Genomic DNA, 72,089 nt, shown 5'->3' on the forward strand with positions numbered 1-72,089 from the left:
AACAATGAGAAGTGCTTTGCCAGTTGTTCCTCAAGGAGTGTCTGCAGCAATCCGCATTTGCCGAAGTGTAGTTGCCAGCATGTTTCGTTTCTAGCGAATGATAATCGTGCTGTCAACGTGAAATTAAATTTGTCTGTATGTGTCGGCAGCGCGATAACCCCTGTTAATATTAATGATTATCTCCTATTACACCGGTGCCGTAATATAGCATAAGCCGAATACATTTAGTGTCGAAATAGACTCAGGTAATCCTATAATTCTGTGTTTACCAGCATAAGGTCACAACGAAGTCAGAGGAATATTATTTGCAATGAAAGAAAAACTACACACATACTAACTTACAAATCTCTGACATAATGCAGCGCTTCAGCAACCGTGAATTGTTCAGACAATAAGAAATTCAGCCTTCAGTTGCAAGGTAAAATTTTTTCAGTTTACCTAGGTTACGATGCCAATTATTGCATCTTCTTCAGAACAAAAATTACATTATTTTTGGGGCCTGGCCCGGTGTAGCTAAGTCTAATCTTTTCTTATTGTTTTTAGTACTGACAGACATAATCTTATGATTATGCGTCTTTATTCTATATTAGATTTATTCTGTGACATAGCCAACGTTTGCCCCTCAAATTAATGTAATTTTTGTTCTGAAGAAGATACCATTATTGGCATCGAAACATAGGTAACTAAAAAAATTTTACCTTGCAACTGAAGGCTGAATTTCTTATTATCTACACATACTAACGGAAAAAATCGCAAAACCAAAAAATTATTAATGCAGACTAGTGATATTTCGGGAATATATCTGTGAAGGTGACTTGTTTAAGCCATTAACGTTGCAAGACCACAGGATAATGTAAGTGCGAGATAAGACAATGCAAAAATGGAATACTGGCATACTACACTGTAGCGCCAAAGAAACTGGTGTAGGTATGCGTATTCATATACAGAGATATGTAAACAGGCTGCGGTCGGCAACACCTGTATAAGTGTCTGGCAGAGTTGTTAGATCGGTTACTCCTGCTGCACTGGCTGGTTATCCAGATTTAAATGAGTTTGGAACGTTGTGTTACAGTCGGCGCAGGAGCGATGGAACACGATATCTCCGAGGTAGCGATGAAGTGGGGATTTTCCCGTACGACCATTTCACGAGTGTACCGCTAAAACATCAAATCTCCGACATCGCTGCGACCGGAATGATGTCCTGCAAGAACGGGACCAATGACTACTGAAGAGAATCATTCAACGTGACACAAGTGCAATCCTTTCACAAATTGCTACACATTTCAATGCTTAGCCATCAACAAGTGTCTCCGTGCGAACCATTCAACGAAACATCATTGGTCCCGGCGGAGGTTCGAGTCCTCCCTCGGGCACGGGTGTGTGTGTTTGTCCTTAGGATAATTTAGGTTAAGTAGTGTGTAAGCTTAGGGACTGATGACCTTAGCAGTTATGTCCCATAAGATTTCACACACATTTGAACATTTGAACATCATCGATATGGGTTTTCGGAGAGAAGGCCCACTCGTCTATCCTTGATGACTGCACGACAAATTGCTTTAAGCCTGGGCCCTTCAACACCGACACTGGACTGTTGATGACTGGGAACATGTTGTCTGGTCGGACGAGTCTAGTTTCAAATTGTATACAGCAGAAGGACGTGTACGGGTATAGAGACAACCTGAAGAATCCATGGACACAGCATGTCAGTTGGGGACTGTTCAAGCTAATGGAGGCTCCTTAATGGTTTGCGGCGTGTGTACTTCGAGTGATAGGTCTAGATACGACTCTGACAAGTGACACGTACATAAGCGTCCTGTCTGATCTCATGCATCCATTCATGTGCATTGTGCGTTGCAACGGACTTGAGCAACTCCAGCAGGACAATGCGACACGTCACAAGTCCAGAATTGCTACAGAACGGCTCCAGGAACACTCTACTAAGTTTAAACACTTCCGCTGGCCACTAAACTCCCCAGACATAACATTAATGGCATATCTGTGGTGCCTTGCAATGTGCTGCTCAGATGAGATGTCCACAGCCTTACGGATTTATGGACAGCCCTGCAGGATTCATAGTGTCAGTTCCCTCCAGCACTACTTCAGACATTAGTAGAGCCCATGCCACGTCGTTGTTCGGCACTTCTGCCTGTTTGAGGGGGCCTCACACGATATTGGGTTGGTGTACCAGTTTCTCTTGCTCTTCAGTGTAATAACCGGTATAGCCAGCGCAACCGAAAGAGTGTTGAATGCAAGCTTGCAAACCAAGTACCGGATGTCAGTTTGTGGAATGGAATTCCATGCATGTTGCAGTTGGTCGGTCAATACGTGGATGGTTAATGTTGTTTGGGGATGACGCTGGAGTTGTCACTCGATGATGTCTCATACGTGCTCGATTACAGACAGATCTGGTGATCGAGCAGGCCAAGGCAACGTGTCGACACTCTGCAGATCATGTTACGTCGCGTTATTGGTATGTGGGCGAGCGTTATCTTTTGCTAAACATACCCTGGAAGGCCGTTCATGAATGCCAGCACAACAGGTCGAATCAGCAAACTGACGTAAAAATTTGCAGTCAGGATGCGTTAAATAATGATACTGCCCCTAATGTAATACGAAATCGCAACGCAGACCCTAAGTCCACGTGTAGGCCCAATGTGTCTAGCACGCAGACAGGTTGGTTGCAGACCCTCAACTGATATTCTTCTAACCAACGCACGGCCATCACTGGCACCGAGGAAGAACCAGCTTTCATCAGGAAACACAACAGACCTCCCCCCATCCCTCTAATGAGCTCTCTTTTGACAACACTAAAGTCGCAAATGACGGTGCTTTGGGTGATTGGAGCTGTCCTTGAACTAACCGATTTGTAACAGTTCATTGTGTCACAGTGGTGCCAAGAGCTGCTCACGTTGCTGCTGCGCGATGCGCCAGAGCCATTCGCCGAACACGGTGGTATTCCCTCTCGGTAGCCCCACGTGACAGTCCGTAGCCTGGTATTCTTACAACCGGGAATTCTGGTGACCACCGCTGCCAGCAATCATGAACAGAGCTACAGTCCTGCCAAGTCTTTTTGCAATATCCCCGAATGAACATCCAGCTTCTTGTAGACCTATTAAGCGACCTCGTTCAAACTCAGTGGGATGTTGAGAATGGCGTCTTTGTCATCTTAAAGGCATTCCTGACTGAAAGCAACTCACTACGTCCAAACGTAACTAGCGCTCAGGACCGTTGCAGCGCTTGTTTAAAGCAATCCATATTTCCATCCTCATAGTGGCGCTACTGGAGAGAAATATGAATAGACATTTCAGATGTAGAAACACACCCGCCAACTTTACTTCATGTCGCACAACTGCTTATTGGTGTTGCGTTCATTTTTCTGTCACTGTACTTCGACTATTATCTCGACATTCTGCAGTTCTCGATTAAATTGACATTGGAGTTTTCTGTGTATTTCAAATCTTGATAATTATAACCGATTGGCAAGGTAAAAAGGTCGACAAATGATAAAAATCTGTGGAGAATACGAATTTAACGGACACAAGATATAATTGATAGTAATTCGAAATTCCGCAGTTGTGGAGAATACGAAATTAACAGACAGAAGATATTATAACTGATATTAAAATCTTTTGAGCCATGATCGGGACACAACAATTTACTTTCGTTACCGGTTTAGAGGACCTTACACTTTTGTAACGTGAAATCTGCGGGGAAGGGTCTCTTTAAGGTAAGCAACAAACCTTTCAGTTTTTGTGATCACCACATAGGCAGCTAGAGTGAAATGCAAGAAGCTCCAAATGTCAACACGGCTGCTTGACTCAGAATGAGGATAGTTGTCTTGCATCGCTCATTGCGTCTCCACTAATTCTAGAACACAAGGAGATCAGTCGAGCACAACAATCTCGTTCAGTTCTGCAGACCATCCCCGGGCCACTGCTGACGATTGTACTCGACACTGGTCGTACTGTAAACAGATTACTCCCTCAGGATACAATAGCTTGGCTAACAGGATCAGACGTTACGTGAGTTTACTGGGCACTGTAAGGTTCAAAGATAAGGGCCATTTTGGAAACATATTGATCTCACATTTCTTTTTGTATTATTTGATACCATTTGAGTCTCGTAATGCGCACTATACCTTTTCTGATGAACTCATATAACAACAGTATTTTTCTTGCCTGTCTATAACGAAGTGAACATTTTTTCCAGTCACGAGCTTATATAATAGGTAAACACAAGGTGCCTCATGACTAGTCAGCCTATTAACTCATTTGAGACAGGCGACAATAACTAAAATTGTAATGCATACCAGATTAATACTCGGTTTTCTCTTAAACGTCTTGTACGAAATGTTAGTTGCAACATGCTACAATACAAACTTGAAAATAATGAAATTTAACATTTATAAGTGAAAATTCATTATACAAGATTTAGTTTTCATTCTGCCGACTAAAATGATACAGATTGCTATTTGAAACAATAGTAATGAAAAAAAAGAAAAGTATACAAAAGATGTTATGTAAGTTTGGTCAAAACATAAAAGTTATAAAAAATAATTGTCCCTTACGGAATTAGATGTTTATCGTCATCTTGTTAGTAAACGTTTTATTTTGTAAAAAAAAGTTGAGTTTCAAAGTTTAGATACTCTGGAAAGTTCTAACCCAAAAATGTATTCTATTAAAATAATTATTGTCACTGTTAAATTTCTCTGATTTTGCTGTACAGGAAAATACACACTTTTATTTAAATTAAAGTTTCAGTTAAAAACCTGGTGAAGTTAGAAAACTGAAGCCAAAACGTAAATTATACAGGTATATAGATGTACAAAAACACGCCAGACACAGTTCGTCTGAGTCACTTCATCGTAGTCAGGGCTTGGTACTTGAGTTCTTTGTCTCATTTTTGTACTGCAGATTGGCGCTTTTGTTCTCGAAATCCTAAGTGTATTATGAAGTTTAATCACCATAAAATGTGAAAAAAACAGTAAAATCTCGACAGAAGTATATTGTAATGTATATTTTATGAATTATACCATTTTTATGACTTTTTTTTTTTTTGAATAATCAGTCTTCCTGCTGGTTCGATGCAGCCCACCACGAATTCCTCTCCTGTTCCAATGTCTTTATCTCGGAGTGGTACTTGCAACCAACATCCTCAATTATTTGCTGGATGATGTATTCCTATCCCTGTCTTCCTCTACATCTTTTATCCTCTACAGGTCCTTCTAGTACCGTGGAAGTCATTCCATGATGTCTTAACAGATGTCCTACCACCCTGTCCCTTCTTTTGTCAGTATTTTCCATATATTCCTTTCCTCGCCGATTCTGTGAGGAACCTCCTCATTCCTTACCTTTTCAGTCTACGATATTTTCAACAATCAGATGCTTCGATTTTCTTCCGTTCCGGTTTTCCCACAGTCCATGCTGTGCTCCAAACGTATTTTCTGAGAAATTTCTTCCTGAAAGTAAGGTCTATATTTGATACTAGTAGACTACTCTTGGTCGGGAATACTTTTTTACCGGTGCTAGTCTGCTTTATATGTCCTCTTCGCTCCGTCTGTCTTGGGTTATTTTGCTACCTAGGTAGCAGAATGCCTGAACTTCATCTACTTCATGGTCACCAATCCTGATCTTAAGTTTCTTTCTGTTCTCAATTCTGGTACTTCTCATTACTTGCGTCTTTCTTCGATTTTCTCTCAATTCACTAGACTGTTAATTCCATTAATCACATCCTGTCACTCTTTCTTACTTTCACTGGCGATAGCAATGTTATCAGCGAATGTTATCGTTGATACCCTTACACCTTGAATTTAGTTCCACTCTTCAACCTTTCTTATTTCCGCCATTGCTTCTTCGATGTGTAGAATAAACACTAGAGACGAATGACTGTATCCCTGCCTTACGTCGTTCTTAATACGATCTTGGACTTCCATCCTCTTTGTTCCCTCTTGGCTCTTGTACACGTTGTAGATTACCCCTCTTTGCCTATAGCTTACCCCTATTTTGTTTTTTTGTTTTTTTGTTTTAGAATTTCGAACATCTTTGACCATTTCACATTGCCGGAAGCTTTTTCCAGGTCGAGAAATTCTATGAACATGTCTCGATCTTTCCTTAGTCTTGCTTCCATTATGACGCGCAACGTCAGAACTGCCTCTCTGGTGCCTTTGCCTTTCCTAAGCCCAAACTGATCTTCATCTAAAACAACCTCAGTTTTATTTTCCATTCTTCTTTATGTTATTCTTGTCAGTAATGTGGGTGCATGATGTTTTCAGCTGATTATGCAATTATACACGCGCATGTCGCCTCTTGCGATCTTCGGAATTGTGTGGATGATTTTATTCCAACAGTCAGATTGTATGTCGCCCGACTCATAGATTCTGCACACCAACGAGAATAATCGTTTTCTTGCCAATTCCCCCAACGATTTTAGAAATCCTGGTGGAATGTTATCTATTCCTGCTGCCTTACTTGATTTTAAGTCTTCCAAACCTCTTTCAAATTCTGTTTCTAATACTGGATCCCCTATCTCTTCTATATCGACTCCTTTTTCTTCTCCTATCACTTCATGAGACAAAACCTCAACCTCAAAGAGGCCTTAAGTGTACTCTTTCCTACTGCCCACCCGTTCCACTGCATTTATCAGTGGAATTCTCATTCCACTCTCGATATTACCACCTATGCTTTTAATTTCATGAAGGGTTGTTTTGACTTTTCTGTGTGAATCTAGTCCTTCCGAAAATCATTTCTTTTTCGATTTCTTCACATTTTTCAATCAGCCATTTCTCCTTAGCTTCCCTGCACTTACGACTTATTTCATTCCTAAGTGACTTGTATTTCTCTATTCCTGTATTTCCTTGAAAAGTTCTGTACTTCCTTCTTTCATCGATAAACTGAAGTATTTATCCTATTTCCCAAGGTTCCACAGCAGATACGTTCTTTGTACCTATGTTTTTCTTTCCAACCTCTGTGATTGCCCTTTTAGAGTTGTACATTTCTTTTCAACTGAGTTGCCTACTGATCTATTCACTATCACAATATCTGTAGCGTTAGAGAACATATAGAGTATCTCTTCATTCCTTAGTACTTGCGTATCCCATTCTTTGTGCATTGATTCTTTCTGACCAATCTCTTAAAATTCAGCCTACTGTTCATCGGTACTAAATTATTATCTGAGTCTATATCTGCATCTGAGTACGCCTTACAGTGCAGTATCTGATTTCAATATCTCTGCCTGATCATGATGTAATCTAACTGAAATCTTCCTTTATCTCCCGGCCTTTTCCAAGTATACCTACTCCTCTTGTGATTCTTGAGCAGAGTATTCGCTATTACTAGCTGAAATTTACTGCAGATCTTAATTAGTCCTTCTTCTCTCTCGTTCGTAATACCAAGCCCATATTCTCCCGTAACGCTTTCTTCTATCCTTTCCACGACAACCGCATTCCAGTCCCCCAGATAGATTTTCATTGACGTTATGAGAGGTGGTTTTAAGAAAAGCATGAACAGTAAATTACGAGAACAGAACATTCAGAAGAATCAAGAGCCATGCTGTGTTAGTCACGAGACCAATCCATTGAAGTTGATGAGTAAAGATGAGTAACAAGGCAGTTAATATATTTCTTTTAACCCTTGCCTTCTCTAATGAAAATACCTGGTGTCACGATAGAGTTGGACCTGCTAGAACGGCACTTTTACTGAGATTTGTGCAACATTTAATCATTGTTGTGAATTACTTTGCATGTTTCCAGTGTATTGGAAGTAATCCTTAGTGAGAAGTACGAGTATTTCAACACCACCTAGCTATATATCCCGTGGAACATTACACGTCCACGAGAAGAGATATAGCCCTCTACCGCCAGAGACACAGGGCTACTGCGAAACGTGTTATGCGTATTCTTCTTGTCGTGACAGACAAATTGGAGCCCCTTGTATTTTTATCTGACTGGGAAAAATGTCGATTCCTCCGAAATATTACAATCCACCAGCAACGACTGACGTTATAGTCGGCAACTGCTTTCCGGCAAAGTCGATGTTCACCAGAAAACCTTCCTCAACGGGCACGTTTGCTATACAGTACGCTTTTTCGAAGCCCGCCGGCGATGAACATTAAACAGAAATAAGACGGTATCTGCGTGCTGACTCCCAGCGCAAGCAAGTGAAGTTATATGCGTTTGCAGCTGCAGTTGCACAAAGAAAACGCTCGTCAACCCACCAGGCAACATGCAGCAGTTCTCGCACGAGTAGAACATAGTGCTCGCAGTAGCTGTTCTGCATTTTTCCTCAAATCATTTTAAATAGACTTTCGGTTAAAAAAAATTATCCTTTCACATAATATAGCCTCATATATCAGCCTAACTTTTAGTTAATAGTTGCGATATTTCGAAGTTATGTAACCCATCACATTAAGATGAGTTGTTGGTGTGTTAGTCACCTTCAAGACAAGAGCGACTGATTGTTTGACAATATGTGAAAACCGACACAGTCAATAATCGCAAATATATGTATTACTGTCGACCATCATAATGATTATCAAACTGATCTGTCGTCTTGGAGTTATTAAAAGAAAAAAAGAAAATTTGTAGCCATGACTGGGATGGTCGCGTAGTACAAAAACATGATAAAATTCTAATAATAGCTCATAGCTCGTGATGCAGGCCGTAGTTAACAAGATGTGCATACATTCTCAGTACAAACGGCTGGTACGGATTCAACAGTACAGGGTGTCCCACTCAAACCACCATGATTTCAAGGACCCAGGAGAGAAAAACCACAACAATGAAAAATGCACCACATTGTAGAGCATCCCAAACAATTCATATTCCCGCGTCAGAAGTGCCAATTATCGTCGCCAGAGTGCAGCATGGTCGCATGAAGTGAAAATGACAACCCCACAGCAGTGCGTGCAACCAGTAGTGTGGTTTGCGGGAACAAAATCGGCGATTATTGTGCAAAGAAATTATCGTCGTGTGTATGAATGTGATCCAACTGATATGAAAACAATTAATGAATGGAGAAGGAAGTTTCTGGCAACAGGATGTGTTGTGAAACATTCTGGCGCTACACGTTACGGAATTTCAGAAGAGACAGTGTAGGAAATCAGACAAACGTTTCTCAGAAGCCCACATAAGTCAATTCGTCAAGCATCTAGGCAACTTGATGCACCTCGATCAACATTGCATCGTGTAGTTCCCCAACATATTCATATGTGTGCTTACAAAGTGTAAATTCTGCAACATCTGACATCGAATGACAAACCACGCCAACAATTTGCTGCGGATATGCTGCAGCGTATTGATGTGGATGCCAACTTCCTGGAAAGATGTTTATTCTCAGATGAGGCAACATTTCATCTATCAGAAAGGGTTAATAGGCATAATGTTCGAATTTGGGGTCCGCAAGATCCGCACATTGTCATTGAACATGTTCGTGATAGCCCTAAACTAAACGTCTGGTGCGGGCTAATGCATGACAGGATTGTTGGACCGTTCTTCTTTGCGAAACAATCAGTGAATGGGTAAAAAAAAATGGCTCTGAGCACTATGGGACTTAACATCTGAGGTCATCAGTCCCCTAGAACTTAGAACTACTTAACTAACCTAAGGACATCACACACATCCATGCCCGAGGCAGGATTCGAACCTGCGACCGTAGCGGTCGCGCGGTCCCGGACTGAAGCGCCTAGAACCGCTCGGCCACACCGTCCGGAGTGAATGGGTCAGTGTATCTGGACATGTTGCAGCAGTTTGTATAGCCTCAGATACAAGACTTGCAACCCAACAGCATGTTTCAACAAGATGGAGCTCCGCCATATTGGTCAACGGCTGTTCGCAAGTTCCTGGATAGGAAATTTCCGTATCGTTGGATCGTACGTGGAGGACCCATTGCCTGGCCACCACGTTCACCCGACATTACGCCGCTTGATTTCTTCATGTGGGGATTCGTGAAGGACCGCGTGTATGCGACCAAAGTGAACGATATTCCTACGTTGCAACATCCTATGACTAATGCGATTGCAACAATAACAGAGGAAATGTTACAAAGAACTTGGCAATAAATTGAATATAGACTCGATATTCTTCGCGCTACAAATGGTTCACATGTAGAGGTATATTGATGATAAATAAATAAATTCTTTGAGATGCCCTGCAATGTGGTGCATATTTCATTGTCGTATCTACTGTGGTTTTTTTTCACGGGTCTTTGAAATCAGGGAGGTCTGAGTGGGACATCCTCTATTTCTGCGTGCATTACACGTAATCTCCTCTCGCCATATGGTGGTACGACCAGCATTCTAGAACAGGATTGTTTTGGAGCTCCAGGTGACACGACGTAGGGTGCGCTGGAGTACTGACCTCCAAATCTTTAAACACGTTACACTCACCTCACCGGTCAACGTCACTGTCATGCTGTACTCCTTCGCCAAGTCCTTCTTTTCGGCGGTGCTTTCAGCCCTCGCTTCACTTTTATGGACGATAATGCTTGACCGCTCTTGGAACGAGAGAATTTCGCCGAACGGATTGTCCTGTTCGTTCCGACGACTTAAATCCCATCAAGCACTTATTGTATTCGTTCTGATGACTTACTGCAGCACGTTCACATGCACAACGACCATCCAGCACGCCCTACCACATGAACGTCTTACCAACCTTGTGGCCAGAATGGGAGCGCGTTGCAAAGCAAGCACTGCCAGTCACGGTGATCACACACCCAATTAAGAACCAAGTCCCACCTTTTGTAATGTTCAGGAGACCATCATGATTCGCTGTGACTTCAGTGCAATTGTTTTCCTTGAATGAAAGTGTTGTTTCTGTTAGTCAATTTGCAAATTTCTTTGTGACCTTCTACATTACCTGTAGCAGTTCTTTCTACGTACGGTCCACTATTCATTGAGCTATGTTAGTTGTCAGTGACACGTGCGAAAGTTACTTTCGTTCTTATGTTTTACACATCAGTGTATGAAGCATTCCACAGGACTTGCAATCTACAGTTTTTCTGCTATTGGCTCCGTCAACGTCTAATTTTTTTTTTCATATTTGGAAATTTTGCTCATTAGGTCACGAGAGACATTCCCCTCAATTCTTCAACATACGGTGTATGAGAGCACGAAACTACTTACCTATGTTTGTGCCAGTGATACGCGCACCATCAGCAGTAAATATATAAGTCAAATAGTAATACAGGCACGCGATCCAATAAAATGTTTTGCCCTCTACTCCGTCTCGAGATGCCATCGTTACGGTTGGTTTCAAACACAGGAACTACAACATGGGAATGCAGTTCTACAATTAAAAGCTCATTTTAGGGCCTCTTTATTGTGATTTCATCGAATAAGATCAACAATAGAAGGTTTTACACGTATATGTAAGAGCATTCGAACGCACAGAGAGCGATTGCTTTTGTGTGTTGCTTAACTAACACAAAGCACAAATTTGGTGATCATTGTAAATATTTTGCATCCCTTACCATCCACTGACATATATCTGTTTCGATAAGCGTATCTGAATACGGGTGTACCCGCAGATTGTTTCTTTGTAGGACATATATAGCCGCGCCATTTCAGCCGCGATTAGACTGATATCCACAACACATCTTGTGTGACACTATGTACATGACCTAAATTTCCCACCTCACGTTGTAATTTCAGATACCGTGAGGATATCGACCACTACATGTCGTTTATCCGCAACAAAATAGTAAGTATTTGTTTAAATAAAAAACGTTTGCAATGTAACATATTTTTAAAACAAACTAAAAAGTATATAATAATCTCTCCTGGTACCATACAGATTCGCTACCTGTACATAAATTTCTGAAAATTTCTATTGAAGAATTTTTAATAGCTATGGAACTGCTTGTAAGATCTATAATCAAAAGCGATGGGTGCATGCAATGTGATAGTCAGGTGCTGAATATTCGTGCATGAATCATGTAATACATGCGCCCCATGTTTTTCATTATGAATCTTACAAGTATTTTCTTAGCTGCAAAAAATTCGCAGCGACAAATTTTCGGGACTGTATGTATAGGGCGAGAAGAAATCGGTGTAGGATTAAGAGAAATTGTCATATACTTTTTAGTCCGTTTTGAAAGCGTCTGATGTTAAAAATGTTTCTTATTTAAATAATTATTTTCTAGTTTTTAGTTTGTTGGTGTAAAATTTTTCAATGGTATGTAAATATTTTATGACATTAAATGGGAAAATTGTGCTGCATTTAAGATGTATGTCGATGTCTTTCCACCTGATCACATGTGAAATAGAATAGTGTTACACCTACCTGCAAATAATACATCAATACGTTGAACTTTTATTTTTCTAAAAAATAAAATACAGAAACAAAAGAGAAAAACAAAGTACCATTTACCACGCACCGGACCCGAAAACGAGTTAATATCGTATTGTCATTCAGTTCTAAGCTAGGTAGAAAGTTTCAAGTCCCTATCTGATCGACGAGGTAGTTTGAAATCAATTTCATTATTTGTACCGAACAGAAAACAGACAAGAAAACTCATAAAAACGTCTTAAAAAGCAGTCATTATATTAGACTGGCAAGGAAGAATTATTAAGCAGGATTGTGATCGAATCTCATTGAAGACTCGGAACAGTCTGAGATCATGGTGCAAGCTGCTTAGAAAGGACAAGTTACGAATGTTCGAACAGTTTTACTGTGATTATTTTCAGACTGTTACAAAAAAGGATCAATCATACGCTAATGATAGCGAATTTACATTTTGTTTCAGTTTCAAAAACATGTGCTCAAATTCACAGGAATTACTTGCAACCTTGTGCGACGTTCTGTTTCTGGAAACGTCTCGATCGAGCTACCATTGGAAAGAGGGCGCATGATTCCCATCGCTCCCGTGGAAGCTTTGTAAATACAGAGCATCTTTTTGTTTAACTTATACTGTCATTAGAGTGGACGACGGACATATATTGCTCATATGGGTATGAATGGGGATGTAACTGCTGTTTCTTGTTGCACTTACGTGTACTCGAAAATCTGTGTTCTAATGATGTCAAGAATTGAAAATGTGAAACATTTGTTTAACATATTCCCTTTTGCCTACAAAATCAGTGCCACTCTTGTACAACACCAGTAACAAATTTTCCACCTGTATTTCTAACATTAGTTCATTATGACAAATTTGGCATTTGGGTTCCTAGTTAGAGTAAGCGTGATTTACTTTTTAGCTCACATTAAAATTGGCGCTTCACGAATATACTAACATATAATTCTGTTCCTTAAAAATTTGAGTTATATCTACCCTCTATGTTAAACAAACTTCGGTAATTTTCAAGAACCATTGGGTACCAATGTTGGGGGCTTGAGTATCGAAATTGCGCCCTCAAGGCTAGCGATACACATCGAACGTTCGGTTGTCGAGGTGGCAAGTTTGGATATTGTTTTGCACGTTGACAACGGAATGGTGTGTAATGTTGTGCAGAGACGTCAGTGAATCTCTTGCAACAGTCAGTTCTAATACTTTTATTTGTCTCAGATTAATTACATTCATATGTACAGTACATAAATGCTATAATTCTGTTGGGAATACTGATTATTGCCGAACCATCAGAGAAATTGCGTGGATTGTCACGGCGAATCATGTGTAAAACTCTACAAGGAGACCGTTGCCTTAGACTCCCCGTTCGAGCTGTACTGTACGACATGCAAAGAAGGATCCCGATCAGAAAAAATACTTAGTTTCAAAACTTGAAGTTCTTCATTGACAAAAGTGTAACTATCGTTTCATGTTGGATAGGGAATGATACACTCCAAGTGACTGCTTCAGAAAGTGAACTGGCAGTGAATACCGTGTGTGACTATTATTGGTTTTGCCGGGAAGAGTGGTGTGTAATTGTAACTAACGACAGTGTTCCCGTCGGTGACATCAACAATGTTCTAACCTTTGACAAGTCGCTCGTCGCTACTTGTAAAAACGGGAGAGGCCGTCGCCTTAAGAACGAGATAGAACACATTTCGATGTTCGGCGGGATCGAAAGGGCATCCAGAAAATGTTTTATATTTTGTGTTCATTTCAGGGAAAAGGCAAATTTCGTACCATTTATAAAGTACTAAATTCTTTCATGTACGAAAGTGATAACTGACGGCTTTAAAACGTATAAAAAATTGGAGAATGAGAGTTTGGATCATGAGTTTGTGAATCAGTCAGTAGAGTTTGTACCTTCAAATCGATCATTCCAAAACACTGAGCGATTGTGGAATTTAGTAAAATCATCCATTAAGAGAGAGGGCCGCGCAGGAGGAAAGAGTTGAACTATACATTTTCTAGTACCTGTATTTCCACAGTTTACTTCTATTAGGTAAATCTCATCTGTGTGACACTCTTTCGATACAGTATTTCTCAAAGATATTTCACGAGTTTACCCGAGCATGGAAGGAAAGGATTGCTCCCAGCTGCCTACCCCTCATTTAGCATACCCACGCTGATGATATCGTTGACGACTGAGGCAAGTCAATCTACTAATTGGGTCTCCCCATATGAACTGAACCAATAAGGATTGCTTGACCATTTTTTATTTCTGTTATTTTTTAAGTGTTGACATACTGTAAATAACTAGTTCAAAGGGCTGGTTTAAACTTTATTTATTTTGAGCAGTTTCAAAGAGGCGGCCATTTTTGTTGAGCTGTGGGGGCATATCTGAGGCTTTAGAGACATTTGAAATGAATTAAATATCTTCAGACTGGTTAATGCTACAGAAATCAGACAAACACCATTTTATCCAGAACATTCGTTTCTATGATTCAAGTCCAAAAACAATAGTCTGGAAGTAATCCTATTAAGAGGAAGTGGCTACCAAACTTTCAAATCACAATTGAATAAAATATGGTTTGCAGGGCTTAAAATTTCAATGAAGTAATAAAACACCACAGCTATTTTTCTCCATACTATTAGACATGATACACAACATAACATTAATGGAGTACCAGGTCCAAAATAAATATCCTTCATTTATTTAAAAAATTTAAAAATAGATTTTTTCAATTTTAGGGGTTTATTTCTTTGGTGGGGCTAAGAAAATGATTTTTTTACATATGTTGCATATTCGTGTTAGTAAGATAGATTAAAAATGTCAATGTTATTTAACATTGAACCAAGTTATAATTTTTTGAAAGTTTCTTTAATAATGGGAATTTGATCAGAAAACAACCTTGACTGCGATACAGTTTCTCACTGTAGTTAGGTTACAGCAACTTTAGGCATACTTTTACAATTCTGCCTAAAGTAGGCAGTTAATTATATATGTTTATCAATAACAATAGACTGTATTTTTCAATTTAAAAATCTGTACACTGTACAGTTTTTATTTTATATATTTACATGACCGTTTAGGAACACACTTATTTCCTCTGAGAATTTTCCTGTATCAGAATGTGATCTTCCTGTTACTATGGTAAGATCAAGAATCGTTACTTCTTCTAAAATATTCGAAAACAGAATCCAAATTGTGTCATTAATTGACTACTTAAAAGATGTATGGGCTTGTGTCAGATGGCGAAGGAGCTCATGAACGTTGTTATGTTCCAAGCTTATTTGTTCTATCTGAGCTAATCACAACTATCCATCATAAATCCATGCAACTGTGCCATTAACTGTTAAAGTTAAGGGAGCAATTTTACTTGTGCAATGATCCTCATAGTTTTCAGTTCTAGAGGTTTTATAACACCTTATTGCGTTTTCTCCAACAGCATGAAATGTGTGGAAATTTCTTGTGCCTTTCTTCTTCAAACAGTTTTCACATGTGATTTTAATTTTCTCAAATGTTCAAAATGTGTGTGAATTCTTAAGGCACCAAACTGCTGAGGTCATTGGTCCCTAGACTTACACACTACTTAAACTAACTTATGCTAAGAACAACATACACATCCATGCCCGAGGGAGGACTCAAACCTCCGGCGTGAGGGGCCGCGCAATCCGTGACATGGCGCCTCAAACCCCGCGGCTACTCTGCGCGCCTTTAAGTTTCTCAATGTGAGTAAGAATGTCCTCTTTTCTGGCAAGGAAATATATAATACCTTCGATATTTTCTTTGCAATAGGTGAGCATCTTGTCAATATTCAGAATTCGGTCTGATGTAATTATTTGTAAACTGGCCCTTAGTACCTCATTCCTGATTGTGCCACCCACTCCATCACAGACATTTTACCCATGGCAAGAAACGAAAAAGTGCCATTCGGCCTGTAATTGAAAATCTGCCTTGTGGTCACAATTATTAGTAAAATTTTTCCTATTCTTATATTGGCTATCACTTCCACCTGAAAAGTAAATTACGTACTCAATTTTATGTAAGTTTTCTTAAATATAATTTATCATGTTGGACTGAAACGCATGTACAACTGTTGTGTTGTGCTCTTAATAGTCACTTAAGATACAGACTGAACGACTGGTGAATTTGCCAACCTCATTCCTAAAATATAATACAAATAGAAGAAAGTTTGCCTGGTCATTGTGCCCATGTTGTTGTTGTTGTGGTCTTCAGTCCTGAGACTGGTTTGATGCAGCTCTCCATGCTACTCTATCCTGTGCAAGCTTCATCATCTCCCAGTACCTACTGCAACCTACATCATTCTGAATCTGCTTAGTGTATTCATCTCTTGGTCTCCCTCTACGATTTTTACCCTCCACGCTGCCCTCCAATGCTAAATTTGTGACCCCTTGATGCCTCAAAACATGTCCTACCAACCGATCCCTTCTTCTAGTCAAGTTGTGCCACAAACTTCTCTTCTCCCCAGTCCTATTCAATACCTCCTCATTAGTTATGTGATCTACCCACCTTATCTTCAGCATTCTTCTGTAGCAGCACATTTCGAAAGCTTCTATTCTCTTCTTGTCCAAACTATTCATCGTCCATGTTTCATTTCCATACATGGCTACACTCCATACAAATACTTTCACAAACGACTTCCTGACACTTAAATCTATACTCGATGTTAACAAATTTCTCTTCTTCAGAAACGATTTCCTTGCCATTGCCAGTCTACATTTTATATCCTCTCTACTTCGACCATCATCAGTTATTTTACTCCCTAAATAGCAAAACTCCTTTACTACTTTAAGTGTCTCATTTCCTAATCTAATCCCCTCAGCATGACCCGATTTAATTTGACTACATTCCATTATCCTCGTTTTGCTTTTGTTGATGTTCATCTTATATCCTCCTTTCAAGACACTGTCCATTCCGTTCAATTGCTCTTCCAAGTCCTTTGCTGTCTCTGACAGAATTACAATGTCATCGGCGAACCTCAAATTTTTTAATTCTTCTCCATGAAGTTTAATACCTACTCCGAATTTTTCTTTTGTTTCCTTTACTGCTTGCTCAATATACAGATTGAATAACATCGGGGAGAGGCTACAACCCTGTCTCACTCCTTTCCCAACCACTGCTTCCCTTTCATGCCCCTCGACTCTTATAACTGCCATCTGGTTTCTGTACAAATTGTAAATAGCCTTTCGCTCCTTGTATTTTACCCCTGCCACATTCAGAATTTGAAAGAGTATTCCAGTTAACGTTGTCAAAAGCTTTCTCTAAGTCTACAAATGCTAGAAACGTAGGTTTGCCTTTTCTTAATCTTTCTTCTAAGATAAGTCGTAAGCTTAGTATTGCCTCACGTGTTCCAACATTTCTACGGAATCCAAACTGATCTTCCCCGAGGTCCGCTTCTACCAGTTTTTCCATTCGTCTGTAAAGAATTCGCGTTAGTATTTTGCACCTGTGACTTATTAAACTGATGGTTCGGTAATTTTCACATCTGTCAACAACTGCTTTCTTTAGGATTGGAATTATTATATTCTTCTTGAAGTCTGTGGGTATTTCGCCTGTCTCATACATCTTGCTCACCAGATGGTAGAGTTTTGTCATGACTGGCTCTCCCAAGGCCATCAGTAGTTCTAATGGAATGTTGTCTACTCCCGGGGCCTTGTTTCGACTCAGGTCTTTCAGTGCTCTGTCAAACTCTTCACGCAGTATCTTATCTCCCATTTCATCTTCATCTACATCCTCTTCCACTTCCATAATATTGTCCTCAAGTACATCGCCCTTGTATAAACCCTCTATATACTCCTTCCACCTTTCTGCCTTCCCTTCTTTGCTTAGAACTGGGTTTCCATCTGAGCTCTTGATATTCATACAAGTGGTTCTCTTCTCTCCAAAGGTCTCTTTAATTTTCCCGTAGGCAGTATCTATCTTACCCCTAGTGAGACAAGCCTCTACATCCTTACATTTGTCCTCTAGCCATCCCTGCTTAGCCATTTTGCACTTCCTGTCGATCTCATTTAAGAGACGTTTGTATTCCTTTTTGCCTGCTTCATTTACTGCATTTTTACATTTTCTCCTTTCATCAATTAAATTCAATATTTCCTCTGTTACCCAAAGATTTCTATTAGCCCTCGTCTTTTTACCGACTTGATCCTCTGCTGCCTTCACTACTTCATCCCTCAGAGCTACCCATACTTCTTCTACTGTATTTCTTTCCCCCATTCCTGTCAATTGTTCCCTTATGCTCTCCCTGAAACTCTCTACAACCTCTGGTTCTTTCAGTTTATCCAGGTCCCATCTCCTTAAATTCCCACCTTTTTGCAGTTTCTTCAGTTTCAATCTGCAGTTCATAACCAATAGACTGTGGTCAGAATCCACATCTGCCCCTGGAAATGTCTTACAATTTACAACGTGGTTCCTAAATCTCTGTCTTACCATTATTTAATCTATCTGATACCTTTTAGTATCTCCAGGATTCTTCCAGGTATACAACCTTCTTTTATGATTCTTGAACCAGGTGTTAGCTATGATTAAGTTATGCTCTGTGCAAAATTCTACAAGGCGGCTTCCTCTTTCATTTCTTCCCCCCAATCCATATTCACCTACTACAGGGCTTAACAACTGGCCGGTTTTGAGCGCGAGTACTCGAGTGTGCTCAGGCATGTGCTCGCGAGCAGGTGCAAGGTCGCTTAGTAGGTAGGGAGGGGAGGGAGGGGAAATGCGCGCGCACGTTTGAATTGGACCTATTGAATTCGCGCCGACTGTGTAACGTTTAAAGTACTACGATCAGCTCTAACAGTCACTTCGCTGGTTAAGAATCATGTCAAGTCGCCGTTGTGTAACTCCAACCATACTTTCGCAGTTTAAACCCCATTGGGAGGAATTGTATCTGTTTACAGAAAAAGATGGTGTTGCAAAATGTTTAGTATGTCACAAAACGCTGAATTCTTTTAGGAAATTTAATTTGCAGCGACATTATATGTCGTACCACGCGAAAGACTACGGAAGTGGAAAATCGTGCACAGGAAGTTATTAAACTTAAAAGGTAGCTATCCGAAGAAGATATGGACGACGAAGAAAAATCAACTGAGGCAGCTCTCAGAGTGAGTTACAAAATTGCTTTGCTTTTAGCAAAATCCCTGCGCCCCCTCACTGATGGCGATTTAATAAAAAAAATGTTTCGTAGTTGCAGCGGAACATTTGTGTCTATCTCAAGTTGAATAGTTTTGGATTGTGCCATTATCTAACATGACCATTATGCGTCGCATACAGGACATGGCAGACGACGTCCAGAGCCAGCTTACAAATATCTGTAAAGATTTTATGGCGTATTCTCTAGCTCTGGACGAAAGTGTTGATATCACTGGAACAGCGCAGCTTGCCATATTTATTAGAGGTGTTAATAGAGATCTTCAGGTGAGGGAGGAGCTCCTCGATGTAGTAGCCATGAAGAACACTACAACCGGAGGTGATATTTTAAGTAGTCTTGAAGAAAGTGTTGAAAATTTAGAATTGTCGTGGAATTCTTTAGTTTCAGTGTCTACAGACGGTGCACCAGCGATGACAGGGAAAACAATCAGATTTCGTTGCGCTGTTGAAGGAGAAAATGCAAAACTGACCGTGCCGAATGAAATAAGGGGCGTTCACTGTGTGATCCATCAGGAACACATATGTGCAAAGAGTATCACTCTAAAAAATGTGATAAGTGTTGTTGTTCGTACAACCAATTATATAAGGAAGCATGGGCTACAACACAAGCAATTTACAGGGTGTTTCAAAAATGACCGGTATACTTGAAACGGCAATAAAAACTAAACGAGCAGCGATAGAAATACACCGTTTGTTGCAATATGCTTGGGACAACAGTACATTTTCAGGCGGACAAAATTTCGAAATTACAGTAGTTACAATTTTCAACGACAGATGGCGCTGCAAGTGATGTGAAAGATATAGAAGACAACACAGTCTGTGGGTGCGCCATTCTGTACGTCGTCTTTCTGCTGTAAGCATGTGCTGTTCACAACGTGCAAGTGTGCTGTAGACAACATGGTTTATTCCTTAGAACAGAGGATTTTTCTGGTGTTGGAATTCCACCGCCTAGAACACAGTGTTGTTGCAACAAGACGAAGTTTTCAACGGAGGTTTAATGTAACCAAAGGACCGAAAAGCGATACAATAAAGGATCTATTTGAAAAATTTCAACAGACTGGGAACGTGACGGATGAATGTGCTGGAAAGGTAGGGCGACCGCGTACAGCAACCACAGAGGGCAACGCGCAGCTAGTGCAGCAGGTGATCCAACAGCGGCCTCCGGTTTCCGTTCGCCGTGTTGCAGCTGCGGTCCAAATGACGCCAACGTCCACGTATCGTCTCATGCGCCAGAGTTTACACCTCTATCCATACAAAATTCAAACTCGGCAACCCCTCAGCGCCGCTACCATTGCTGCACGAGAGACATTCGCTAACGATATAGTGCACAGGATTGATGACGGCGATATGCATGTGGGCAGCATTTGGTTTACTGACGAAGCTTATTTTTACCTGGACGGCTTCGTCAATAAACAGAACAGGCGCATATGGGGAACCGAAAAGCCCCATGTTGCAGTCCCATCGTCCCTGCATCCTCAAAAAGTACTGGTCTGGGCCGCCATTTCTTCCAAAGGAATCATTGGCCCATTTTTCAGATCCGAAACGATTACTGCATCACGCTATCTGGACATTCTTCGTGAATTTGTGGCGGTACAAACTGCCTTAGACGACACTGCGAACACCTCGTAGTTTATGCAAGGTGGTGCCCGGCCACATCGCACGGCCGACGTCTTTAATTTCCTGAATGAATATTTCGATGATCGTGTGATTGCTTTGGGCTATCCGAAACATACAGGAGGCGGCGTGGATTGGCCTCCCTATTCGCCAGACATGAACCCCTGTGACTTCTTTCTGTGGGGACACTTGAAAGACCAGGTGTACCGCCAGAATCCAGAAACAATTGAACAGCTGAAGCAGTACATCTCATCTGCATGTGAAGCCATTCCGCCAGACACGTTGTCAAAGGTTTCGGGTAATTTCATTCAGAGACTACGCCATATTATTGCTACGCATGGTGGATATGTGGAAAATATCGTACTATAGAGTTTCCCAGACCGCAACGCCATCTGTTGTTGAAAATTGTAACTACTGTAATTTCGAAAGTTTGTCTGCCTGAAAATGTACTGTTGTCCCAAGCATATTGCAACAAACGGTGTATTTCTATCGCTGCTCGTTTAGTTTTTATTGCCGTTTCAAATATACCGGTCATTTTTGAAACACCCTGTAAAAGCTTTATTGAGGATGTAGAAAGCCAGTATGGTAGCCTGCCTTATTACAGCGAGGTCCACTGGCTTAGTCGTGGCGAATTATTAAATCGATTTTTTTGCCTATTAGATTAGATAAATATGTTCATGGAAATAAATAACTTGTGTGTTCCTGAATTGAAAAAGCCTTCATGGAAATGTGATCTCGCGTTCTTACCAGATTTAACTAGCCATCTGAATGCTTTGAACATTTCACTACAAGGTAAAGATCTGCTAATTACTCATTTCATAGATCGAATACGAGCTTTTAATATGAAATTGACACTTTGTGTGAGTCAGCTGGAAACAGGAACTCTAGCTCATTTTCCTAAATTATCATCCATGCAAGATGTTCACAAAGACTGTGAATCTTATTCACATAGTTTAGTTGCCCTTAAGGAAGTCTGCCAGATCGTGGTCGTGCGGTAGCGTTCTTGCTTCCCACGCCCGGGTTCGATTCCCGGCGGGGTCAGGGATTTTCTCTGCCTCGTGATGCCTGGGTGTTGTGTGATGTCCTTAGGTTAGTTAGGTTTAAGTAGTTCTAAGTTCTAGGGGACTGATGACCATAGATGTTAAGTCCCATAGTGCTCAGAGCCACCATTTGAACCATTTTGAACCTTAAGGAAGGATTTGATCAACTCTTTCAAGATCTGACAGCACTAGATAGTGAGTTTGATCTGTTCTCCTCTCCATATTCAGCGAATATAGAAGAAATTCGTCCTGAGCTGCAACTAGAAATTATTGACCTGCAGTGTGACAGAGAATACAGAGACAAATTTCAGAACAAGAAAAACGTTTTGGAATTCTACAGACACTTCCTTCAGGATAGATTTCCTCGTTTGCACAAACTAGTGGCTACAATAATATCAATGTTCGGTTCCACGTATGTTTGTGAACAACTGTTCTCTGCAACGAAATGTAACAAGACGCGCCTGAGAAACGCATTGTCTGATCAAAATTTAAACTGCACGCTGGGCCTACAATGCACGAGAACAATTACTCCAAACATAGACGCAATTGTAAAGGGCAAAAAGTACAAGGTAACCGAGAATCCCACACTTCAGTGGCACCTTTTATTGTGTAACAGTTCACAAATTAATACGAATGTAGAGGCATACACTAAGCTAATAAAATTATGTGGCACGTGTAGATTCTCCTTTATTTGTTTCATTTGTCGCAGTAATAATTTGTGAGTGATATCCCTGCAGGTGGCCGCGGATTTACATTGACTGACGGCAGCTGTTGTGTGCCCCACGTGACCTTCCCCACTCTCCACTCTGGTCCGGTAGTGGGGGTAGCGTGCTCGCGCTGCTCCGTGCTCGCGCCTTGCTGCTCACAGCTTGCTCCGCGAGCACATATGTTGTGAAGCCCTGACCTACTATGTTTCCTTCTCTCCCTTTTCCTACTGACGAATTCCAGTCACCCATGACTATTAAATTTTCGTCTCCCTTCACTACCTGAATAATTTCTTTTATCTCGTCATACATTTCATCAATTTCTTCATCATCTGCAGAGCTAGTTGGCATATAAACTTGTACTACTGTAGTAGGCATGGGCTTTGTGTCTATCTTGGCCACAATAATGCGTTCACTATGCTGTTTGTAGTAGCTAACGCGCACTCCTATTTTTTTTATTCGTTATTAAACCTACTCCTCCATTACCCCTATTTGATTTTGTATTTATAACCCTGTAATCACCTGACCAAAAGTCTTGTTCCTCCTGCCACCGAACTTCACTAATTCCCACTATATCTAACTTTAACCTATCCATTTCCCTTTTTAAATTTTCTAACCTACCTGCCTGATTAAGGGATCTGACATTCCACACTCCGATCCGTAGAATGCCAGTTTTCTTTCTCCTGATAACGACGTCCTCTTGAGTAGTCCCCGCCCGGAGATCCGAATGGGGGACTATTTTACCTCCGGAATATTTTACCCAAGAGGACGCCATCATCATTTAATCATACAGTAAAGCTGCATGTCCTCGGGAAAAATTACAGCTGTAGTTTCCCCTTGCTTTCAGCCGTTCGCAGTACCAGCACAGCAAGGCCGTTTTGGTTAATGTTACATGGCCAGATCAGTCAATCATCCAGACTGTTGCCCCTGCAACTACTGAAAAGGCTGCTGCCCCTCTTCAGGAACCACATGTTTGTCTGGCCTCTCAACAGATACCCCTCCATTGTGGTTGCACCTACGGTATGGCCATCTGTATCGCTGAGGCACGCAAGCCTCCCCACCAACGGCAAGGTCCATGGTTCATGGGGGAAGGATTAAGTTATGCTCTGTGCAAAATTCTACAAGGCGGCTTCCTCTTTCATTTCTTCAAAAATGGCTCTGAGCACTATGGGACTCAACAGCTGTGGTCATAAGTCCCCTAGAACTTAGAACTACTTAAACCTAACTAACCTAAGGACATCACACACATCCATGCCCGAGGCAGGATTCGAACCTGCGACCGTAGCAGTCGCGCGGTTCCTGACTGAGCGCCTAGAACCGCTAGACCACTGCGGCCGGCTCTTTCATTTCTTCCCCCCAATCCGTATTCACCTACTATGTTTCCTTCTCTCCCTTTTCCTACTGACGAATTCCAGTCACCCATGACTATTAAATTTTCGTCTCCCTTCACTACCTGAATAATTTCTTTTATCTCGTCATACATTTCATCAATTTCTTCATCATCTGCAGAGCTAGTTGGCATATAAACTTGTACTACTGTAGTAAGCATGGGCTTTGTCTCTATCTTGGCCACAATAATGCGTTCACTATGCTGTTCACTATACTCGATGTTAACAAATTTCTGTTCCTCAGAAACGCTTTCTTTGCCATTGTAGACTGGCAATGGCAAGGAAAGCGTTTCTGAAGAAGAGAAATTTGTTAACATCGAGTATAGATTTAAGTGTTAGGAAGTCTTTTCTGAAAGTATTTGTATGGAGTGTAGCCATGTATGGAAGTGAAACATGGACGATAAATAGTTTGGACAAGAAGAGAATAGAAGCTTTCGAAATGTGGTGCTACAGAAGAATGCTGAAGATTAGATGGGTAGATCACATAACTAATGAGGAGGTGCTGAATAGGATTGGGGAGAAGAGGAGTTTGTGGCACAACTTGACCAGAAGAAGGGATCGGTTGGTAGGACATGTTCTGAGGCATCAAGGGATCACCAATTTAGTATTGGAGGGCAGCGTGGAGGGTAAAAATCGTATGAGGAGACCAAGAGATGCATACACTAAGCAGATTCAGAAGGATGTAGGGTGCAGTAGGTACTGGGAGATGAAGAAGCTTGCACAGGATAGAGTAGCATGGAGAGCTGCATCAAACCAGTCTCAGGACTGAAGACCACAACAACAACAACAACATGCTGTTTGTAGTAGCTAACCCGCACTCCTATTTTTTTATTAATTATTAAACCTACTCCTGCATTACCCCTATTTGATTTTGTATTTATAACCCTGTAATCACCTGACCAAAAGTCTTGTTCCTCCTGCCACCGAACTTCACTAATTCCCACTATATCTAACTTTAACCTATCCATTTCCCTTTTTAAATTTTCTAACCTACCTACCTGATTAAGGGATCTGACATTCCACGCTCCGATCCGTAGAATGCCAGTTTTCTTTCTCCTGATAACGACGTCCTCTTGAGTAGTCCCCGCCCAGAGATCCGAATGGGGGACTATTTTACCTCCGGAATATTTTACCCAAGAGGACGCCATCATCGTTTAATCATACAGTAAAGCTACATGTCCTCGGGAAAAATTACGGTTGTAGTTTCCCCTTACTTTCAGCCGTTCGCAGTACCAGCACAGTAAGGCCGTTTTGGTTAATGTTACAAGGCCAGATCAGTCAATCATCCAGACTGTTGCCCCTGCAACTACTGAAAAGGCTGCTGCCCCTCTTCAGGAACCACACGTTTGTCTGGCCTCTCAACAGATACCCCTCCGTTGTGGTTGCACCTACGGTACGGCCATCTGTATCGTTGAGACACGCAAGCCTCCCCACCAACGGCAAGGTCCATGGTTCATGGGGGGATTGTGCCCATGGCGTATCTAAATTGTATCTCAGACAAGATACGTAAAATTTTTTCTGCAAAGTCAATCAAGATAAGATATTAAGTTTCAGCAAGTCTCTCTTTCTTCTCTCTAAAGAACTATCCTTGACATTTTGAAACAAATAAATGACTTTTTAGATTTTCCTGCTTTTCAACAAGTGACCCAAAATTTCTTGACTTTTTCAACCCTGTCTGAAGTGACACATTGCTTATACTCTATACTGCCTGGAAATTCCTAAGCTGGATCTTTTAACATCTGAAGTAGGGATTCTTTTCCAGGACCACTTTTACTTAAGCCCATCATACAGTCACACTTGTTAATACCATACACCATCAAATCAAGTAATTCTTTATAGTTAACATTGAGTTTAGTGATCATCCATTTGACTTTCTGATGATAAACACAGACACAAACTGAGTGTACCTGATGATCCAGCCAAAATGCACCATTTAGGATGTAGTTCACAAAACTCGGATCTATCTATTTGACATTCGCAATGAGATGTTTTAAAAGCCAAATAAAGTTCATTTAAATTGCACAGTACTAACAAGAAGAGATCCCCAGTGTTGTGACCGACATTTTGAAACCATCTATATGGCTATGTATGTTAAGATCTAAGGTATCACACACTGCAGCCATTCACTCTGATGATCACTAGCTTGAATGATTGTCAATTACTTTAAAATGTCGTCTTATGTAGACTGGATGCTTGGTGTAGTGGATAGCATAATGAATTTGCATGCAGGAGGTTGTAGGTTTGAGTCTTGTCAGGCACAGTGAATTCTTCTTTATATTTCAATCTTTATCGAAATGAATTTGACTATTATATTTATTCAATTAACATGATTTTTATTTCTGTTGCTTTGTCACACGTTTTAATCACTATATGTACTTTTCCATTTGTTCCTTTTTTTCTTTGTATCATTCTTTTTCTAATCGGAATTTTTGTGAACATGAATTTAATTATAGTTCTCTATTATCATATACAGTTACTTGAAAATTCGGAAAGGCGAAATAATCTATTCATACTGACTGTGCAACAGTTTAAGAAATGTAGTTTTCGTTAGCCTATGTGCAATTTTTTGCGTGGCAGTCGTCATACAAACATTTGAAACATAACCTAAATATTTATTTCACTATGGACACAATAAAGCAGTAGAAATTTTAATGAAAGAAGGGTTTATAAGCAAAACGAAATTCAAATAAAATGAGAAATAGATGCAATGAATGCAGTAATGTAGACAAAAAACAGGAAGATGCAACAATAGAAATTAAATGGTAGGTAATGAATAAAATTAATTATAAACACATGAACATCGATTTCAAGTGGAAAAAGAATGATAACAAGAAAAATGAGAGCAAATGCATACGTTTATATTATTTTTACAATTACGTATCAACTGATTATCAGAGTGATTGCATAAAAGATTTTTTTTAAAACTTACCTCACCTGATGAGATTTGAACACACGACCTCTTGCAAATGAATCTATTATGCTGTCCACTACAGCACAAAACCAGTCTGTGTAATACACCATTGTTAAAATTATTGACAATCATACAAAATTCCAATTTTTTCGTCAATTACACACAAACAAGAGTCAAGCAGGGTGAATGGCTGCAGGGTGTGATAACTGTGATCTTAACCTACATCGCCGTACATTTGGTTTCAAAAAGCCGATCCCATCAGTGGGGACCCCTCCTTGTAAGTTCTTTTGTTTCACTTCTTTGTTTCGATCTATAATCTTGTTGGTATACTGTTTTTTACCAGCACACACTCTACTCTTTTCATCAATTTCAAAGAACTGTTTAACTTTCTTTACTGTCTCCTCACTAAAACCTACCTCTTCTTTACCCCCTGAGGTGGGTAAAATACCTTGTTCTTTCATTAAATTTCGAGTAAGTCTGATTGGAGGATCGGCACTTGAAATTCTGTAGCAATTTTTTGTTTTGACCACGAACCAGGAAGCAAGCTTAATATTTTCACTTTTTATTATGTAGATGATTCTGAACATATTTCTTTCAGGTTTTGGATTAAATCAATGAACTCTGTGTCTAAATCGCCTTTTTTGTTCTATAGTAGCGTTATTATTAAAATTATCAAAACATGTTTAAGTTTTTCCTTAATTTATCACTAACACTCTGAATTTTAGACTCTGTGGCTGTTTGTCTCTTGCCTGTACTCGATTATTTAATTTTAGAAGCAGGAGACTCCCATAAAATAGAGCAAGCAGAATCCATCTGTTGTATAATTTTGTTTTCAGGAATATAGCTGTCATCCTGACAGTCATAGTCAGTTATTGCTTCTGACTTTAAATTCGAAACAAGTTTTCATGTTTTATTTTTCTCAAATCTGCAGTGGTTCGTTTCTGGAGTATTTTCAGTAGGTCTAAGCAGTATTTCTCAAAAAGATATTTTTTCATGGTACTCACAGACTGAATAGAATCCATTATTCACTCTTAGCTTAAAAAGTTGTTGTACACTATCATCAAACTTATTCAAATGTAAGTACTTGGGAAACCAAATCATAACAGATTTATGGCTCACTTCATTAACAAATTGTCCAATAGAACATTGTTCATCCATTTTAAGAATATTCTGCAGAATAATACTGCCTGTAAAAAAAACTAGATTATTATCACACCACAGGATCTTATGTTTCACTGCATACATCTTCACTGTAAGAGCCTTCACCCTGACTCTTTTAATGGTTGAGGTTAGGAAGTTACCACAGTCAGCAAAATGGTCCTATCCTGAGAAGCACTATTCCTGTAATAGTTTATGAGAAATTTCAGTTTTAGTTTTTCAGTCGTTCTTTTTATTTAGTTTCACAAAAGCTAATAATGTAAAAAGCAAAATCGTATAAAACAGACACACCATATTATGGGAAAAGTTAAATGAGTGAAATATTTTATTTATTTTGGAACTGGTAATCTGTTATTGTTAAGTTGTGTACCACATCTAACAGTGTTGAGAATATTAGCTGTGTGTGTTTAATTCCTTCATTGAAGTTTTAAGCCTAGAAAACTGTATTTTATTCAATTATGATTTAGAAGTTTGGTAGCCGCTTAGTCTTACTAGGATTACTTTTAGGCTATTGTTTTTGGACTTGAATCATAGAAGAGAATGTTCTGGACAAAATGGTGTGTGTTTAATTGTTGAAGGGGTAAAGGCGCTGCAGTCTGGAACCGCAAGACCGCTACGGTCGCAGGTTCGAATCCTGCCTCGGGCATGGATGTTTGTGATGTCCTTAGGTTAGTTAGGTTTAACTAGTTCTAAGTTCTAGGGGACTAATGACCTCAGCAGTTGCGTCCCATAGTGCTCAGAGCCATTTGAACCATTTTTTGTTTAATTGTTGTAGCATCACTCAGTCTGAAGATATATATCGTAAATGTCGGTAAATCCTCAAATATGTCTCTGCAGCTCAACAAAACTGGCCGCCACTCTGAAATGGCTCAAGACAAAAAAAATTAACACTTGTTTTGAACTAGTTATTCACTGTCTATTAACATACAAAAAAGTCATAGAAATCAAAATGGTCAAGCAACATGTAATATTTTGTTTGGATAATTTCATATTGAATGAACCAATTCCTTCACAAAGTTGCTGAAAATAACAGTAGTGTACTAGAGTTTCATTTTTTATCACATTCATTGTAAACCACGATCGTCATTTTTCGTCTGAGTTGTCACCATGCAAAATAATACCCAAACTTGCCGCCTCGGCAGTGGAACGTTCGATGTATATCGCTCGTATTGCATTTGCCGCTTTGACAGCCAAGGCTTCTTGGAAATTACCTAAGCTTCTTGCCTGTACGAATATATCGTCTGTATATGCGAATTTTCTCTCTGACACCATGTAAAATAAATCTGGGAAATTTCTCGAGATGTGATCCTATATCCCGCACAGTTCTTCAAACTTTATTTCATCTGAAAACCTGTCACATATTAATGTAAACTGTGTAAAAACTACTGTAGGCTATAAATTAAGGAATACGGAGATACAGCAAGGTAACCCACATCCCGATTTAAAATTATAAATGATGTATGTGAAAGAAATTCCCACAATACATTTATTCCACACAAAAATGGCTCCGGCTTTATAGCCATTCTCAACCGCAAGTTGAACCGATAATTGATAAAGCGTACAGATCACACAATGTAAGACATCTTGTGAAAAACAGTAAATCCTATATATTTAAGAACAAGACTTACATGGCATAAAAGTCCGACCTGATTAAAGGACATGTCAACGTCGAAATAGCATATATCTGGTCTAATGAAGCAGTTGAATTCCAGGATTTGAGTACAGTTCAAAGGCTCATAATATGGCTGATATTGTGCACAGCGAATAAAGGTTAACAAGCTGTATACGTTTGACAGCCAATACATTGCTGTGACCTTCATTCATCACGTCTACATATTGATTGATATTAACATTTGTCAAAACAACGGAAGAAATAGTTACAAAATGGCATCACTGTGTGAGCCAGATGATCTTTGGATTGCCAAAGCATTATCAGCAAAGGGAAGTGGGATTATTTATTTGGTTAAGTGCTTAAAATATAATACATGCCAATAACAGCCTCCTAAACGAAATTTGGAAATTTGTGGTGAGGTCTCATGGGACCAAACTGCTGAGGCCATTGGTCCCTAAGCTTACGCACTACTTAATCTATCTTAAAGTAACTTACGCTAAGAACAACATACACACCCATGCCTGAGGGAGGACTCGAACCTCCGAGGGGGGAGCCTCGCGGAACGTAACAAAGCGCCTAAGATGGTGCAGCTACCACGCGCGGCACTTCCTACAGAGATACAGTGCAATACTCTGTTCTCAAAATTTAAATAACAATATTTAGATGTACAGCAAAAACATGGTCCCAAAAATAATCGCTGACATCCAACATCATAATCGTAATCCACATATTCTTGGTGACTTACATAAATGAAAGCACACACATTAAATCCACAAAGCCGGCCAATGGTTGATTTATAAATTCCTCTTACCACTGGTTCCAATGACTGTGGTATTCCAGATGGTATTCGTGAACCAGCGCTTCATTCCCCGTAACAATCCCGTGCCTTGTGACTGGTGTAACGGGCAACGACCCTTGCAGAAAAAATAGATATTGAAATTTCATTAGCATGTCTTTCATCCGTGTCCTCTCTGTCCCCTTCAAGTGCTTCAATTTCCCACAAAATGCACTTCTAGCAGCATTATGTGCCTTCCATAGCCTATACTCTCTCTGCAGCAAACTTCTTCATCCGTAATCTCCATCGTGGCCAACAATGTTCCTTTCAATAAACTCACTTCCTTGATACCAATATTATCTGTACTGATGGATTCTACCTTGTCTCTGTTCCTCTCCTGTACATGTACAATACTTTGCTTTACTAAACAACATACTATATCGAATAAACAATTATCCTTAAGTGGTAAATCAGCCTCCACATTCGTCCATAGCGACTTTGCTGTGCCTCCTGACACACAGTCACGCAGATCGAGCCTTAATGTAATTGCTCGTAGTTTAAATGGAGTGTCTTGTATATTAGACGCTCCTTGTAGCAGATCAACATTGACAACAGTTTCCACTGGCCAGAACGTTTTCCCGTTAGGTTCCACCATACATCTACGAAGGTAATTACGGACAATGTTCATACAGGAAGTATAACCGCAGATCATGCTGTAGCCCTCGCTTACACGAGACTCCACCTCCGCACACAATCTAAACTCGTAGTCTCAAGCGAAAAATTCATCATTACTTACCCCAATGGTCATATATTATTATCCCCTAATCCATGCATCTTGTACCGTGGTGGGTTCCACCGCCTACTGTGCACCGAGCAAGGCGTCACAGTGGTTAGCACACTGGACTTGCAATGGGGACGATGATGGTTCAAGCAGCCTTCTGGCCGTCCAGATTTGGGTTTTCCATGATTTCCCTTAACTGCTCCATGAAAATGCCAGGATAGTTCCTTTGAAAGCACATGGCTGATTTCGTTCCCCACCCCTGATACAATCCGAGCTTGTGTTCCGTCTCTAATGACCTCGATGTCGACGGGACGTTAAATTCAATCTTCCTTCTCTTCCCCGTTATACACTAAATCTCTCGAGACCTCTGACACATGCGCCATTGTGTCCAACAAAATGTTATATTCTCTTCCATTTATTACACCCATTTTGGCATATTTAATCTCTCCATTCGTCATTCGTTTCCACTGAATTTATTTTCACCAGGAACTCCCTGTCGGTGGCCCTACGGCTCCCTCTTGAGTTTAAGGGGCACTTCCCACCCCACCTCTACCCCTGTATCGCTGTCGATGACCTACATGTCCTCTACTACCACTTTCAAAAAATGGTTCAAATGGCTCTGAGCACTATGGGACTCAACATCTGAGGTCATCAGTCCCCTAGAACTTAGAACTACTTAAACCTAACTAACCTAAGGACATCACACACATCCATGCCCGAGGCAGGATTCGAACCTGCGACCGTAGCGGTCGTGCGGTTCCAGACTGTAGCCACTCCGGCCGGCTACTACCACTTTCATTACATTGCTGGTAAACCCAGTTATCCTCATCACTCCTTCATGCCTAGTAGCACTGCTTCTGCAACGCCCCTTTCAGCCACAATAAAAACACTTTGCCGGCCGCTGTGGCCTAGCGGTTCTAGGCGCTTCAGTCCGGAACCGCGCTGCTGCTGCGGTCGCAGATTCTAATCCTATCTCGGGCATGGATGTGTGTGATGTCCTTAGAGTTGTTGGGTTTAAGTAGTTCTAAGTCTAACGGACTGATGACCTCAGATATCAAATCCCATAGTGCTTAGAACCAATTGAACCATTTTGGAAAACACCTTACATTTGATTCAAGCACATGTCTGGAATCAGTCAATCCTACCGAGTTCCTCATATTCCAGTGCCAATTTAACCCCTGCATGGAGATCTTTAGGCGTCCCTGTGCGCATCATTCTCGGCATTTCTGATACTAAACACCTCGGAAACGCATCAAGTGCCCGTTGGTCTGCCTCTTGCAGTACTAATTTGTTCATCTCTTCATTCCGTGTCAGTTCATAAATGTGCATCTAATTCTATCCGCAAACTCTTCCACTGCCTCATTAAGTCTTCTCGACACCAAACCCAACAGCTTACACAAAAACAGTGCCATGTTTTATTTCCCATACCGCTGCCCCAACCCGTATCTAAGTTGATCAATTGTTTCCGCACTGTGTAATATTTCTGTGCACCTTAAGAAAAACTTCACCTCTCCTATCAAACACAATTTTTCAGTCTGCAATAATTGTGAATCTGATCAACCACTTATGTCAGCCGATGACTGGAGATCCTCTACAAATACTACACATCCTCAGATGATCTACCAGTGAAGGGAATAAACAAGGTTAGCAACAGCTGGAGCCATCTAAGTTGTGCGATTTTATTGTCTCTACTTAATCACATTTCTCTGCTAAACTATTATGCAAAGTTCCTTCATATGGCCACTACTGAGCTGCCCCATTTACTATCGATTCTATGCCTTCAACCTTGGTAACACCCTGCGTCTCCGATTTTGCCATTGCCTCGTCTTTATTCATTTTTATGACTCAGAGAAAAACAAGAGGAGATAACAAAAATTATTATACACTCCCGGAAATGGAAAAAAGAACACATTGACACCGGTGTGTCAGACCCACCATACTTGCTCCGGACACTGCGAGAGGGCTGTACAAGCAATGATCATACGCACGGCACAGCGGACACACCAGGAACCGCGGTGTTGGCCGTCGAATGGTGCTAGCTGCGCAACATTTGTGCACCGCCACCGTCAGTGTCAAACAGTTTGCCGTGGCATACGGAGCTCCATCGCAGTCTTTAACACTGGTAGCATGCCGCGACAGCGTGGACGTGAACCGTATGTGCAGTTGACGGACTTTGAGCGAGGGCGTATAGTGGGCATGCGGGAGGCCGGGTGGACGTACCGCCGAATTGCTCAACACGTGGGGCGTGAGGTCTCCACAGTACATCGATGTTGTCGCCAGTGGTCGGCGGAAGGTGCACGTGCCCGTCGACCTGGGACCGGACCGCAGCGACGCACAGATGCACGCCAAGACCGTAGGATCCTACGCAGTGCCGTAGGGGACCGCACCGCCACTTCCCAGCAAATTAGGGACACTGTTGCTCCTGGGATATCGGCGAGGACCATTCGCAACCGTCTCCATGAAGCTGGGCTACGGTCCCGCACACCGTTAGGCCGTCTTTCGCTCACGCCCCAACATCGTGCAGCCCGCCTCCAGTGGTGTCGCGACAGGCGTGAATGGAGGGACGAATGGAGACGTGTCGTCTTCAGCTGTACACTGTACTAGTGCCGACATTGTGCATGCTCTGTTGCCTGTGTCTATGTGCCTATGTGCCTGTGGTTCTGTCAGTGTGATCATGTGATGTATCTGACCCCAGGAATGTGTCAATAAAGTTTCCCCTTCCCGGGACAATGAATTCACGGTGTTCTTATTTCAATTTCCAGGAGTGTAGATACAACACTCTGCAGTTAGTTGTATTAGTACCCTAGTTCCTCTGCCTAAGCATGAGCCATCTGGACCCTCGACATGACCTGGCTGTGAGCCCGAAACGATCACAAATAAAACAGTTCACCGTTACAGCACAAGAGGCAGAATGCCCCGGCAAATTACACTGAGTACAACCCACAGGCAGAAACCATTCATCCCTGGCATTATCCCTACACTGCGACAATCCACTGGTTCCTCTTGTTTCACAAAGGGAAACCTCTACCCCTTGAGAGTCACCACACAAAGCCAAATGGTCTCAGTTACCCTAAACGAAGATACTGCAGGCTGTGGCTCGGACGTCGTGCTGCAGGGTTGGCAATCTCTCTGCTGCTCATTGCGGCGGTGTCGGGACCCCTGGCACCACTCTGCAGCGTTTTGTGCCAGCTGGTGGATTAGCGAGTGGTGGTGACAAACCAGCGGACCACCGTTGTCCGTGACTGGTGCTGATGACGGGTGGCAGCTTCCGCTTGCAGTTGCTGACCTAACACCCTGCATCGCTGGGCTGGTTCAAATAGCTCTGAACACTACGGGACTTAACTGCTGAGGTCATCAGTCCCCTAGAACTTAGAATTACTTAAACCTAACTAACCTAAGGACATCACACACATCCATGCCCGAGGCAGGATTCGAACCTGCGACCGTAGCGGTCGCGCGGTACCAGACTGTAGTGCCTAGAACTGCATTGCTGGGGCCGGGGATTTCTGGAGGCTATAGCCGTTGATGTCAATGGCATTATGTGTTGTGCTGCGACAGCTTCCCACCTAGGAAACGGCTCCGCACGCAGTAGCAGTGGCAGTGTGTGGAGTCTATTGCGGACGGGGTTCAACGCGCTACCCTCGGACGAGAGTTGGACGGTAGTTGGCCCTGTGGCGCGAAGACCCACTATGAAATCAGCGTGTGTCAGGCACACATGGCAGGTTAGCTTGACTGTTGCATCAAATCCCATGAATGACCTAGTGCTGACGGCAGGCGCAGCCAAGTCCCGAACCCATGGCTGCTGCTGGCGGCGACCAGTGATTCCTCTCTTCATCGTAGCTACGGTATCGCGGTGATGCTATTGGTTTCCGGCAATGAAAAGTGATCGGTGCCTTAAAATCCTGACTTATTTATGTGTCTCCAGTGCCCATTTGTTTCACTAAAACATGGCCCTAGTCGCGTCGTCATAACAAGAGACTCGCCTTGATGTGACATTGCGCAGCTTCATGCATTATTACGACTGTGTGGTACTACTTACTGCTGTGCTCGACTACCCTTGCTTCGCAACACAGTGGAGTGTGTGTTGTTGTGCCACGCATGTCGCTATACTGGCGACTATAGAGGCGCGGCAGTTAACGCAATGCTCCACGGCGGCCTCCACGATACTTCTCCTTACTTTTGCTAAGGAGTTATAAGGGAGACTCCCCATCGCAACCGTGTCATATTTAGTGGTAAAACGGCCCAGTGGATAGCCCGTTAAAAACTGAACACTGATCACGCGTGAGAACAGGAAGAAGGTGTACTGAACTGTGAAAATAGAAACAGAATACAAACATTGAACGATCCAAGCTCAAGATGTGCATCATCGATCGATATGCAAGAAACGCGGCGTCGTGGTTATGTGGTCACTGTGTTGACTGCAAAGCCGAAGATACATGTTCAAATCTCCTTCGTGCCCCATTTCTTTTTTTTTTTTTTAATACAACATTATGAAATTTCCGTCCGTCGGTGACGTGTCTGTCCTTCTGTAGCCTTGGCAATTGTCATACCGTATATTCGTTGTAGAAATGGTTCAAATGGCTGTAAGAACTATGGGACTTAACATCTGAAGTCATCAGTCCCCTAGACTTAGAACTACGTAAACCTATCTTAACTAGGGACATCACACACGTCCATGCCCGAGGCAGGATTCGAACCTGCGACCGTAGCAGCAGCGCGGTTCCGGACTGAAGCGCCTAGAACCGCTCGGCCAGAGCGGCCGGCCATTCGTTATAGAATATGAGTCATGTGATAAAAACATATTACCGTTGCAAGTTAACGTTATGAATACGGGATGCGAGATGTCTTATAGACCTCTCACAGAAATGAAAACAAGTAATCGGATGTAAACTATGTTACAACAAAGCAATTGAAGAGTCAAAACTTCCAAAATTGAATGCAAGAGTCATAACATTTGATACTTGGGTAGAACAGTCAGGAGGTAGGAACGTTTGGAGGTTCCTTCCTCGCTGTGGCAAACAGAAACAAATTCGAATACAGCATACGGACACGTTAATAACTGGACGAATTGTTTATAATTTTGTAGAAAAAAGAAGTATTGGACACGAGGACGATTTGAACACGGACGTCCCGTTACGCAGTCCAACACAGTGGCCGTATAACCACGACACCGTAGCTATGCACGTTCGCTAGTTGTTCAACATCTAAGCTTGTACCGTTCACTGTTGAGTTTTCTTCTTTTTTTCCACAGTTCAGTACACATTCTTCCTGTTTTCATGCATGATCTGTGTTCAGTTTTTGACGGGCTATCGACTGGGCCCTCTTACCACTAAATCTGACGGGGGTGCGTAGGGGAGTTTTCCTTGCTACTATTTTCTGTCCAAAGGCAGGGCCGGCCGGGGTGGCCGAGTGGTTCTAGCCGCTACAGTCCGGAACCGCGCGATCGCTACGGTCGCTGGTTCGAATCCTGCCTCGGACATGGATGTGTGTGATGTTAGTTAGGTTTAAGTAGTTCTAAGTTCTAGGGTACTGATGACCTTAGAAGTTAAGTCCCATAGTGCTCAGAGCCATTTGAACCAAAGGCAGGGTAACGGCACTACGAAAAGTAGTAACATAAACTTTTTGTGCATTTATGTAGGATTAGTTGCAGAAAGAGGTGGTTTTACACGAGAAGGGGAAGTGGTGCAACTTTGGCAGTGCTGCCTGCTGCGCAGGATCACCTCGGTGCAACTCTGCTCGCTGCTAGACCGCGAGACACGGGATGTGCGAGTGTAAACATGCAGCCTGCACGAGTCTATCCGCGGCACGCAGCGAAGCTGCTCTCCGCCCTAGGCGATACTGGATTCTGTTTACCATCCTGGTGACAGGTGGATTTTGTTTACCATGTAGCGAGGCCGCTGGGTGAGGCGCCGCCCGGCAACGACGCTCTTCCCTCCGTCGTAGAGGCGGATAGCGCTCCCTGCGCCACACATGGGCTCTCCGTACAGCAGGCCGGCGTCAGTGCAGTTAGGTTTATGCCATTGTATCATTTCTTTTGCCTGTGTCTCTTATAGCTACTTATGTTCTGGTCCTTCACTACGCTGTTGACTCATTTCAGTAATCAACAGTTGTTTTCTTGATAGACGGGTCACAAACACAAAATTCCTTTTTACAGGCCAGTAGAGCACTTTAAAGTTTCTGTGTGCCTAGAGTGCGTCATTACTATCCAGTTCACGTTAGCGGTTTGTTCACTTCCATAGTATATTATAGACCTTCTTCGAACTGCACTCCTACTTCATCAAAAATCGTCACTCTCAATTATGCTCATAGCTGTATTTTCCGATAGCTAATAACTATAATACTGTATATATGTCGCTTCCTGTTTGTCCTCCTTACTCCTCAGTCACAGAGGATTATCGCTTAACACAGTTCGTTCAGCGTTTGTAGCAAAATAGGAGATTCCTTGTCACCCTGAAAAGCAAGAAAAGTCAGTAGCGGATTCACAAAAACAGCCTCTCTCATGGAAGTATGTTGCCTCTGCTACTGTACATCTACACTACAGACCGATAAATTATCTATAGAATTAAAGTACGAGGGACGTTCACAAGGCAAATACAAAACATTTTTATTTTCCTGAAAGCTAATTCGTTTTATTGAGAAGTCCAGTACATCATATTATTCCCCGCTATTTTGCCTACAAAGCCCTATTTTTCAACATGATCTTCGTTCAGTTTGACGGCCTTACGCCACCTTACAGCGACATCTTGTCTGCCCTCATGGTTCTTCTTTGGGGCAAACAGACAGAAGTGGGAAGGTCCGAGATCCGGGCTGCGGGTTGGCTGAGGGACAACAGTACACTGAAATTTTGTGAGCTCCTCTTGGGTGCGCAGACTTCTGTGAGGCCTTGAGTAATCATGGAGAACGAGAACTCCATTTGCGTTTTAGTGGTGACGAACACGCTGAAGCTGTTTCTTCAGTTTCCTGAGGGTAGCACAATACACTTCCGAGTTGATCGCTGCACCATGAGGGAGGCCAGCAAACAGAATAACCCCTTCAGTCCCAGAAGACCGTCGCCACAACTTCACCGTCTGAGGATGCGGCTTTGAACTTTTTCTTCCGAGGTGAGGTGGTGTGGCGACACTCCACCGATTGCTGTTTTGTTTCCAATTCGAAGAGATGAACCAATATTTCATCGCCTGTGACGATGTTCGACAAAAAATAGTCATCATTAGCCTCGTAACGCGCAGTAAATTCCTCACAGATGGTCCTTCGTTGCATTTTATGGTCGCCTGTATGTCGGTGAGGTACCCAGCAGGCTCACGCCTTCGAGTACACTAACTGGTGGGCGAGCATGTCAGCACCATCAACAGAGACTTCCAGTTGCGCAGCGATGTGTTTGTGCCGGCCGGCACGCGGGACATCTGACTGGTTTGCGCGGCCTTGTTTCGATGATGACAGACGTCTTGCGCAACGACTCTCCGTGCTTTTGTTCACTGCCAGGTCCCCGCAGACATTCTGCAAGCGCCTATGAATAGCTGCGATGCTCCCTGCTGACAGCTCTCCGCTTGGATCGCACCTACGTTACAGACCCCATTTCGAAGGTTACGTATAGTTCCACCAGCAAACGAAACTTCATGAAAGTATAGGCGATAAAAGGGGAATATTCATCACATCTCACAACAAATTCCGCATTTTTCAACCGGAACACAATGTGTTGCATTACTTATTAAACTTTTCTCCTATGAAGGCTACCTTTAGGTACAATTAGTGCAATTGATTCTACTACAGACCAAGAAATTGTTTTCTAACATTTTAGTCCTGTGCACGACATGCATTAGCACTCACTACAAGGTGAGTGGACGGTTTTCTGTGGGACGGTAACTAAACCGCGTAGTTGCAACTGGCGCGGGTTCACTCGTCATTCACTAAGACCGATGAGCTCTGGAGGAGTTGAATCAACGAAGACTACTATATTCGTATCTGACAAGCCAAGCTATAGCCATAGCTGCTGCCCAAGATGGCAGCTCTATTTCGCACACCGTCTACCTCCCCTCCTCCGCCCCCCTCCCAAATTAACTTACAGATTTAATTGTGTGTCTCGTTTACTTTACTGTAGACGCACACTAAGTAAAATTTCGTTATTTCCTACCTTTCCAGGTGCCGCAGTTTTAATAGCTAGTGAGCCGTGTTGGGCTCATGTTATGCATTGGTTTAAACCTTGGTTCCTATTCTGTGTTTGGTTTACCGCGGTTATTGCGATTATGCTCTTGTTCGCTTTCTCCGTGACAGGCAGCAGCGGTATGTATCGATATTCGCACCTTGCACTATCTTTGGTCTGGTGCATATAGTTTCCGGCTGTGCTGTGTGCGAGCAGTCGGTCGGCTGGCGTAAAGCAGCGAGGAAATCTCCACGGTGTGTACTTTGACCAGGCCTGCTGGCGGTCTCTACGCAGTGTCGGAGTGTGTGGGGCTGTTCCATTCGCTACAAGATCCGCAGCTGACGGACCCTGGACACGAAAGTTGAGTTTGGATTTAATTTACCAGCAAGTCAAGACTGTTTACATCGTGCCGTCTGGTACTCGTTGGTGGCTGTTGGGACACTTCCCGCGACCAACAACGTGTGTGTTCGAGTTGGCGAAGGTTTAGCCACCGTCCGGTGGAGTCTAACTGTATTTGGTTATTTGCAATTGAAGTGCACCAGCCGAATTTTCTGCCTTATGGCCGTTAAGGTTCCGGTTACCTGCCCTGGCCGTTGACGTAAATTCAGGCAGTGTCCTTTCCTCACCGTGTTGTCGCTGTCCAGCACGGTGTGTAGTTTGACAGCGTAATGTATGCTTGGTTGTGGGCGTCCATGCCTTTTACGTTTTGCATTGAACTCCCGGCTGTGTGCTGATCGAGTGGAGCTTAAGCTACCTTGTCGGTGGGTCCGTTGACTGTCTGTTGGTTGGGTTGTCGTTGGATCAAGAATGGTTGGGCCGACTGCCTGTCTCGCTTAAGTAGTCGTTAGTATTTCATGTGCTGGCCGACCCCCGAAACTTCTGAGCACCGTCAGCTGCACTGCCTTTTCTTATTATCTGTTGTGTGTATTTGTATGGCTCATAGCCGATGGTTTTAAATTAAAGTCGAATTGTTTTTAGTGGTGTTTTAAGTCTTGGGGCCTTCAGCCGTTTTTAAATTAAGGATCTTTGTCTTTCGAGCATCAGACTATTTGGGGCCTTCTGCCTTGTGTTTTTTATTTAATTTTACCTTGAGTCTTAAATCATCGGCTTTCAGCCGTCTTTAAATTAAGGTTGTTGCTTTTCAATTGTTAGATTTTTGGGCCTTCAGCCAAATTATAGAACTTACTTAAGGTGAAGCCTTCTGCCTTCTAAATATTCTTTTTGGCGTCTTAAGTTTGAGTTAATGGCTTTTTTTTTTTAAGTGGTTGTGCCCTTAAGGCATAAGATAGTGTGGCGTATTCAGCCGATAACTAAGGCCAAGAATTTGTTCTGTAATGTTTGGTCAAATAAACAATGTTACTCGTATTTGTGTTAGTGTAACAGAGCCGCTCATTTTGGCCCCTTTCCACAATTCCAGCTACCTGTCCTGCGTGTTTAGCAGGGCGTTTCAGCTAGGAATGTATATATTGAACATTGTGGAACACATGATCTCTTGTGCGGAGGGAGGCTACTGAAGGCATTAAGATATTACAGTTCCTTCGGACATGCATGCATATCCCAAGGAACGTTGCATCGTATTTCTTAACAACACAGGTACTGTAATATCGTACTTATGCTCCTATAACAGGCGGCGACTTTGAGTTAAAATGTCCTTCCCTTTACAGTAGTAACAAAATGTGTGTAAGAGTACAGGTTGTGACGCAGTAACTCGGACATATGAATTTTTGGGTCCAGACGTGAGTCGTGCACGAATCGCCAAAGCTACTAAGGCGACCGCTCTCGTAAGATGGGAAATCCAGGTCCAGTACAAATTTGTCGTCATTCCCTTATACAAATGATGGTTGTTCGTATTTCCAACTGCGAATACATTTCGTGTACTGAAGATATTTCTTACGAGAATGAGAATAAATTAAAAGTGGTAAAGTTGATAGAATAATTGCTGCATGCACAACATTCTGAGAAACAGCGAAGAAACCTGAATCTCGCCAGTCGGACGTAGATTGCAACGCATCCAATGCAGCCTGTAGAACCGTTGCAGCTCCATTTCCACTAGGGCAGTGTTTTTGAACCTTTTTGAATATCCGATTCCTTATCAAATTAAAAAATGCTCGTGATTCCGAGAACAGTAATAAATCCCTGTCAGTGGCTACAAAGGCAACGCATTTCATTTTCATTCTATTGATACTATGCTGATCGAGAAATCAATTGCACTGTACAAGCTAGTGGCAGCACTGTCTAGTAGGGAAATGAAGGGCGCAATGTGTAAGAGTGCAGATGTTTTTATACGTGGTATACTGATATGTACACACATCAATGTTTTGTTTGTTTTCTCTCTGCATTTATCGGTCTTCCTGCAAACACGCCACGTCATTTACTACCCGATGTTTTCTGCGTGGTCATACCTGCACTACTAAGAGGACTATGCCTGTCAGTACAGATAACTGTTGTGCATCCACGCATAAGCATCCTCGTGGTGACAAGCGGTCAGAGGTCGCATAGGCGCACGTTTCCGCTGTAATCAGTCAGTTGTCCGAGTACTCCAGAGAGTGTGGACTAGAGATGGGCAAAACTGTTCTTTTCAGAGATCGGATCCAAACTGTTCACTCCCTGAAATGAACTAGGTCTTTTTCATGACTCACCACTCATTCACAATAGAAAATAAATGGAAGGCACATTGCCCTTTAAACTTGGTTTATTCCAGTACTATACCTGTATTTTGATCTTATTTGATCCTGTTTTGAAGTAACACAGATAATGAGTAAGAATTTTGTATTGTTTATTGAAATTTCCACGATATGACAAAGTTTTTGATTATCGATTTATTTTGCACTATCGTGGTTTTTTGGGTGATCGGAAAATTTTGTAACTTGAGATTTACATTAACAATGTATTTGGCTATAATGTATTAAAATTTCATTAACCTCGTACAAATACATTCCAAGCCATATATTTTTAAAGTGAACATTTCCTTCCTAAGACGCCCAAAATCGCAAAATCCGAACTACAATTAGAAAAAAAATATAAATTTGACTTTAAGACCAAAGTGCTGCATATAGCCTTATGCAGAATAAAACAAGGAAAATATTGGTGTATCACATTTTGCAATACGTTTATTGGTTCGCTCGTAATTAAAGTGTAAATTCGAGTGTCCATAATAAAAAAAATCCTATAGTAAGAGGAGTCGTCAGGAACCTCATCTGATCAGTTTAAACAAATAAAAATAAAATAAAAACAAATGATGTATACATAACATAATTATGTTATATACACATCGGTATTAGTACGAAGAACAATATCCAGTATAGACGAACTCCGATGCAGAGGCGCTGAGTCAAGCTGGTCGAGCCGCGAGCTGTATTGCTGCGTGAGCTAAGACCGCAGAGACCAGAGTGACACCTGAGTTGCTTTGCTCAACGCTCTGGCTAGAGTCGAGAACGGTAGGGTGAGCGTTGAGCGGGCGAGTTCCGAGGGTGGGGGGAGCGGTGAGCGGCCACCAGTCACCCGCTCGGAGACAAATCGTCCGCTCTCTTGCGAGCAGGTTGTTGCAAGTAGTTCTTATGTTCTCCGCTAGGAGGCTCTCTGTCCTGTTGCTCGCATCAACTGCCCAGAGGGCAGGACGTGCGACTGAAACGATCGCCGACGGAGTGCGATGCTAAGGTGCGCCAGACACTGCACGCGGCAGAGGAAGCACAGAGACGGCACGGGATATGTGAAACACAAAATCCAATGGGGCACTGCACAATGCAGGCAGCCAAGGCAGAAGCAGGGCAGAGGCCGGCGCTGGCTGTGTTGTGTGGCGCGCAGTGTGCTCTGACCAGCAGAGGCCCCGCTCTCTCTCTCTCTCTCTCTCTCTCTCTCTCTCTCTCTCTCTCTGCTGTGGGAAACGTTTGGAGCTACCGTTCTTTTTTTCTGAATCACTGATTGTTCACTCCTTTGAAAGATTCAACTCTATAAAACAGTTCAGGAGCGGATCCCCCATCTCTAGTGTGCACGTGATTATTGTGTCTTTACACTTCACTCCGAGCGAGCATAAAATAGAGAAGTTTCTCAGAAGATCAGCGCAGTACTCCACGTCTAGTACAAGTGGCAGTTACAGGAGCGAATCAAAATCGAACAAAAGTAGACTCCATGATATATAGATTTACTGTCACGAATAATAAACCTCAATGTGTAATGTGTGGTGAAGTATTGTCATCCGAGAGAATGAAACTATCAAAGGTTATGCATCGCCTTTGAACTAAACATTGCAAGGGTGTTGATAAACCATTGGATTTCTTCGAAAGGAAACTGAAAAATTACAGTGCTTCAGGTAACAAAACACTTATTTGTTAATTAAAAATAACAATATGCTATTATTTACCTATTCGTTTTTCTGATTTAACAATATTTTTTATCATCTTTTAGGTATGCAATGCCAACGAGAAAGCGTTATTAGATAGGTGACGAGTGACACGCCAAATAGCTACAGCAGGGAATACACATACAGATACCAAGAATATTATTTTTCCAGCAGCCGTGGATACGGTTAAAATTATGTTAGGTAAGCAGGCGGCAAATAAGCTAAAAAGTATACCACTTTGTGATATCACTTAACGCAGAATAAATGATCTGATCTGTGACATTCGAGAACAATTAGTCGAAACATTAAAGAAGAGCCCACATTTTGCTTTGTAGTTTGAGGAATCTACTGATGTTTCAAACTGTGTGCAATTTATGGTATTCGTGCACTTTGAATCACATGACAGTCTCATGGAAGACTTTTTATTTTGCAAAGCCTCCCTGCAAATTCTACTGGCCAGTGTTTGTACGAGATCTTTTTAAGAAAGCACTCGTAACTACGAAACTGAGTAGACAGGATGTATCGTCATCTGTAGTGATGGTGAAAAGTCTGTAACTGGCAAAAAAAGTGAGCTCGTTGCGAAATTAAAATCGGTAACACCAAATACTTCATGGACATACTGCTTTCTTCATCGACAAGCTTCGGCAGCCATGTTTTTAGCTACTGATTTAAACTATGTGCTTAGAGGTGATCGAAATTACTAACTCTAGCAAAGGTAACGTGTTGAAACTCGATTGTTTGGAGTCATTCGTGAAGACATGGGTTCGCTCCATCAAAATCTGCTTTATAACAGTCAGGTAGCTTTCCAAAGGAAAGGGATTGATAAGAGTTCTGGAACTATATTATTATAAATAATAAGTATAATAAATAATAATAGTAAATAAGTGTTAGTAATAAATACACAGATGCAGCCTTCTCACTGAAACTGTTGTATTTTTATTGTAGTATAGGACTTACGACCGTTGCTTACTCTTATGTGGCTTAGTGGCACTCGTCAGAGATCTCGTTGGTGTCACCTTATGAATAAACGCTGTTAAAAACAGTAACATCTTGATAAGTGTCAAGTATGATTTTCTGTAACACAAATGAGAAACATTAATCATTAAGCATTACCTAGCAGATGTGCCGATAAAGTGATGTCCATGTGCGTGTAATCGTTGAATCCTAACATTACTATTACTGACTTAAGTCATAATGGTGTGACTCCAAGGGAAAGAAAAGACATTTGCGTAACATAAAACACGGAAAAATAAATAACGTAATGTTTACATCAGCATTATTATTACGAAGAACAAAGAACACTTAACGAGTACCTTCTATAAAGAATAATCCCCATTATGAGGAATATACAATGTAATTCTGTAAAAGGTTAAATTGCTTAATGAGCAACGTTTTGCATAACAAGTCTGTACAATGCCTATTTTTTTTTCAGCCATCGGTAACCATTTCAAAAATTACCTTTTCATCTAGATGGATCACTTCAGCTACTATAGTTGTTCAAAAAATCACTCGCTGTGTCTGACCTTCCGTCATGTACAGTAAAAGCCCCATTAAATGACAATGTCGCCAACGACGTAGTATTCAGCGGTACTGTTAGCGACTTTCCTCGCGTTGCAGTTGCTGTCTCCGGTACCTCTGCTCCGGCCTCCTTGACAGTGTTGCAAATTCTTTATGACGATGTTGCAAGATCTGTTAACTTCAAAGACAAATGTTAGTTAATGGCCTCGAAATACTGATTTATGAATTGCATTTTAGACTTGTCATTTGGATTTAATAAAGTTGCCCATTAACCAATATGTTGAGAGATGTTTCATTCAAGTAGCTGTCTTCTTTGTATAGCACTCATTTTGAACTGTAGGCGAAAATTAATGTCTTTAGACAATTTTCTTGCCAGAAGGAATGTACAGTATTATACTTTATATTACTATTTTATATACTAGTTTGTTCGGAATGGATCTTGTTGATTTAGCCATCGATCGGTTCTTGAAAACAGTTTTCAGGTTTCACCTTTTTTCATCGTTAACATAACGTATTTTTTTATAAAACTATCGTCCGCAGCTCGTGGTCGTCCGGTAGCGTTCTCCCTTCCCACGCCCGGATTCCCGGGTTAGATTCCCGGCGGGGTCAGGGATTTTCTCTGCCTCGTGGTGACTGGGTGTTGTGTGCTGTCCTTAGGTTAGTTAGGTTTGACTAGTTCTAAGTTCCAGGGGACTGATGACGATAGATGTTAAGTCCCATAGTGCTCAGAGCCATTTTTTATAAAACTATCTATATTTTGTTCCATTTAGAATTAATGTTAAACTACGTAATATTAATAAAAATAAATTTCACTTTGCTTAGGACTAAGTTTTCCGTATTACGCAGCCCCTAGTATTCAGATATCCAAAGGCCTGGTTGCATCATTTACGTTCAACCAGTTTCACAAGAAGACAACATTCACTTTTGATTAACTGCGAGAATATTTGGTATATTTTAGTACACATTGTTGTACCAGTTTTTAGAAGATTTTTTAGCTCTTTTTGAAAGCATCATCAAAATAAGTCACAGTTAACAACACGAAGGTATGAGTGATGAAGCAGGCGACGATTTTGTTGGTATCCCGATCGAGCCACAGAGTAGGGAAAATAGAAACGTCAACACACAGTTCGTCAATTACAATCTGAGGTGAGATGAAGCGTCCTAGAACCGCTCAGTAGAAACTGCTGTGCTTAGTGCTTCTTTTCTCGGCTGCTAATGTTAGTGATGTATTGTTTGGTACGAAGCACGGTTCCTGAAATGCATTCTAGTAACTGTGGTGAAAAGTCTTGCACATGAGCTATGTGTACGTTGTTGCAGCCATTTAGTATCACATTTCATCTTTTACATGCGCTTTCACGAACTGTTTTTCTTCCGTGTGCTGTTTTTACCACAGCAGACGATCGGCATGAAAACTTAGTTCTCAGTACTACACAAGACGCTGACCCTGCACCGCCGTTCCAAGCCAGAAGTTGATCCGGTCCTTCCCGTCTCCCCGCCAACCTATCAGAGGCGGATTCGTGATTCTGTACGGGACTTAGCGACCTTAGTTCCGTTCCGCAGATGTCGGAAGAGTCGACAGATGTCGTCTCACTTCCCACCGCTGCAAGTCTTTGCGCATTCGAAGTGTTCAACAGGTTTACATTAAATTCACTACAACAAATAACTACCACATTTGAACGAGGGAAAATTTATAATGTGCTTTCACGAAACCTTGTCACTTCCCTGGGACATTTCTACCACAGCAGATATTGATCACGAAACGTATGTTATCGGCCGTGCTACAACTGCTTCCTCCTGCGACCGCGACACACGGAGAAAGATTCTCCCTCCCCCCCCCCACCCCCAACCCCTCTCCACCCCCAACTCTCTCCACCCCACACCTCGCCTCATCCTATGGGTTGCGACCCACAGGTTGAAAATCGTTGTACTAGGGGAAGCTTGCACCCCAACGCGACCTGACACCTGTCGGTCTGTTCGCCCTGAATCGCCGCACCAGCCATATACGCAGCAGCTCGTAACAGGATCCCGTGGAGTGGACCGTTGCGTACACGGCTTCGCGACTGATGTAATTACGGGAGTGTTGCGTGGGAGCAATAGCGCCATCGATTTATCGACTTTCGCAGCAGAATACGACCGCACGCAAAGACCAGAGGCACGCCGTCCCGAAATAACACAGCCACGGGGGCCACGTTGCGGCCCTGAAATGAAGCCCACCAAAATATTACTGCAGGCCACCAGAGAGGAGTCAACGACAGACTCTCCTTCTGTTCGCATTGATAATAAGCTTTCACCTGTCGCCTTAGTTAGTTAATTTCGTGTTCCGTGGATCATTTTGCACGATAAATCGCAATGATGTGGAGCGAGTCATTATTAATTTGTAAATGTGGCTACACGCTGAACAATAATAAGGCGTTATTTTTTAATAATAATAATAAAGAAAATAGATGTGGGTTAGTAATTCCTAACCACCACCTTCTACACATTACAATAACAAAAATTCTACATGATAGAAGCAGTAGTGAAGGAGATACTTTTTCATTTTGTTTTCAAATTTTTCTTTGCTGTCTATCAGCGACCAAAAAATTTAGTTGCAGAATTCTGCTCCCCTTTTTTGTGATAAAGACAACCTGAATGTGGAGTAATGGATGTCATTTTTCCTTCTGGTTCTGTAATTATGTACACCAAAGTTCTCTTTGGACTGAAGTGGATTATTTACAACAAATTTCATGAGCTGATAAATATGCTGTGAGGCACTAGTCAGAATGCCCAACTCAAACAGATGCGTACAAGATGATCATGAGTCACCAGCACATATTATTATTATTATTATTACAGCTCGTTTTGAGCAACGAAGACGTTCTTTCTTAAAGATGAGCTGCCGCAAAACATTATTGCATATGACATTACTGAATCGAAATATGCAAAATGTATCAACTTATTGATTTGTTCCTCCCCAAAGATTTTCAATGGTTCTAAGTGCAAATGTGGCTGCACTAAGTTGTTATTGGCATTCCAAAACGCGAGTTATCCAATTTAAATTTTCATCAATATGAACACCTAAAAATTTTGAAATTTCTAACCTGTGTATTATTTCCTCACCATATGTTAGACTTATCATTTGTGCAGTACTCAGAGATGTGCAGAAATGAATATGTTGTGTCTTTTTAAAGTTGTGGGTGAGACCATTCGCAAAGAACCAGTCAATTATGCTTTTAAGTACATTGTTTACCATTTCTTGTGTTTCTGTGCCGGCCGCGGTGGCCGTGCGGTTCTAGGCGCTCCAGTCCGGAGCCGCGCTGCTGCTACGGTCGCAGGTTCGAATCCTGCCTCGGGCATGGGTGTGTGTGATGTCCTTAGGTTAGTTAGGTTTAAGTAGTTCTAAGTTCTAGGGGACTGATGACCACAGCAGTTGAGTCCCATAGTGCTCAGAGCCATTTTTTGTGTTTCTGTATGTGTGCTTGAATTGATTACAATAGTATTGTCATCTGCGAAAATAACTAATTCTGCTTGTTGCCTTGTGTTAGCTTCAATTCGATGAAGCGACGTAAACACCGAATCATGAAAGAAACTGTTTTGTTTCGTCAATTTTTCGTACTGTCAACGTCATTTGATAAATTATCTGATCAAAAGTATCTGGATATCCTATGTAAACCGGCAATGACTACTATCGTCGGTGTAAAAGGAGGGGGGGGGGGGGGGAGGGGAGTATCCTGCTTACAGTAACAGCAGAGTGGGTAGGGCAGGAGTGCTTAGTTACTTTGAACGTGGACTAGTCATTAGACGTCATTTCACTAACAAATCCGTCAGACATTTCAGCCCTTCTAGAAACGCCTAGGTCGAATGGGATTGTGAAGTGAAACTGCAACCACACGTAAAACAATACCAGACAGATATCATGGACTGACGGACAAAAACTGTTGGGCATTGCGGAGTGTACTTGTAAAAAATCTCACGAAATCTATGGAAGGAGTCTCTCATGAGTTGCGATATGCTCCCAGCAATCCAGCTAGCACAATGACCGTACGTAGATACTTAAAAAGAAAGGGGAACAATGGTACAGTAGCTCTCCTCATATGCCGCACGTTACTATAGCCAGCGTTAAGCGACGCTTGAGCTGGTGGCAATCAGCGACGACTGTATCCTGTAGCATAAGGTACTCCAGTGACTGTGTTGTTCAGAAGTACGATGCAGTGGTCTTTCCGAGATGCATGCATGCCTGAAGGAAAAGGCACTGCGACGACGTCAGCCGTTATTAAATATACGAAATGTATTCGCAGACCGTAGGAACACTGCATCGCATTTCTGAACTACACGAGCACTGCAGTATCGGATCTATCCACCAACACTCAGCAAGCAACTTTCATTTAGAAAATGTCTCCCCCGTACGGGAATATATGTAATGAATGTACGACTCCAGGCTGCAGACAAATGCTTGACGACATATGCATTTTGGGTCTAGCTGAGAGGTGTGCTCAGATAGCCAAATGGTAACACGGCCGCCTGTGACAAACGGGAAATCCATGTTCGAGACCTGGTCTGGCACAAATTTCCATTGTCGTCATTCCGCAACTGCAAATACATTTCGTGTATATCCCGTAGAAATCCGATAGAAGAGTTTGGTTTTGGCAATGCCCAGTGACTCTTACTTTCTACCGTATGTAGTGCCAATAATAAAGTGCGGAGGCGACTGTGTTAGATATGCGGGTGTTTGACGTGTTTGGGGCGTGGTCGCCTTAATGCGCATAAGAAAACACTAAAGCAGAAGTATACGAACACATGTTACAGTATTGTATACTGGGTACAGTACAGGAAGTGTTAGGAAGAAATGATTGTATCAGCACGACAAGGCACCCTGTCATAAAGAAGCACTTGTGAGGCAACGATTTGTGGACGATATCACTCATGAAACTGAATGGTTTGCGCAGAGACCCGACCTGAATCCACTGCAACACCTTTGGAATGAATTAGAACGTCTTCATTGCAGATCCCAGCGCCAAACATCATACCCTTCTCTGGTTTCTGCTCATGAGGAAGAATGGGCTACCACTCCTCCACAGGCATTGAGACACCCCTTTCAGAGTGTCCCGTGCAGAGTGCAAGCCATCATAAAGGATGGACACACCCTATATTAATATCCAGTAATAGGTGACTGGATACTTCCGATCACATAGTGTATATATCCCGCTCATACTGCTTTGTGTTAAATCCATGTCCAGTATAATCACCTGTCGTTCCACAGGCATATCCACTGAGATGACAAAAGTCTCGTGATAGCTCCTAATACCGCATCGGACCTCCTTTTGTCTGGCGTACTGACTTGCACCAGGTGACCGGTCCACCCGATGGGAGACCCTACCCACAGGACTTTTTCAACTGCAGAACGACTGTAGTGCTATATCTGCATATGCTTAGTACTCCAAAGGTGCAAATCCTTAGCCAGTTCCACTTTATACGAATAGTGTATTTGTTACTTTGTTAAATGATACAAATTGTTGAACATCAAAACCTTACGACGGCTACAGGAGCACACTGGCTGGCTGCTAGGCAGCCTCACTACCCTGACTTGAGCAGTGCGTGATTGCTGCTTCTTTAGCAAGATGGCGAAGGATCAACCCCGCACCACTGTGGTTAGATGAGATTATAGGTACAGGTGATTTGTTATGGCCGTCTCCAGCAATCTCCAAATGTGTTTCTCTCCGAGATTTTTACGATGCCTTTGGGTTCCGTTTCATGGTATAAAAAAATTCCGACTGAGAAGACTGGGGCATCTCCACAGTAAAATAGGCTTCACCAAGTGAGTTTAGGTAGGCTGTGCAATAATTTTACATCAGCCATTGTATACCACACATAGAGGCGATAGGAATAAAATAAGCGAGACAGATTGGGGTGAAAAGTAGACTTAACAATTTGAATGTCTGTATCGCTTAACAATATTACAAACATAACACAGAGACATGTAAAGATTTAGTGCATTGTTCATATTTTTCCCACATGTTCCTCGAGAGAAAATGCCTCTGACATTGGATTTAGAGGGGGGAAGCATATATCTCTTCCGTCTGCTGCAATAAGCTCGAAGTAATTTCTTTAATGGTGAATTGTCAAAGTCTATTCGATACAACACAACACAGTTAAGACGAACTACAAGACAGAAACACAGACAGAATGTAACTATCGTCCTTAAACATATCCTCATAATATTATCAACAGAATATTTATATCAAGCACCCTTCTCCCTATCGAACTAATGTTAAAATTACAATGTAATAATTACAGAGATATAACTGCTTACGACAATAACATAACCGGATTCTTTTCAAAAAGTAAGAAGACGAAATGTGCTGTATGTTTCGATGACAACTGTTTCATACAATGGTGAAATTAAGGGCGGATGTCGATATATAGGTCTAATTGTTCAGAGCGATGATCAACGAAACTTTTAATTTCAATTATACACTGTTCTGTGTGTGTTAAGTCATGGATACTCCAGAGCCACAGACAGGATGCAAGAGTGGATCCACCAGCAATGACAAGCAATGTGCATCTCATCTAGATCTACATCATAATCCACAAGCCATCTAATAGTGTCTGACGGAGGGTATATTTTGTACCACTAACTGGGCCCTTCAACCCTGTTCCACTCGCGAATAGCGCGTGGGAAGAATTATTGTCAGTAACCCTCTGTACTGGCTCTAATTTCTCGAATTTTCTCCTCGCGGTAGTTACGTAAGAAGTATGTGGAAGGAAAGTAATAAATTGTCTGACTCATCCCAGAAAGTGTTCTCTCGAAATTTTGAAGCACAACAACTCTATCGCAACGTCTACCAACGGAGTTTGTTGCATGTGCGTTATTTATCGAAGTATCAGATGCAGCGTCTTTAGAACGCGAGATTTTACTCACAAGCGAATAGTACATCCCACTGCAGCAACTGTATAGAAGAACAAAGTAAAAAAAGAGAGAGATATTGCTGACCGCATGGACATGTGCCGTAATGTATCTTTGACTGTGACATCGTTTTAGCAGAATTGAGAAGGGTGCTTCGACAAAATAATATGGACAAAGATTAAACCCTTTCTCCCACCCCGGAAATAAATATATTTACTTAAGGGGAAACTCAGGATTGTATATTTATTAAAATACAAATGTTTTAAAATTATTACTTTCCTTACATTTTCCCTACATATACAATATGCAACAATGATTTAACTGTGTGGATCCAGAGGTGCAGTACGTGCATGCTTCCTCCCCACCCCGAAACCCCCTCCACACACACAGATACACAAATACATACAAACAAACACACATACACATGCATCTATGCATGTACATGCACAGGCACAATGTAATAAGAAAGGCCATGTGCTGCAAGTGCTATAATCTCTTATACAACAATGTCTAGGTCAGGTGGAAGATGAGACCAATGACTGAAACACTGTCCTCATCACGAATATTGCTGTGCGGTATGGTAACCTTACCAGATAGGTTTGTTAGAGGACTCAGCTGATTTACACCCTCCCCCAGTCCTTATCTAACCTTCGCTTATGCATCTACTACATTAAATGTCCCAGAACACAATATTTTATAAAGTACTCAAATAATAAAAACTGTGTACAAACAGATTACAGTTTATAAGCTTGCTCACTTTGTCAGCAAGCGCCAAAACATACGCCAAATAACAAGTCGATCAACAACGTTTTTCATGCTCAAACCTCTGACCATCCTTTGTGCTGGGAAACAGAAGGGCGTTGTGGCTTTCGAATCTGTCACCCCACAAAAGCCAAGTTAAATATTATCCGCCTCAATACATGACTTGGATGTCAATTACAAGATCCTAGAATGAGAAGGAAAAATGTCTCCCTAGTTAAAATATGGCACTTACGCATAATAACCATGTCGTCTGTGTTAGCAATGTCCTCCTAGTTTATAGGTAAAAAAATTAAAACTACAAGCAAATAGAGTATTACCCCACTAAAGTTTAACATAGATTTCTACCAAGACATCGTTCACAATACGAGTTACAGTCCCTTAGTTGTGTATTGTTCTGTCAAAACTACAGCTTTCTACAGAATATAAACATCCTCCAGATTTTGAAATGCTATGTCATTGTGAAGAATAATATGTACTCCAGCACAGCAATGGGAATAATAATCAGTAAATAGGAAATTTTGGAATATTGTTCGCTGTCTTTTACGAGAGCCCGGAAACTACTTCTGTGGTCAACCAGAAGGCGATGGAGAACATACTGACCATAGTTCCCAACCTGCAAGTCCACATTCTTGCCCAGCTCACTGAAAGAAATGTTTCTATTCTTTATTTACTCAGAGGGATCATGACAATGATTACAAATTAAGATTTTGAGTTCTAATTGATGAATACATCTGGGAAATCTTCACAGACACAACATCGTAATGGTCGTTATGTTAATACTAATAATAAATCTCTGTCCTAAACAGCACTATGAGCAGTTCAGAGGCGACTTCTACGGTAAGTTCCTTTTAAATTGTCTTTCGCCCTGACTTCGGATAATCAAAACAATTGCTCGCCACAGAAGTGGAAAATAATTGTCACCATTTGCCACGCGGATTTGTTAACCTGACGGGCGGAACACTAGCAGTTACGTCTGCGAAATCTAATGATTCAGGACGGTGTACAGTCCTCGTGAGTTCAGTTTCTATTATTACTGGAAATATACGTTTAGTAACAGCCTGCCTCTGACGTCATCCGAGACAGTGCGTACTCTAGCGTTTGATGCGGATCGTATGGCGGCTAGGTGCGAAGTGAAGACAGGTCTTGCCTCCCAGGCTCTGGACGCAAGCCAAGGGAACACCTGCACCTCTATGCCCCTAGTAGTAGCCTCTGAACGGCCGCTTTTTCGGACACATAATATTTTATAAGACTGATGTGTATTAATTTTGAATTTTCGTAATTTTTGTGTGAATGTAGTTAAGTTGGTTAAAATCAAAGAATCAAAGAAAAAGTTTAGATCACATGCATTAAAACTTTTCCCTCTAGAACTGTTAGAACGGAACTGACAGTAGACCATGACCTTTAAGAGACCTTATATTCGTTATTTTTTATGTCCAGGCCTTGAAACTGCTTATAGCTCTATTATTTAATAGGTTTCATCACATGCTGTAATCAGAACTTAATCTAATCTACTATAAATAAGGACATTTTTGTTCCAAATTTAGTAAATTACTCGAAAACTATTAGAGGTCGCTCAGTGGGGTCACATAGTTACTATTTTTATGTGATCTGAAGCCACACACAAATTTTCACATTTCAAAGTCTAATATTTGGCACCTTCAAGTTTTCTTAAAAACGCGCATTCTGACCAAAATATTTCTTTAATCACGTTGAGGCTTGTACCAGTTAATTTTGACATACACAGGCACATTACGACCAATTTTTGGGTTTCTAGTTTTATTATTTTTATTTAAAAACAAACGATCTATTTATGGAAAAATATTCCTGTGATCAATCTGAGATCTGACGGTTTAAACATTAATATACTAAAGAAGATGCTGACCAAGTTAGGAAAAGCAACTTTAACCTTTAACTTCATTCTTAAATTATGGTGCAATGCTTGTATGCTACGCACAGACGCTTTATGGTGACGTGGTGCTATTAGCAGTGGACTAGGTTAAGTCCCGGCACAGTCGCTCGCCTCTGCATCTCTCAAACGACACAGCGCGTGGTTGGCCACACTACGCATTGTAGCCGGCGGCCTGTTCCAGGCCTTGCATCTCAGATTTTATTCTATTTGTATACTGAGTTTGCGCACGAGACTCTTTTGCTTCATTTACTTTCCGATTCAGTTTTTACTTGTCAGCTTCTCACTGGTACTGCTTAGAGGAAGCTTGTAGCAACTAGCAACCTAACATTTCACGCTTGTAGTAGCGTTTCCCATTAAAGGCATCTGGTCTTCATCAAGAGAACTCAGTTTCGCTTGTGTAAAACAGGAGGAGGTTTCACATATTTTGGAAGAGCTACCGGTCACTCATAAGGCACTCCTACGATGGCAGAACCCACAGACAGCTAGGCGAGCCTTTCAGGATTATCCTCCTGGTTCAGCCTCCACAGACAAGCAGCAGTGGGATGAAAGACTGCTGCCCTCTATAGTCGAACAGGAAACTACTGGTGGAAGGGGTGAGTACTCTGCTTGTCAGTAACCTTTGCTTGGAGTCCTCAGCTGTCGACTTGCCATTATCCTGCTGTGTCTCATCTCCAGACATGTTTCTTCAAACCAGATAAATCGATACTCATGTATCTGCAAATTTCCAAACATTGTCTTGCCCATGGCGATGCTGTGTGAACTCCAACAAAGGTTCCAGAATTTCCGACAAACAGCCTTTATGTGGGAGCGAGACGACAGTCGTTTCCTATTTCCATATACACGTATCCGATTGGCATATACATTTTGAGGTGGGAGCTGGGGAACAGACTTCCAGATCCTCGATTGGAGGAGCACTTAGGCCCTTTCTGGGATTGGCTAGAAAAGATCGTGCAGGGTCCCTTTCCGAGGTCTGAACGAAGGCTACCAAAAGTTGAGAGAGGCATTCGCATTTGTATACGGATTCGTATGGATTTTCTGATTCGAGCTTCTAGTTGGTGATGCAGCTCTCGACTCCGTGCTCGTTCATGTTTTTCTTGACTTCGGCGCTCTGACGAGTCTTAGAAGTTTCACACGTGGGGGGGTAATCTATGATTTTATATGATCTGGGGTGATAGATTCAGCACCAGTCTGATCTGAATCCCACAGGGCACCTAACGAGCAAGAGGTTGTGTTCACAGCACACTCAGCTTCTGGCAAAATTAGCTATAATTTCTTGGTTTTTCTCATAGTAGTCATGTCGTGAGGTGTATTTGCAAGTAATATGTTCCGGCTGTACAGATGATTTGCTTAGGGCAATGGTCTATACTTGACCTGTTTAGATTCGTTTAAAGTGTAAATTACACATGTTAGTCGCCTTCTTTAGTATATTATCCTGTAAGTTTGGTTATAGGAAATGGTTTGTCTGCTCGACACAAATATTTATTTAGGCATTGTCACTTTCGATATAGATTCTCAAGGCATTTCATATCACTTTAAGAAGTTCCTGGAGGCAAAACAAATATGCTTCCCATAGGGAATCGCTTAAGCTGGTTAGTTTTCTTAACACTGGCAGAATAACACTGTTTATAGGAACCAATCCTAAATCGGTAATATCTGTGCTTGATGATATTGTGGAGAATAAAGTCCTGTAATGAGAAAAAGAATATATTTCACCAGCTTTAATATTACACCTATGTATAATACAGGTGTTGTCTTTGTTGGAGTCTGTTTATAATTTAGAAAACCACAGGGGAGGAGGGGATAAATTGGTGCAGAATAAATGGGCATATGTTTAAAAATATTGTTTTGGTTGGCATTTAATACATTTCGACAGGCTTCCACAAGGCCGCAGTCTGGGTCATAGCTAGAAAACGTAGGTTATAGTATCGTTACACCACAATCATTACCCAAGGAAGACGTAGCAGCGTATCGTTCCCGCTTCCATGGTAGTCGTCCTCTTGCACACAGAACTCGTGGTTTGATGTTAGATATTCAACAACTTCCATTTTGATAAAAATCCTTACCAAACCCATATGCTGTCATCTACGCGAAGCTGTTGCAAAATTCTATACCTGCCGGTAGTTTTAATTACATACCTATAAACTAGGAGAAAAGTACTAACACAGCCAACACAGGTATTTGCATGTGATGTAGCAACGGAAATGTTGGAAGCACCACGAAGCGATGAGCAGTGGTAAACTTTGGCTCAAGTAACAAGAGAGTTACACTGCAGGAACAAGCTCTTGTGGTCAGAGGGGTAATAGGTCACCCCCGGAAGGGGCTGCTGTCGCGCCGAGGCGCCGCAGGAAATCAGACCGTTGTGTAGAAATGCAGGCAGCATCTCCCATAGAGAAACACCTGGTGAAAAAGTTTTACAGCCAGGAAACAGAGTGGTAATTCGCCCTCTTCAGCTGGAACACTGGAACACACCTTTTGTTAGCGAGGTTTCGGAAGCTAACCGTTTCCCCAGAAAAGCACAGGAAAGTAAACATAAACATCTCAGTGATGGATAGGGAATGCTCGGTCCTGGGCCTCTGAAACTATGAGAGACTACTGAACGCTCTGAGTCTCCAGAAAAACCATGTTTATTTGATGTGAAACCTACCGCTATCGGCTGACAAAACAAACTCTGAGGTGGAATGCGGCAGTGGTCAGTGACGAGTCAAAGCACCTCACTGGCCAAAAAACGAGAAAGAGAGAGTGTGATGCGAGTTTTTTTTGGTAGAGTATGGTAGGACAGAAGTCATTGGTTAACCAATCCAGGAAAGGAGGCGAGGTTTCGTAATGAAGCAGGTTAACCGGTTGGCATTCGGAAGATTCGGAGCCGCCCCAATAAAGTATTGTGAGAGATGGAAAACAGGGCAAGATCATCGCTGAATTTTGGAGGGGTTTTACTTGTGTTTATTAGTATGTGTAAATAGTGTGTTAGAGGGAAATAGCAATTATGTCAAGATATCCAGTGTTTAGAGGCTGCATGAAGACGGAAACCAAACTGAAGTAGATTCAACCGAATTTAAATGAAATTCAAGTGAATTGGGGAAGTGGTCCGCACATTGTCAGCTTTTCGAAATTTAACTTATTCGGTCACAGGATGCCTTGAAATCACCATTACCTGCAGTGTGCGAATTTTTGAACTCTTTATGGGCATTTGACAGCAGACTGCACAGAATGTGCATGGTCAGCTCGGAGGAGAAAGTAGGAAGCAATGTAGGTAACGGAAGCACATCTTCTGTTAATAAAATTTGGGAAGTAAAAACAAGTATTATATCGAGACTAAAAACAGCATTGAACCAGCCAGGAGAAGCATGACGTTGTCCTGCTGTTTGATGTATTTCACAATGTTTAGCAATGTTTGAACGTCACCATTGAATATTTTGTATCGCTCGTTTTCAGTTATGTAACTGCAGTTGGATTATGGGTTGTCGGATGTTGAATGATCTTAGAAATTTAGTGGCCCTTATTGATTTTAATGATCGAGAACCAGTCGAAATTATACGGAGGAATAATAGAAATGGACCTTTTGGACACGAATTTCTCGTAGGATCACAGGACATGAGTGAAAATATAAGAAGAGTAATAGGATGGGATCCCTTTAGCAGCACGAATTTGAATGACAAAAAGAAGTTATCGGCATATACCAAATCTGAAGGCGGATGGAAAAGCTAATAAAAAAAAGTAGTGTCTGGAAGAAATCAGTGAACAGAGAGGAGACAGAATAACGCTTGAACGAGAGGCAGAAAAGGTACGCGATACTTGGGGAAATGAGAACAAAATCTTTGAAGGACAGGAAAGAGCGAGGAGTTTAGATTCATGCCTGGAAGAGGAACGACTGATGCAATACATGCTTTAAGGCGGATAGTGGAGAGACACGGGGAGCTAAAAGCCGATCTACACATGGCTTTCATTGATTTGGAGGAAGTATATGACAGAGTCCCTAGGGACGAAATATGGAAAAGCGTGAGAGATCAGTGCGTGCCAGAGAAGTATGTGAGGTTAGTGAAGGAAATGTACAGAGGAGAAATGACACGGGTGAGAAGTAGTGTGGGCATGACAAAGGAGTTTCCAGTAAAAGTAGGGTTGCATCAAGGGTCTGCGCTTAGTCCCTACCTCTTTGACCTGATTATGGATGTGCTGGTGAAAGATGTGAAGAAGGAAGCGCTGTGGAATATGGTGTTTGCGGATGCTGTGGTTCTTTGTGAGCAGAGCATCGACAGACTTGAGGAAAAGCTGGAGGATTGGAGAAAGGCACTAGAAGAAAGAGGGATGAAAATTAGCAGGACAAAGTCAGAATATTTAGCACTGAAGGATGTGCAGATGAGGTCTTGCAAGATCCAGGATGATGAGCTGAAATCGGTCTGCAAATTTAAATACCTGGGGTCGTACATACAGAGGGACGGAGGACTGGAAACCGAGATACAACACCGAATAAATTGCGGTTGGAACAACTGGAGGAAAAGAAGTGGAGTGTTGTGTGACAAGAAGGCGAGCATTGGGTTGAAAGGGAAAGTGTACGAGTCGGTGGTAAGGCCTGCTATGATATACGGGGCAGAGACATGGCCAATCACAGTAGCCCAGGAAAGGAAGATGGAAGTGATGGAAATGAGGATGCTGAGGTGGATGTGTGGGGTAACAGGGAAGGACAGGAGTAGAAATGAATTTGTTAGAGGAACTGTAAAAGTGGGACCCCTGGGGAAAAAGATACAAGAGAGCAGACTAAGGTGGTACGGGCACTTACAGAGAAAAGGGGAAGAGTGTATCGGAAACAGAGTTGAAGATACAAAGATTGAAGAAGAGTAAGACCGAAGATGAGGTGGAGGGATAAGATATTCGGGGACCTAACGGAGAAAGGATGGAAGATGGAATGGATAGAGTACTATGGAGGAGAAGGATCCAGAAGAGCAACGCCGACCCTACGTGACGTGGGACAAGGCGACTATGAAGAAGAAGAAGAAGAAGGAGCGAGGACTTTGAGGGACGTAATTGAAGCGATCAAGATAAAGCATACGGAAAAGAAGTGGAAACTGTGAGAGAAGATAAGGTAGATTTTAGTAAATTTAAGAAATATGATGAATATGGACACGGAAACGAAATAGAATGAAATGAGAAACGTGCAAGATATTATGGAAGTCGAACCGTGTGTCAGACAGAGTAACTGTAGCGGACACGACTATTGTGAAACTGCCGCAGGCCTACGCACCCGATGAATCAGTCTCATCCAAAACAGTCGAACTGACTACAGTTCTGAAGCAAAGTAACTAAAAAAATAGCAGTGCAAAGTAAAATAGAAGACGCTTAAGTAAAGAAGATCTCAGGAGCCGTCAGGCAAGAGAACAAGTGATGAGATGATAGGTCGTGGATTGCAACGTTTTTTTGTCAGCATTTTGAGAACCAGAGAAATAATTTCGTGAGGATGGAGGGGAATATTGAAACAGAGTCTAGAGAAAGTGGAGAAAGAATGGTGGAACGAATCAAAGAGTTAGATACGAGAATAGAAGAAAGAGCAGAGTTATTTACAAAATATGAGCGAAGAAACAATGCGCAATTTGATGAGCAGAAGCAGAAATTCCGAAAATGTGAGGAGAGATTTACGGAAACGCTGAAGGGATGTGAACAGGTCATGGAGGCGCGCCTTAGCGAGATCTAATAATAATCCAGGCCACGTGATGAGTAAATAGATTATCAGACGTTACTGGCAAGGAAAATCGGCCGCGCGAATTGGCCGCGCGGTTAGGGGCGCCTTGTTACTGATAGCGCGGCCCCTCACGGAGGAGGCTTGAGTCCTCCCTCGGGCATGGGTGCGTTTGTTGTTCTTAGCATAAGTTAGTTTAAGTAGTGTTTAAGTCTAGGGGCCGCTGACCTCAGCAGTTTGGTCCCTTAGGAATTCACACACATTTGAACATTTTGAAGGAAAATTGAAACTCTGGCGGAAAAGACAGAAAAACAAGTAAGGAAGACAGAAACAATAAAACATTAATGGACGACTTACAACGGTAACGAAAGAGCAGACACAGGAAAAGGGGATGTTGATGGAAGAGTTGGGGAAGCTAGCATTAAATATATCTGCAGAAGCAAAACAAGCCATCACAGTAACAATAAAGGGGTGAAGGGGTAGAAACGTGACGCTTAACAGAAGAAACGAGTGGGGAAAGTGGAGAGAAAATGAATAGGCCGCAGAAGAGAAAAAATTAGGAAACGTACACATTGCAGAAGAATGAAGTTTGCAACCTTCCTCAGTCCAAGAGAAGCGATACATCACCAGGATTGGGTAAATCAATTTGAGAATGTGTTGCCCTTATCGTGGTATGAAAATACCAGATTAGATTTGGGTTCGGTTACTTGCGGAAAAGAGCCATTAGTTATTATGTACGACAGTCTAAAAGATTGCCAGACATTTCAAAAGGAAATTTCCGGACGCCTACTGGTCAAAGAACGTGCATCGTGTGTATTGTAGAACCCTACTCTCTGGGATACTTTCAAGAGCTGGTACGGCAAAATGGTTATCTGGAGTACCCTTACAAACCTTCCGAACTTAAGCGCTTGGGTACAGCAAAGTTACCATCGTATCTCCAGCACTAACTTGCGTTCGTTGGAAGCTTTCCAGTGGATGTTGAAGGGTATATACAGCTGCACAAACAGTGAGCTACATTCACACTTCTGCATGGGAAAGGCAAGGTAAGGAACAAGGACATTTTCAAAAGCAGAGGACGGGGGCCGATCGGAAACCATTGGAACGAGAAAAGAAAAACGAAGCGATATAACAGGAGATCAAGAAATATGTGCGATGTTAGTAATCAGAGCTTAGAATACAGCTGAGGCATTTTCCAGAAGAAAGGCTCACAAGAGAAAATTGTTATTTGAGATAGGACCGTTTAAATACTTGCTTTTAATACAGGGTGTTTCAAAAATGACCGGTATATTTGAAACGGCAATAAAAACTAAACGAGCAGCGATAGAAATACACCGTTTGTTGCAATATGCTTGGGACAACAGTACATTTTCAGGCGGACAAACTTTCGAAATTACAGTGGTTACAATTTTCAACAACAGATGGCGCTGCAAGTGATGTGAAAGATATAGAAGACAACGCAGTCTGTGGGTGCGCCATTCTGTACGTCGTCTTTCTGCTGTAAGCGTGTGCTGTTCACAACGTGCAAGTGTACTGTAGACAACATGGTTTATTCCTTAGAACAGTGGATTTTTCTGGTGTTGGAATTCCACCGCCTAGAACACAGTGCTGTTGCAACAAGACGAAGTTTTCAACGGAGGTTTAATGTAACCAAAGGACCGAAAAGCGATACAATAAAGGATCTGTTTGAAAAATTTCAACGGACTGGGAACGTGACGGATGAACGTGCTGGAAAGGTAGGGCGACCGCGTACGGCAACCACAGAGGGCAACGCGCAGCTAGTGCAGCAGGTGATCCAACAGCGGCCTCGGATTTCCGTTCGCCGTGTTGCAGCTGCGGTCCAAATGACGCCAACGTCCACGTATCGTCTCATGCGCCAGAGTTTACACCTCTATCCATACAAAATTCAAACGCGGCAACCTCTCAGCGCCGCTACCATTGCTGCACGAGAGACATTCGCTAACGATATAGTGCACAGGATTGATGACGGCGATATGCATGTGGGCAGCATTTGGTTTACTGACGAAGCTTATTTTTACCTGGACGGCTTCGTCAATAAACAGAACTGGCGCATATGGGGAACGGAAAAGCCCCATGTTGCAGTCCCATCGTCCCTGCATCCTCAAAAAGTACTGGTCTGGGCCGCCATGTCTTCCAAAGGAATCATTGGCCCATTTTTCAGATCAGAAACGATTACTGCATCACGCTATCTGGACATTCTTCGTGAATTTGTGGCGGTACAAACTGCCTTAGACGACACTGCGAACACCTCGTGGTTTATGCAAGATGGTGCCCGGCCACATCGCACGGCCGACGTCTTTAATTTCCTGAATGAATATTTCGATGATCGTGTGATTGCTTTGGGCTATCCGAAACATACAGGAGGCGGCGTGGATTGGCCTCCCTATTCGCCAGACATGAACCCCTGTGACGTCTTTCTGTGGGGACACTTGAAAGACCAGTTGTACCGCCAGAATCCAGAAACAATTGAACAGCTGAAGCAGTACATCTCATCTGCATGTGAAGCCATTCCGCCAGACACGTTGTCAAAGGTTTCGGGTAATTTCATTCAGAGACTACGCCATATTATTGCTACGCATGGTGGATATGTGGAAAATATCGTACTATAGAGTTTCCCAGACCGCAGCGCCATCTGTTGTTGAAAATTGTAACTACTGTAATTTTGAAAGTTTGTCTGCCTGAAAATGTACTGTTGTCCCAAGCATATTGCAACAAACGGTGTATTTCTATCGCTGCTCGTTTAGTTTTTATTGTCGTTTCAAATATACCGGTCAGTTTTGAAACACCCTGTATATTTGAATAACACACTGACCCTCGTATACAAGTTAATTTTAATAGAACGTGTACTACTACTAAGTACATCTTTCCGTAATACTAGATATTTTAACTTCTGTTTCTAACGTGAAAAATAATATTTCTGATAAACATTTATAGGCCGTTTTCCCATAAATCAGTGTCAGTATGTTACAACAAGCCAACATTTCTTTCATCAAATTTTAATGTTTTAGCCTCAGAATCCATTACAGCATAACAGTAATACTCTTCTTAATTATACCTACGATCAGGAAAGCCTTAGAAAGGTACAAAAATAAAAAAAAAAACAGAAAGTAAATTGATAGCAAGGTACCACTACACAAATAGCTGATGGACAGCTTCTCTCGTATAGTTTCGGACTTCTGATTTGATCCGTTATAAATGATTTTTGAAAGCCTGCGACTGCGAAAACAATAGGTTTGTTTATAAATAAATATTATGCTACCAGTCACGATTTTTCTTTATTTTGCTTTTCTCACGACGCGTTTCGGGAAATGATTCCCATTTTCAAGTGCGTTTTTTGTGAGCATCAATAGAAATGGCTTAATACACACAAAAAAAGCACTTGAAAATGGGAATCATTTCCCGAAACGTGTCGTGCGAAAAGTAAAATAGAGAAAAATCGTGACTGGTAGCAGAAGACTTATTTATAAAGAAACCTATTTTGTCGGACTTCAGTTTCTCTTCTTCTTCCTCTTCTTCCTGTCCTGCATGGATATCTATTTTCTAAATAATGTCTGGCTGAAGGTGACTTTCTCCGAACATGTAGTGTAACCACGAACTACGCTCATCATCCTTATACTTAAATAATTCCCTGACATTACTTTCTTTTTATGGCTTCATTGGATTAAACGCCACTGTTGATAGTCACAAGTACTTCAATACTCCATTACTGTATTTCTGTTTCCGTTATTGGAATCATGTATGTTAGTGAACCTAGTACTGAACCATCTGCTTTGTATTTCAGAACAAAATAATTCTGAATTTTAACATAGTACCCTGGTGATATTTTCCTTGGAGCTGACCTGCAGATAGGCACTCGCTATATTAACTAAGAGAGACGTATGGAGGTTGGGGAGGAGCATCGTTTCCGGAGAGGTACGAGGTAGTTCTGGCAGTTCTGGAGAGTACGGCACACGACACGAGGAGTGTGGGATGGTATGGCGACGGACGGACAGTCGGCGGAAAGACTTGGAGAGTGGAGGAGGTTGCGCGTGGTCGCAGAAGATGGAAAACTTTCGGAGTGCCGACTTGTGCTCTTGTGTGATTTCCGTGGCTTCTGCAGTGAAAACGTAGTGTGCGTTTAGAAGTGAAAATCTCGCGAGCTATGTTGGTGTTCATAACTAATTACGTGCAGTAGGAATCTATTGTTTCCCTGTTATTCAACTTACATTTTATTTAATTGCTGGACCATCGACACCAATAAGTATTTTGCAGAAACAGACGGCGTTCTCAAAAGTACTTCTGCTATCGTACTCATCATTTACAGTCGTTAAAATGGTACCTGCAGATTTTATTTAATTGCAGTCTTTCCTTTGTAAATTACTATATTAATCCGCAATTGCCGAATGATAGGAACCTTCGACCATTTGATTCATGTGTGTATTCATATTGTATACTGCAGACTCAGCAGTATTTGGCTTGTAATACGGCAACTACGTATCCCAGCCCCTAGACAATGAAACCAGCCAAGGCTTTAATATTTCTACTCTGAGTCAGAGGGTACGTGGTTGAGGGCCACCCACACCATCATTTACTATCTGAAAGCCCGCAAGAGGAGAGAGCATCGCTGTGGGTGAAGAGTATTGTTGACATCCAGTAAAAGATCGAAGAAGTGCCACTACTTAAATATGAAGATTTTCCGTATATTTTGAGAAACTTATCTAGTAAGAAGTATTGTTCGCCACGACGTCGTAGAATTAGAAACATTGCAGAGCCAAAAGTCAATAGGGAATCACCACATCTCTCACATCAAAAGATTTAAAGAATCAGAAGTATTAGAACTGTCAAACGAGACGTAACAACTAGTCTCCAGTGGGTCTGTCGTAAAGAAAATGTAATGCCGATAATAACAAGAAGAGATCTTACTGAGTACAACGAACGTACAATTAAGAAATTTTTGTACGGGATAAGAGCGAGTATGATCGGAAGGAGGCAAGGAGACTGCGTGGGTGATATGGAAAAGAGGTACACTAGTCGCATCACTGGTCGTAGTTACCCTCATGGAGGAATGCAGTCTTTTTTTTTGGGGGGGGGGGTCATCATTCCTTGAACTGGTCTGATGCAGCACGCCACGATTTCCTCTCCTCATCTCGAGTAGTAATACCACCTACATCCTCAATTATTTGCTGAATGTATTCAAATCTCTGTCTTTCTCTACAGTTTTTACCTTCTACAGCACCCTCTAGCATCAAGGAAGTTATCCCTTGATGCCGTGCCGTCTAACGCACGGCTTTCCGAGCGGGAAGGAGCGCCTGGTCCCCGGCACGATCCGCCCGGCGGATTTATGTCGAGGTCCAGTGAACAGGCCAGTCTGTGGATGGTTTTTAGGCGGTTTTCCATCTGCCTCGGCTAATGCGGGCTGGTTCCCCTTATTCCACCTCAGTTACACTATGTCGGCGATAGCTTCGCAAACAAGTTCTCCACGTACGCGTACACCGCCGGCCGGGGTGCTCGAGCGGTTCTAGGCGCTACAGTCTGCAGCCGCGCGACCGCTACGGTCGCAGGTTCGAATCCTGCCTCGGGCATGGATGTGTGTGATGTCGTTAGGTTAGTTAGGTTTAAGTAGTTCTAAGTTCTAGGGGACTGATGACCTCAGATGTTAAGTCCCATAGTGCTCAGAGCCATTTGAACCATTTTTTACGGGTACACCACCATTACTCTACCACGCAAACATAGGGGTTACATTCGTCTGGTGTGAGACGTTCCCCAGGGGGTCCACCGGGGGCCGAACCGCACAATAACCCTGGGTTCGGTGTGGGGCGGCGGAGGGGTGAAGTAGACTGCAGTAGTCGTCGTGGGGTTGTGGACCACTGCGGCTGCGGCTGCGGCGGGGACGGAGCCTCTCCATCGTTTCTACGTTCCCGGTTAACATACAATACAATGCCTTGATGCCTTAACGGATATGCTATCATTCTGTCCTTTTTTCCATATGTTCCTTTCCTCGCCGATTCTGCGGAGAACCTCTTCATTTTTTTACTTATCCGTCCAATTAGTTTTCAACATTCTTCTGTAGCAGCACATCTCAAATGCTTCGATTATCTTCTGTTCTGGTTTTCAAACAGTCCTTGTCTCACTCTCATGCTCCAAACGTACATTTTCAGAAATGTCTTCCTCAAATTAGGGCCGATGTTTGATACTACTAGACACTCTTGGCCAGGGAAGCCCATTTTGCCAGTGCTAGTGTGCTTTTTATGCCCTTCATGCTCCGTCCGTCATGGTTTATTTTCCAGCAGAATTCCTTGAATTCGCGCTACTTCGTGATCCGCAATTCTGATAAGTTTCTCGCTGTTCTCATTACTGAAATTGCTCATTACTTTCGTCTTTCTTCGATTTACTCTCAATCTGTATTCTGCACTCATTAGACTGTTCATTCCATTCAACAGATCCTGCAATTCTTCTTCACTCAGGATTGCATCGTCAGCAGCGAATCTTATCATTTGTGTCCTTTCACTCTGAATTTTAATTCCACTCTAACTTTTTATTCATTTCCCTCATTGCTTCTTCGATGTATAAATTGGACAGCAGGACGAAAGGCTACATTCTTGCCTTACACTCTTTTTTATCCGAGCACTTCGTTCTTGGTCTTCCAGTCTTATTGTTCTCTCTTGGTTCATGCTTTTCCCTGCAGCTTGCTCCTATTTTTTTCTGAATTTCGAACATCTTGCACCATTTTACGTTGTCGAAGCTTTTTCCAGCTCGACAAATCTCATAAACGTGTCATGACTTTTCGTTAGTCTTGCTTCCAATATCAGCCGCAACGTCAGAACTGCCTCTCTGGTGCCTCAAATTTCTTCTCCATTCTTCTGTATATTATTCTTGTCAACAACTTGGATGCATGAGCTGTTAAGCTAACTTTGCAGTAGTTCTCGCACTTGTCGGGTCTTGCTATCTTCGGAATTGTGTGGATCATGTTTCTCCAAAACTCTGATGTATGTAGCCAGTCCTCATACATTCTACACACCAACGCGAATAGACACTTTGTTGCCTCTTCCCCCATTGATTTTAGAAATTATGATGGAATATTATGTACCCCTTCGCCCTTATTTGATCTTAAGTATCTTTTCAGTTCTGATTCTAATACTAGACCCTCTATCTCTTCCTTGTCGACTCCTTTTAGTTCCTCTATTGTGTCGTCAGACAAGTCTTCCTCCTCGTAGCAGTCTTCAGTATACTCTTTCCACATATCCGCTCTCTCCTCTGTATTTAATAGTGGAATTCCCATTTAACTCTTAACGTTACCGCCATTACTTTCAGTTTCACCGAATGCTGTTTTGACTTTCCTGTATGCTTAATCCGTCTTTCTGACAATCATTACTTTTACGATTTGTTCACATTTTTCATGCTGCCATTTTGCCTTAGCTTTCCACACTTCCTATTTGTATTGTTCCTAACCGACTTGTATTATTGTATTCTTGAACTTTCCCGATCATTTTTGTTTTTCCTTCTTTCGTCGATCAGCTGGACTATTTCATCAGTTATCCGCGATGTCTTCGCAGTTGCCTCCCTTGTACCTACAGTTTTCTTTGCAGCTATTGTGATTGCTCTCTTTAAGAGATGTCATTCCTCTTCAGCTGTATTGTCTTCTTAGCTTCTCGTTATCTTAGTGTGTACACCCTCAGAGAACTTCAATCGTACGTCTTCATTCCTTAGTACTTCCGTATCCCACTTCTTTGGGCACTGATTCTTCCTGGTTATTCTCTTAAACTTCAGCCTACTCTTCATCATCATTAAATTCATTAAATTGTGATCTGAGTCTATATCTGCTCCTGGATTCGCCTTACAGTCCGATATCGTATTTCGGAATCTCAGCCTGACTATGATGTAATCTAACTGAAATCCACCCTGCCGTTTCAAAGTATACCCCTTTCTCTTGTGATTCACTACTGCTGACTGATATTTATTGCAGAACCCAATTAAACTTTCTCCATCCTCGTTTCCGCTACCAATCCCATATTCTCCTGTAACTCTCTTCTAGTCTCTCCCCTACAACCGCATTCCAATCCCCATGACTATTAGATTTTCATCTCCCTTCACGTACTGAACTACCCGTTCAGTATCCTCATATACTTTCTCTATCTCTTCGTCCTCTACTTGCAATATCGGCCTGTATACCTGAACTATTGTTGTAGCTGTTCCTTAAAATATTCCACGTACGTCATAATGTAACAATTTCAATATAGTTAAATCCTGATACAACCTGAGGAAAGATAAAATAAAAATGTTGATAACGTGATAGGAAGTATTTGAGTATGTTAATATGAAATAAAAGTGAGAAATATTGAGAGTAGTTATGAGCTGTATGTGTATACACTTATGAGCTAGAAAATTATGACCACCGACCTACTACCGGTATAAACCCGTCACTATCGGTATAAACCCATCACGGCAATAGCAGCGTCACATGGCAACGAATGACAGCTAGTCAGACACACGCACTGCGCATGTAGAATCAATGAGCTTGCTGTCCGTGTGTAGAATGGGGAAGATTGCGTGATCTATCTTTGACCAAGGGCGGATTTGATGATCCGGAAGTTCGGCACGAGCATTTCGGAAACTGCACAAGTTTTCTGGTGTTCGAGGAGTGCTGTGGTGGGTGTCTTCAACACGTGGTGAAACCAAGAAGAAACCACGTCCAGACGTTGTGTGGTTGGGCAGCCGCCGGCCATCGCAGGCAAGGCAACTAATAAAAAAGGTCAGGTGGCGAACTATGGCGGAACTAACGTCAGACTTCAATACTGGGCAGATTAATGTGTGTCTGAACACACAGTGCACCGAACACTCGTAGCGATGGGCCTCTGCACCAGGACATCGGCAACTACGGGTGAAACGGGCATGTGACCATCGACACAGGACGTTGGCGCAGTGGTAGAGCGTTGAACGGTCTCCTGACCCCCGATATCTCCTTCATCATGCCGAAAGGAGGGCGCAAATCCGTCGTCTTCCAGCGTAGCAGCTTCCTGATACCTGAACTACGGACAGAGACAAGTTGGTGGTGGTTCCATAATGCTCTGTCGAACATTCACGTGTGCATCCATGGTCCAGTGAGCGCGTGCGAGGCATCATAAGGAACAAGGACTACCGCACACTGGTTGCAGACCACGTACGCCACTTCCCGACGGCAGTGGCATTTTTCAGCAAGGTAGTGCACCATGTCACAAGGCCAGGAGTGAGATGGAGTGGTTCGAGGAACACAGTGGCGAGTTCCAATTGATGTGCTGGTCCCCAACTCGCCATATCTGAACCCAGTCGAGTACAGCTGGGATGTGATTGGACGTGGCGTCAGAGCTCATCGCCACATCCCCGGTATTTACGTGAATTAGGTTACTTATGTGTGCGGGTGTGGTACCAACCCCCTCCAGCGACCTACCAAGACCTCATTGCCTCCTTGCCACGATGCGTCACCGCTCTTATCCGTGCCTAAGTTGAACATACCACCTAATAGGGAGGTGATCATACAGTTTTGGCTGATCAGTGTATGTATGTGTGCATATATAAACTGTATTTCTAATTTTCACATTATAAACCTGCGTGAGGTCACACAATCGCACGGGACCCAGAGGTACGGGAAGTGTCGACGGAAAATGGTACAGCCCAAACGGTGCGAGTTGCACAACGAGCAGGTGCGGAGCGCTCGTACAGTGAAACTGCCTCAGCCACCTGATTGTGGTGCTTGACAGATGTTACGACACGTCATCGGAGCCACTACGTCACTGGAGCCACAACCTCTAGGCCGAGCTACGTGCCGTGGCCTAAGCCGACCAACGGCCGGGTGGAGAGCGACGCTGGCCGCCGCCTTGGGTGGAGTCGCCAAGGGAACACACGAACGTCTACAGTCGCCTCTGAGAGCCTCGCAACTCGACCGCCACAACTGGGGCCAGTGACAGCAGCGCCACTTAACGATAGCACTGTTTACATCGCCGAGAAGCATTACCAGTAGCCCGTTGACCCTTTTCTGAGAACTGTACAGACCACGTGAGACTATATTTCATACAGCAAGTTCGACTTGGCATGCCAATAAACTGATGTACTGTCAGGGTATGAGACCAAATATGTGAGCAGTTTCCTTGACTCAACACTCGTCGTAGTCCGCAACGCTAATTGCAGAACGTCACTAACCTACTAACCCTTTAAATCTGAAAGACGTTGTGTAACTCAACACCAGACATCTACATGATAACTCTGCAATTCACAATTAATGGCCTGGCAGAGGAGTCATTGAACTGTCTTTAATCTACTGCTCTGTCTTTCCACTCTCGAACAGAGCGCGGGAAAAACGAACACATAAGTCTTTCCGTGAGATCTTGGGTTTCTCTTATTTTTAAATGATTGTCATTTTTCCCTATGTATGTGGGCGCCAAAAAATGTTTTCGCACTCTGAGGACAAAGTTGGAGATTGAAATTCATGAGAACCTATTGCCACAGAGAAAAACGATTTTGTTTTTGACGACTATCACCCCAATTCGTGTATCATATCCGTGGTACTCTCTCCTTTATTTCGCAATAATACAAATCGAGCTGCCATATACTGAACGTATATGGGGCGACCGCAGTGACCGAGCGGTTCTAGGCGCTTCAGTCCGGAACCGCACTGCTGCTACGGTCGTAGGTTCGAATCCTGCCTCGGGCATGGATGTGTGTGATGTCCTCAGGTTAGGTAGGTTTAAGTAGTTCTAAGTGTAGGGGACTGATGACCTCAGATGTTAAGTCCCATAGTGCTTAGAGCCATATGAACCATTTGAACAAATCGAGCTGCCCTTCTTTGAGCTTTTTTAATGTCCACCATCAATTCTATCTGATGTCGATCCCGCACAACACAAAAATACTCCAGAAAAGGGAGGACAAGCGTAATGTAAGAGTCTCTTTAGTAAGCCTGTTACGTTTTCTAAGTGTTCTGCCAATAAACCGCAGTCGTTGGTTTGCTTTCCCCACAACATTATGTATGTGATCGTTCCAGTTTCAGTTATTCGTAACTGAAATCCCTATGCGTTTAGTTGAGATTACAACCTTTAGATATGTGTGATTTATCGTGTATACGAAATTTAGCGGATTCCTTTTAGTGCTCATGTGGATGACATCACACTTTTCATAATTTGGAATCAATTGCCACTTTTTGCACCATACAGATGTTTTGTCTAAATAATTTTGTAATTCGTTATGTCATTACATGGCGGTATAGGACAGTATCATCTGCAAAGCGTCAAAGAGGGCTGACAATTTGTCTCCTGAATCGTTTATGTAGATCAGGAACGCCTCCTTGGGGAACACCAGATGTTACTTCTATTTCACTTGTTCCACGCATGCAACTTCAAATCCCAACCCCCCCCCCCCCCCCAGCAGTAATACAGTAATGAATTAAAACTGATATAGAGAGATCTATGTCATTTAAGCTGCATCATTGAATCTTGATGAGTTTA

Source organism: Schistocerca nitens, chromosome 1 (assembly GCF_023898315.1).
Source record: "Schistocerca nitens isolate TAMUIC-IGC-003100 chromosome 1, iqSchNite1.1, whole genome shotgun sequence".
Classification (NCBI taxonomy): Eukaryota; Metazoa; Arthropoda; class Insecta; order Orthoptera; family Acrididae; genus Schistocerca; species Schistocerca nitens.